The sequence below is a fragment of the Tasmannia lanceolata genome, unplaced genomic scaffold (genome assembly GCF_043159265.1).
Source record: "Tasmannia lanceolata isolate RefF3 unplaced genomic scaffold, GAP_Taslan_0.1 ptg000012l, whole genome shotgun sequence".
Lineage (NCBI taxonomy): Eukaryota > Viridiplantae > Streptophyta > Magnoliopsida > Canellales > Winteraceae > Tasmannia > Tasmannia lanceolata.
The window spans coordinates 21,659,533-21,731,621 of NW_027518689.1; the positions used below are offsets into that span (position 1 = coordinate 21,659,533).

The 72,089-nt window shown below is 39.3% G+C and overlaps 1 protein-coding gene and 1 pseudogene across 2 annotated transcripts; one reads left to right on the forward strand and one right to left on the reverse strand.

The window, feature by feature from the left end:
• Nucleotides 1-4,838: 4,838 nt before the first annotated feature.
• Nucleotides 4,839-53,479, forward strand: LOC143888626 (histone-lysine N-methyltransferase, H3 lysine-9 specific SUVH4-like; annotated as a pseudogene). Its single transcript, XR_013254606.1, has 13 exons — nucleotides 4,839-4,886; nucleotides 5,059-5,127; nucleotides 5,300-5,354; nucleotides 18,450-18,559; nucleotides 22,911-23,090; nucleotides 32,472-32,570; nucleotides 43,966-44,015; nucleotides 44,106-44,194; nucleotides 44,616-44,775; nucleotides 46,939-47,044; nucleotides 47,151-47,333; nucleotides 49,927-50,163; nucleotides 53,119-53,479. The product of XR_013254606.1 is annotated as a histone-lysine N-methyltransferase, H3 lysine-9 specific SUVH4-like (transcript).
• Nucleotides 53,480-55,551: 2,072 nt separating this feature from the next.
• LOC143888627 (uncharacterized) lies at nucleotides 55,552-58,426 on the reverse strand. Its single transcript, XM_077393065.1, has 5 exons — nucleotides 58,065-58,426; nucleotides 57,374-57,746; nucleotides 56,531-57,277; nucleotides 56,147-56,429; nucleotides 55,552-56,063 (listed from the first exon to the last, which is right to left on the reverse strand). Exons 1-5 carry the CDS (start codon nucleotides 58,424-58,426, stop codon nucleotides 55,552-55,554), a joined length of 2,277 nt encoding a protein of 758 aa, XP_077249180.1.
• Between the last annotated feature and the right edge of the window lie 13,663 nt (nucleotides 58,427-72,089).

The following is a 72,089-nucleotide window of genomic DNA, read 5'->3' on the forward strand; positions in this document are numbered from 1 at the left end:
AAATTCAGTTTAAACATTTACTTGATCATGCCTTCTTTGAAAGTGTTGTTTTGACACCTTTCTATTCATCAACCATGGTTTTTGTGATATGCATTACAAAATATATTATTGTTGTTTGTTGTTGTTATTAGTGTTATTATTCATTGGCAAGCATAACCCTTTTTTTTTGTTTTCTTACTTTCCAATACTACATTATTGTTTTGATTTCCACTCGGTAAATGACTATTTATTCGTGAATATGTGATTTGTTTTTAAGCCATTTTATTGTAGACTAACACTAATCTGATATTCATTCTATTAAAATTTGAAATAACACATGTTGCACATGCAATTGCTTACGCTCAATAGGAAAATGTATTGCTTCAAGGGAGGAGAGGGAGGGAGGGAGGGAGTTGTTGGATAAATTCGTACTTGACAAGGACTGCAAGACATTATCGAAGCTAAATGTGCTCCAACAGTCCAACTCCTTGTTGTACAATCACCTTCTCTTAAAAGAGGTGAAATATTGTTGCTCCATCTCCCGTTTAGGATATAGTGTCGTCATGGTTGCCTATCCTCTTTTCGTTTTCCTTTATCAATTTATTCATATTAAGAAATCTATCTGGAACATTGTCAATTTATTCATATCCTCTTGTCGTCATGGTTGCTTCATCAACCTGCTCAACTTTGAGGCTCCATGATAGCTAACATAAAACTTCTTTTTGATAGGGGTAAGGATTCAAGACTTGATTCGAGAGACTCGATGAGAGAGAGAGAGAGATGCTGTTGGATCAAATATCAGAGGCGGTACCGCCCTCAGGAGTGCGACATTGGCAACAATGAACCTTTGTTCGTGTTGCAAAGATAACTTACCCACCCTATCCATGGAAGCGCCTTCCAAATGAATGCTTTGGATCCCCCAAAAATGTGGGGCCACATGTGTTTTTGAGCTATAGCTTAGGAACACTTTCCTCATATATATATATATATATATATATATATATATATATATATATATATATAAGCGCGTGGATATTATATATTTTCGGGAATTAATATTTGCATCCATGAAGTTAGAAATTTTCTTTTGGGAAATTATCTTTCCACTCCCTGCTGTTGCCTACTTACCTCTCTCTGTCTAGGAATTTGTTCAGTCGGTGCTAAATTCTCTAGATGATAATCCATCCCTTTTGATTATTGCTTTTTTAGGAGCAAAGAGTAGTGCTACCATTCAAAAAAAAGAAAAAAGAGAGAAGAGTAGTACTTCCATGATTCTCTCTCTCTCACTCTCTCTCTCTCTCTCTCTCTCTCTCTCTCTCTCTCTCTGCCTTGTTGGCTCGAGGCAAGGCAAGGTTAGTCCTTTAAAGAAATTCATTGATAAAGGGTTTGTTATGATGGAGGCCAAGCTGAGACCATTGGCCATCCAATTACACCCATGTCCCGGTGATGCAGGACGGATCTGGAGCGGCCACATTGAATGCAATCCCCCATCCACATAGACATACTCATGCAATTCGACAACCACAAAATAAGTAAATCCCCATTATTTTCATAAATTTGGCCCAAATCCAAATTTGCAAAATGATAATTGTGCCCCCCCTATTGGGGCTTGACTTTTATTGTGTTCAGTGCTGGGCAGGTGGGCCACATATGGTTGCAACCTGTTTGGGAACCACTAAAGGTTTCCTTATTTGTGTGGTATGAACAGAAGTCTGTTGTTGCATACGAGTTGGCAAAAATGAAATTTATAATGTCTTGTGATGTGATTACCGTCACCTTCGAAGAACATCATCTCTTCCAATCACTTAGTTCTTGTGAGATAGCTTGTGATGGATCTAACCAGCATATTAAAAGCACAATAATCACTTTGTTGAGCATCTATCCCAATTTGCTATCTTTGTTGAAGGTTCAAAACTCTTGTTCTCCAATCTGCACAAATTAGTAGCATCATCACCAACTCTCATCGCTAAAAATGATGCACCTAGCCTCATTCCTTGCTAGCTATCAAATCAAGAAAGAAAGATGGGGTGAATCTTGCCCAAGATGTGCTAAACTGATAGAATCTTGCCCAAGATGTGCTAAATCTTGCCACTCCTCATTGGTTGCTTTCCATAATTGATTACCACTCTTGGGACACAAGGGGTGTTGTTCTAGCCTAAAAGCATCCAAATAGGCCTCTTATGTCTCTAAATCTTGACCTATTCCTACAACCATTCTCAACCTATTTCTTTGATCTCTTCCAACCCTTCCACTTGTCATTCTTCTTGCAACAATACGGTTATTATTGGTGATAAAATCACAGTCCTTTGCCAGATTTTCTTTGTGCCACTCAAGTCCCACCAAGATGGCTAACATCACCGCCTTTGAGAGTTCGTTGTTGCTTGGATGGGGAAATAGAAAATCCTAAAGAAAAGAGATTGAGGAAAGGGAGGTAGGCTAAGCTGGTGATTAGCAAAACAGTCAAAGCAAGGGGAGCTAAAAAAATTAGGGGGTTAAAATATCATTTCCTTTATGTCTCTAAAACTTGACCTATTCCTACAAACCTCTTTTACCTCTTTCAACGCTTCCTCTTATGATTCCTCTTTCAACAATACCCTTGATTGTATTGGTGATAAAATCATAGTCCTTTGCCAGCTTCTCTTTGTGCCACTCAAGCCCAACGAAGATGGCAAATATCAGCGTCTTTGCGAGTTAATTGTTGCTTGAATGGGGCAAATAGAAAATGCTAAAGAAAAGAAATGAGGAAGGGAAGCTAGGCTAGGTTAGTGATTGCCAAAAAAGACAAAGCAAGGGAAACAAAAAAAAAAAATTCGGGATTAAAGTCATTTAATATTTTACATATTTATCATGTTGACATAGGGAAATGATACCAACAATCGTTTTACGCTTATCTGGTTAAGTGCTATCAACCATAGTTTCAAAACTGCCCCGTGTCATCGTGGACTTGCTTGAGTCAACTCCCTTTTACCTTGTCCGCCTTCTTGTCGAAGTCTGCGTTTTGCCCAACAAAGTCAATCAAAACTCCTTTGACTCTTATGACCGCATCAACAGAGAACTCAGCCGCGTCAACCTAGTACTCGATCACGTCGCGTCGAGTAAATTAGGATTTGCTCTGGCTTCTTTTTAACCCGCATCCACGTTTTGAAACAATGCTATCAACAACCAATTGAATACATGTTTAATATAGGGACGAATGCCATTATCGAGATAAAAAAGTGTCGATGTCATTTCCCACACATATATTCGATAAGTCTTTGCACTTTCATTTCACAAATGAACTTACTTACGAGTACATTATTGCCAATTCCAAAAAATGTTTTTCAAACAAGTAGTAATGATCCTAGTGACAAAACATGAATTTTCTTCCATGAGTCCATACTCATTTTGTGGTATGATCCTAGCAAAGAAACACAATTTCTAACAAGGAGCAATTGAGCACTTCTAATGAGAACGCCAAGCAATGACACCAAGTTCAGCTAACAAGCCTATCTAATACTTGGCAATGCTCTCTAGTAACTAGTCGACCTTTTGACAGTTTGTTTGCCGATAGAAATTAAACTTAAAATGACTCGTAACGAGATGGAGGTCTAATCACTCGCTTCTCACACATTTTCACATGTTATTGTAGAATGATAAAAAATAACATGATACAATTAGATTTCCAGAATGCGATTCAAAAAAAAAAAAAAATTACAGAATTATGATTATTAGTGTATTGAATGTAGTACATGGTTGGAAATTTTGGGTGTGTAAAATGCATATTGCTCTTTGTTGTCGTTTACATTTATATGCATTAAGGTTTTGCTTTGATATCAGTTGTTTTGACATGGTAAGGAAGTAAAATATTGAGTCCTTAGTTGTAAATTTCGTTTCGGTTGCCATTTCGTTTTGGCGACGGAATGGAACTTTTCGATCATTTCAATAATTTCTTTTTGTGTTCGATCGAAACTTTTCCTTCCGCTACGATGAGGGATTTTTTAATACTTAAAAATATGAAAAAGTCCAAAAAAATCTGAAATTGTTAGAAAAATATATGAAGCAATTAACTGATCCAAATATGTAAAAGATCCAACATTTACTTAAAGGAAAATCACCATCAGCTGAAATGCCTTTGTTGACCTATATATTGACCAGGACACAATTTCAGAGACTAAATTATGAGATTTTCTTACCCATCTTTTGGGATTTAATAATGTTTGGGCATGTATGAATTTTTAAAATTGGAAAAATACCATATCGTTTGGAAGTTAAGATTTTGACCTTGACCCATTTTTTCAAAATTTGTACTAGAACTGGAAATTTTGGGGTGAAATCCGGAGTTTCAAATTTTCAAGGATAGTAGAAGAAAAAATGATTTAATTTCCAAATTTTGGGTGAAATCCGGAATTTCGTCCATTTCAGAAGAAATTTTGGATTTCGGAAAATTTTGTTTGAAATTTCCGTAATCCACTGAAACCTGGAACGAAACGATATTTATCAGTGTTTAAGAACTTGTTGACTCGACTCGGAACTCGCGCAAGTCGACTCCTTTTTAGCTTGGCGTGTTCCGCGTTGCACCACATCCGCATTCTGTGTTTTGCCCTACAGAGTCAATAAAAACTCCTTTGACCCTCCTGTGTTATGAGCACGTCTACTGCGTCCTTGGCCGCGTCCGTGCCGAGTCAACAAGTATTTTTTTTGTAATCTACCGAAACCCAGAACAAAACGGTATTTATCAGTGTTTAAAAACTTGTTGACTCGACTCGGAACTCGCCCGAGTCGACTCCTTTTTAGCTTGGCGGTGTTCCTCGTTGCACCACATCCGCATTCTGCGTTTTGCCCTACAGAGTCAATAAAAACTCCTTTAACCCTCCTGAGTTATGACCACGTCAACCACGTTCTCGGCCGCGTCGGTGCCGAGTCAACAAGTATTTTTCTTGGCCGCATTCTACGTCACATCCGCATTTTTAAACACTGGTATTTATACCCATTTTGTTCCAGTTTTCGGCCAGAAACGAAATGAAATTTACAATAGTGATCGAGTCTGCTTATTGGTACCACTATATGTATTTTATTTTATTAATGTTTCAAATTGTGCAGGGAGGTAACATGCATGTTGAGGATATCAAGAGGTCTTCCAAAAGGCCTGATCTTAAAGCAGTTACAAAGGCAAGTCTACAAGTTTCTATTTTTAGTTTGTAAGTTTATATATGTGTGTGTGGTTGTTTGTTTGTCTATATCTGTTTCCTAGGGTCTTATACTTTTATCAAGTTGTGTCATGTTTTTACACTAATGTTATTGTTTGGTATATTGATGCTCTTGAAAACATCATTCTTGGCAGATGATCGATGATCATGCTATTCTATATCCTGAAAAAAGAATTGGTGACATTCCAGGTTGGTGGCAATTTTGGTATCCTATGTTATGGTGACAACATATTAGTATCACTTAACCATGTTAAAGCACAATCTATTGTGTTTGGGAGAGACCAATTGTTTATTACCGATTTCCACCATTGTTCTTATTAATTTTCTATCATAAGATTCAATGCCCTGAATATATAGCCCACAAGTAATGAAATGGCTACTACTACATTCTCAAGGCTAGTATGGTTCTAAAGATTCAGATGAGCATATATGATTTCTTTTCTTCAAGATGAAAAAACATTTTCATCTTACTTTTTTGGGACATTTGTTTATTGGGGGAGTTCTTTTGCTTTGATTTGATTTTGTGGTTTGCATGGGTGAGAACTATCCATCAAGATTTGCTAGCGTTGTTTTTTAATAAAATTAGCAATTAATATTAATAATGAAAGCATTACAAAGAAAACCTCACACAAGATCTCTCCATTAACACTCAATTTAGCCAAACAGTCCACTAAATCTTTCACACTTCTATGGATACAACTAATGTGAATATGATGATTTCTACATAATTCTCTAGCTTCATCAATATGATTAGTCACCCATCACAGATGGCATTGAAGGAGTCTCCTTCGATATACAAAACTCCATGCGTTTTTCTACTGAAGATTCTAAGCACTATTATCTGAGACCGTATATCAGCTTCATTTGAATCAGTTCTTCTAATCGGGTCAAAGTAGGGCCAAACAACATTCCCATCATGGCTTCTAAAGACTCCTACTCCTGATGATCCTAAATTGCCGAGCGAACTCCTGTCAAAATTGTTTTTTAACTGCATTTATTGGGTTGCCTCTTTCCATTTGTTTTTATAGGATTCACCATCTAGGATATCATTCCATTTTGTTGTGAAGTGTTTGAAAAACATAACTGAAGAATTCTTTTCTAGCACGTGTCCAATGGATGATGTGCTCTTTAATATTTCAAATCAACTCCTTGAATGATACTTCTTTATCCTCGATAGTCCTCCCATGTCTCTCTCCCTTTCTCTATAAGCTCCATATGACTGAAAAAATTATATGCCATATCATTCTGCCTGAAGTACCCAAATAGTTGTACCTCTATCCAATGAAACATCTTCAATATAGTCTTTGTTTTGATCCATGAAAGGCCATACCATCTCATGATTCTCATCTTTGACCTTCCTTTTGGATTTGAAAACCATACTTGTTTGTCATCTTCTACATGTGGAACATAACATTTTTCAAGAAGTGAGAATAGGCAGAGCAAATCATCAAACTCAACTACCTTTAGATTATGGTTGAACTTCTATCTCCCTGCCCAAACTACCCTCCCTCCGGCCTCTTATAGCAAAAAGGCTGAAGGCACAATTTTGTTTTTGTCCCTTGCCAACCTAACCCAACCCAAACACCTACTTAAACCTCACTCTATTCCCTTTCCAAATCATAAATCTTATCCCTTGGTTGGAGGACTCTTTCCGACTACATATAGACTTCCATACTCCCTTGCTTCCCACCCACCCCATCCCTCCCTGTACAGCTATACATTCGCGAAATAAAGAGAGGCTCTCACCCACACCGATAATTGATAAGCGAAGGAGATGTGAAAGAGAGAGTGAAATCAAAGAGTGGACGCAGCCATGATACCATGTCCCCGATGAAGAGAGAAAACGTAAATGGCCATAGGAACACTAGCCAAATAGGAGATCAAAAGATTAGGGCATAAAAAAAGGACTGGATCCGAAACATCGATGAAGATTTAGACCACTAGGGAAGAGAAAATAGAAAAAAGAAGAGGAAAGTGTAGAAAAAACCCTTAGAGAAGAGTTAGGGTTGTTGCCTTTAGGTTTGAGGGTTTTGGGTTGTAAGAGTCTAGAGGAAGGGTTTTAGGGTTAGAGTTAGGGCTCGGCTAGGGTTTTGGGATAGGGTTTGGGGTGGGGCTGGAATGTGAGGAATCAGGGAGGAGTGGGCATGCGAGGTTAGAGGAGGGAGGAGTCAGGGAGGGGTGAGGCTGTGAGGTTGGAGGGGGCGAGGGTGAGGGTGAGGGTCGTGGGAGTGTAGTATAGAGGTGAGGGGTTCGAAGAGTGGCGAGAGGGGAGGGGGGTCTGCGAGGGACAGAGAGGGGGCGAGGGTGAGGGTCGTCGGGGTGGAGTATAGTGGCAAGGGGTTCGTCGAGTGGCGAGGGAGGGTGGATTGGCGAGGGATTGTGGGGACAGTGAGATGGGAATGGAAGTTATGGGTGAGGATTAGGGTTGGTGGGGGTGAGGTTCGAGGAAGAAGAAGATGAGGAACAATGTTGGTCCCTAGGGGATCAAATCCCTAGGGCTCTGGTACCATGTGAAACTTCGAGTTACTCCAAAAGCTTAAGCTGATGGAGATGGCGTTATTACATTTTTTATGCTTTAACACCGCCCCTCATGTGTAGCCCCTCTTTATAGCGTTAGACTGCACGTGGCACATGTGGCCCCTGTTTTGGGTGTTGGCCATTACTTGTGGATTTTTTGCTATCAAGGAGGTTTGAACTCGGGACCTTTGACTCTGATACCTTGTTGAGAGAAGAGAGAAGAGAAGAATGAGACTCTGATACCTTGTTGAGAGAAGAGAGGAGAGAAGAATGAGAAGAAAAGGGGAGTTAGGGATGTGTTCGGTGTTCCCCTCTTTTATGTATTTATATAAAGAGAGAAAATGCAAAGACTACATTGCCCTTAGGCATATTACATTTACACACACTTCTAACATTCTATAATGCCCACATTTCTTCTAACATATGCCCTGTTTCCACATATGATCAACCAACATATCCACAACTTCAGGCGAATTTCAGCAGAAGTAGTGGAAGACAAATGTACTTTCCTTGAAAAAGAAAGATGCATAATAACCAATTTTAGTAATTGGACAAGCTGTTTTGTAAGCTATCTTCTTGATTAGGCGGTTAATGGAGAGATTTAGAGAAAATAAAAGGGACCTTCATATGGTTTTCATTGATTTGGAGAAAGCATATGATAGGGTTCCCATGAGTGTTTTGTGGTGGGTTCTTGAAAGGAAAAAAGTGCCTACTAAATATGTTGATGTGTATAAGGATATGTACGATGGAGTAGTAACTAGTGTCAGAACCACAAATGGAATGTCTAGTGAGTTTCCAATTACAATAGGACTACACCAAGGATCAGCTCTAAGCCCTTATCTTTTTACGCTAGTTATAGATGAGCTTACGGAGGGTATCCAGGATTAGGTGCCGTGGTGTATGTTATTTGCAGATGACATAGTATTAATTGACGTAACCAAAGCAGGAGTAAATGCTAAATTAGAGTTATGGAGAACTACTTTGGAATCTAAAGATTTTAGACTGAGGATGACTAAGACAGAATATATGGAATACAACTTTAGTAATGTAAGGAGGCGGGACGAGGATGTAAATATGACTGGTCAGGAGGTACCTAAGAGGGATATCTTTAGCTATCTTGGTTCAATTCTACATAAGGAAGGAGAGATTGAAGAGGATGTTAACAATAGAATAAGAGTAGGTTGGTTGAAGTGGAAGCTTGCCTCAGGAGTTCTGTGCGACCGTAAAATCCCTACCAAGTTGAAGGGAAAGTTCTATAAGACAGCTGTGAGGCCAACAATGCTGTACGGCTCAGAATGTTGGGCCACCAAGAAGCAGCATGTGCATAAGATGAGTGTAGCGAAGATGCGATTGCTTAGATGGATGTGCGGCCACACAAGGTTAGATAGAATTAAAAATGAAGACATTTGTAAAAAGGTGGGGGTGGCTCCAATTGATGTGAAGATGAGAGAGCACCGCTTAAGATGGTTTAGGCATATCCAACGTAGGCCTTTGGATGCTCCGGTGAGAGGAGGAGACTCGTGCCAAATTGATGGAGTAAATAGAGGTAAGGGCAGACCGAAAACAACTTGGGTAGAAACAGTGAGGAAAGACTTGATAGCTAGGAACATAACATAGAACATGAGCTTGGATTGGATAGAATGGAAGAAAATGATCCACGTCGAAGAACCCAACTAGAACTAGGATTAGAACCGGGTAGATTCCTTTTACCTCTTCATGAATTTTTTTCTAAAGGATTCATTTAGCCGACCCCAACTATTTTGGGACAAAGGCTTTGTTGAGTTGAGTTGAGTTGAGTCAGGCAATGAGGTAGCTTAGGAACTGACATGTTTGGAATAGAAGATGTGGGAAGTACACTTTGTAAATTCTATGGATTTTATTGATAATGATCACCTGAGGTCTAATTAGACTTTTATTCTGTTGTTTATCTAGTATAATCCTTCCTTTAATTTTCATCACCCCGAATGACATGTTAATGTGATTATTGGGTAAGAGATTTTACTTGAGAAGAAAAGAAATGAACACCCTTATGAAATGTTATGCCCATTGAAACATTTCATTTTTCCTTCATCCGGATAGCTACACTTATAACCCATTTAGGAGTATCAATATTCTTAAAAAAACACATTTGACAGCTTCGGCCTCGAGTTTATACTTGACTTGACCAATGATATAGAGACAAAGCAGACATATCCAATCCATAGTTACTGGAAACTCTATGTTGGCCTGCTGGGGTTGGGGGGTCGAAGTGGAAACAAAACATTTGGCTAAATATGCAAATTGTTTAAAAAATGTGTGGGGAAAACCCTCAAAATTTGCAAAAAAAAAATGTTATAAATGTCTAGGGAAATGATTGGAAACACATTTAAACCATATTCGAAATGTGTGAGAAACAAGGTTGAAGGTGTTATTGAAGCAGACTGGAAACGATGTGGCTGCTAGTGTGTTTACTTGAAACTCTAAAGTCTAAAATAAAAAAGAATACTAGAGTAAGTGAAATAATCAAGAGGGGGAGTGAATTGACTTTAACTCAATATTAGGCCTTTTGAAAATTATCTATAAACCCTAATTGGAATTTTTCTTCACTTAATTAAATATTTGGTTAGTGCAAATATAATTGAAAGAACAAAGTGAAAAGCCAAACCAAAACAACAATGGAAATGCAAGAGTGAGAAATGACACACCGATATATAGTGGTTCGGCCAACGGCCTACTCCACTCTACTCAAGGTCGCACTTGAGGGATTCCACTATTGGAGACCTCCACGATGCCCGGCTCCGAGGCGGTTACAAATCCAAGGGATATTAAACAAGGATGCCCTTACACCTTTACAAAGACTCTCCTTCTCCGCCGAGTTCTAAGCGGTTGCTCTCTAGGGAATTAAAAAGGGAATGCCCTAGCCACCTATACAAGATTTGAAAGAGAATAGCTTGGCTTCTTCTTGAAAGCTTGATGCTCTTTGTAGACCCTTGATTGCTCTTCAAAGATGGTGATTTGCAAGTGAAAGCACTACTATATCCAAACTCAAAAGATTCACAAGTGAAAGGCAAGTTTGGGATGAAAAACAAAAACTCAAGCTAAAATGGATTGCAAATGTTTTTGATGCTTAAGGATGTTTTTCAAAGATCAAGAGAGAGGAAATAATCCTCTAGATATTGTATAAATAGTCTCTCATGAAAATATGACCGTTTGGGGGTGTAGATAACAAAAAACAAATTTTAATTCAAAACCCAACGGCTCTTTTTTGAGCTGTCGCAAGGTTCTCGGAGTTCCGAGAAATATTCTCGGAGTTCCGAGACAACGGCCAGAAGAAATAAAATTTCTACTGGACCATTTCTCGGAGTTCCGAGAAATTTTCTCGGAGTTCCGAGAAAATGTCCAGATGCTACTGGACCTTTTCTCGGAGTTCCGAGGGAACTCTCGGAGTTCCGAGCTCGGAGCTCCGAGAAAAATTCTCGGAGTTCCGAGAAGCCTAAAAATCCGCAGTTTTTGATTTTTATTGCAAATTTGATTTTTAGCTTTTGGAACTCAACTCCTATGGTTATTTTGGAATGTTTATGAGGGTCCCAACATGTTGGTCCACCACATAACCATTCACTAATGCATTTTAAGTTCTTAAGTGTTCTTTGAAAAACATTTTGAAAACACTTTGCCTTGACTTGGAAATCTAAAGAGAAAGGATGTACAATGATACCTATGTAGCTTTCAACTTCTCTTTAGTCTTGGTCTTCAATTGATCTTCCATCTTGTGTATGCTTGCTTGAGAGATGAGGTGAGCTTCACTTAGCTCCTTTGACTCTTGTATGGGATATCTCCAAGCATGACCATGTTGTGTGTTGGTTTCTTCAATGATCAATCCTATCTCAAACACAACACTTCAAAGCAAATTGATTAGTATTCAAAAACACAATCAATTATGTTTAGAATCATCAAAACAAGATAGGAGAGTAGACCCTTGGGCTTACAATCTCCCCCTTTTTGATGATGACAAACAAAATTGATTATGAGGTGTGTGTGGAGTGACATAGTAGGCAATTGAATACTAGAACTCCCCCTCAATATATGCACACATATAAATGATACAAGTTATAAGCATGAGGTGCATATAGTAAATTTGAATAGATAATCAATTTCAAACCTTCTCCCCCTTTTGTCATCGACAGAAAGGGTGTAAAAAAAAATTTAGGAGTGGATAACTCCCCCTAAATCAATGCTTATGGTATAAAAATATATAACCAAGTAATGTACATATACCTGTTCATGATCGAGATGTTGACATATGTCAAGATGTTAGGTATTTTAATTAAAGTGAAGATACCTCTCCAACTTAGAAAAACTAAGAAGGCTAAGAATATCAATTGAGTGATTTTTAAGATTAAAAATTTGACATCTCATTCATGCAGATACTACCAAACAAAGATTATATATATAAATACTATATAGATAAGCTGGTTAAAGACACAAAGTATTTATTTGGCAATTTCTTTGATTTGATCCGCACTCCATATGTTTAAGGCACTTCGGATATAGCAAATTCTATCATCACTAAGGGGTTTTGTAAAGATATCCGCTAATTGTTCTTCAGTGTTGATATATTTTAAGCAAATATCCCCTTTTTGTGAGTGATCTCTGATGAAGTGGTGCCTAATCTCAATGTGTTTTGTTCTTGAGTGTTGTATGGGGTTCTTTGTTAAGCTTATAGCACTAGTATTGTCACATTGGATGAGAATATTTTCCATTTTGATTGCATAGTCCATCAATGTGCTTTTCATCCATAGGACTTGAGCACAGCAAGCTCCAGCTGCCACATATTCTGCTTCTGTTGTGGACAGAGCTACTGAATTTTGCTTCTTGCTAAACCATGAAACAAGTGATTTACCCAAGAATTGGCAAGTTCCACTAGTGCTTTTCCTATCTACTCTACATCCAGCAAAGTCTGCATCTGAATATCCGATGAGAGTGAAGGAAGATGATCTTTCATACCACAGTCCTAGACTTTGGGTTCCTCTTAAGTACTTGAAGATCTTCTTAACTGCTGATAGGTGAGATTCTTTAGGATCCGATTGAAATCGAGCACAGAGACAGACAGTAAACATAATGTCTGGTCTGCTGGCTGTCAAATAGAGCAAACTACCTATCATACCCCTATACAATTTTTGATCCACAGATTTGCCAAATTCATCTTTCTCTAGCTTAGCAGTAGTACTCATGGGAATTCTTGATGTCTTACTGCTATCCATGCCATACTTCTTTAATAACTCCTTTGTATATTTTTCTTGATTTAAAAATATTCCATTTTTGTATTGTTTAATTTGGAGTCCTAAGAAGTAGGTTAACTCTCCCATCATGCTCATTTCAAATTCATTTTTCATTAAGGTTGCAAATTCATCACACAATTTTTGATTAGTTGAGCCACAGATGGTATCATCCACATAGATTTGGACAAGGAGGATATCATGATTTTCTCTTTTGATAAATAAGGTTTTATCCACCTTTCCCATCTCGAATCCCTTTTCAACTAAGAAAGTGCAAAGCCTCTCATACCAAGCTCTAGGAGCTTGCTTTAATCCATATAAAGCTTTATCAAGCCTGAAGACATGATTTGGATGTTTGAAGTCTTCAAAACCTGGAGGTTGCTCAACATACACTTCCTCTTGGATATAGCCATTTAGGAAGGCACTTTTGACATCCATTTGATATAGTTTAAATCCTTTATGAGATGCATATGCCAAAAGTATCCTAATAGCCTCCATACGGGCAACAGGAGCAAATGTCTCATCATAATCTATCCCTTCCTCCTGATTGTACCCTTGGGCTACAAGCCTAGCTTTATTCCTAGTGATAATTCCATTTTCATCCAATTTATTTCTATACACCCATCTCGTGCCAATGACTGGATGATCACTAGGTCTAGGTACTAGCCTCCACACTTTGTTCCTTTCGAATTGACTTAGCTCTTCTTGCATGGCCATCAACCAATATTCATCATTTTCAGCTTCCTTGATGGATTTTGGTTCTAATTCGGATAGGAACGCCAAATTGTTACTCACACTACGATAGTATGATCTAGTTCTTACTGGCAATGTGGCATCACCTAAAATTTGGGATTCAGGATGATCTACCAATGTTCTCCTATCCCTAGGCAATGAGTCATCATTTTCATTTTCTACTTCCTCACTAGGTAATGTATGACTTGTTGATGCATGAGGAGGAGCACTCAATTTTGGAAAAAGATGTTCAATGGGTTCATCCTCATCATGTGGCATTTCTTGTGGTGTTGGCTCTCTTTCATCAAATGTCACATGCATGGATTCTTCTACTACTAGGGTTCTCCTATTAAATACTCTATATGCCTTGCTATGAGAAGAATACCCTAAGAATATTCCATCATCCGATTTCCTATCAAATTTGTGTAGATTATCTTTGATGTTTAAAATAAAGCATTTACATCCAAACACTCTAAAGTAGCTTATATTTGGTTTCAAGTTTTTCCAAAGCTCATAAGGTGTTTTCTTAGAAATTGGCCTTAGATATACACTGTTTATGATATAGCAAGCGGTGCTAACCGCTTCCGCCCAAAAATATCTAGGGAGATCATTTTCATGCAACATAGTTCTAGCCATTTCTTGGAGAGTTCGATTCTTTCTTTCTACTACTCCATTTTGTTGAGGTGTTCTAGGTGCGGAAAAATTATGTTTTATGCCATGTTTATTACAATAAGTGTCAAAATGTACATTTTCAAATTCAGTTCCATGATCACTTCTAATGTAAGATATAGCAACACCTTTTTCATTTTGTATTTGATTGCACAATGTAAGGAAGTTTTCATAAGTTTCATCTTTGTGTGCTAGAAATATGACCCATGAGAATCGTGAGTAGTCATCCACAACTACAAACACGTACCTCTTTCCACCTAGGCTACTAGTCTTCATTGGTCCAAAAAGATCCATATGAAGTAGCTCCAAGGGGTAGGAAGTTGAAATCATATTTTTAGGTGCAAATGAGCTTTTCAATTGTTTTCCTAATTGACAAGTTCTACAAATGTGATCCTTGATGAATTTGAACTTAGGCAATCCTCTAACACTTTCTTTTGAGAAGAGGGTCGAAATGAGATCCATTCCGGCATGACCCAACCTCCTATGCCATAGCCAAGAATCCTCACTTATGGCATATAGACAAGTTACATTTTGAAGTCTAAGATCATCTAATCCGATTGTGTAAATGTTATTGTCTCTTAAACCTATGAATTTGACTTCTCCATTTATCTTATTTTTAACAATGCATTTATCGGGATTGAAGACAACTTCAAAACCATTATCACATAATTGACTAATGCTAATAAGATTATGGGACAAGCCATCAACAAAGAGTACATCATGTATGGGAGAGGTAGAGTTACCTATGGTGCCTTCACCTTTGACTTTTCCTTTCTTATCATCTCCAAAGGTAACTTCTCCACCATCCTTGAGTGATAGGGATGCGAATTGAGTGAGATCTCCGGTCATGTGTCTAGAGCATCCACTATCAAGGTACCATGTGTTCCTCTTGTTGTGGCTTTTAAGGCATACCTCATTGTTGTCGTTTGTTGAGGCCATGAAGCACACATTTCTTGCTAATAGGCAATCTTCCCCATCATTTTGTTCGCCTTCGCTTTCAATCTCCTCATCCCATGTGGCGGACATTCCTTTCTTGCCTTCTCTTCTCTTGAAGCGGTTGTTTGAAGTAGGTTCATTGTTGAGTGGACAATCCGGGCGAATGTGTCCAAGCTTCTTGCAACCGTAACATCGGGGTTGAGAAGATCCATCACCAACTTCTTCTTTCTTCTTGAATGGAGGATTGGTCCTTCTATTTCTCATGCCTCCCATGTTTCTTTGCAAGAATTTGATCCTTCTTGTTAGGAGAGCTACTTCATCCTCGATGTCTTCCTTTGCATCTTCACTTTCACCTACATTACAAGCAAAAGCAATTCCTTTTCCTTTTTCGATTTTAGTTTCGATTTCGGGTGCTTTTGTTTTGAAAATCATTTCATGTGTGATCAAGGACCCTATAAGTTCATCTAGGTTCAAAGTGTTCATGTCCTTGGCTTCGGTGATTGCGGAGGTTTTGGATTCCCAAGACAAAGGTAGGGACCTAAGAATTTTAGTTACTAAATCTCTATTGGAAAATTGTTTTCCAAGTCCCCTTAATCCATTTACAAGATTGGTGAATCTAGTGTACATGTCGGCAATTGTTTCATCGGGTGTCATTTGAAAAAGTTCGTATTGCCGAAAAAGATGGTTCATTTTAGATTCTTTAACTTGATTGGTTCCTTCATGGGTGACTTCTAGAGTGTCCCAAATTTCCTTAGCCGAATTCAAATTTGATACTCTATTGAATTCTCCGGGAGATAGAGCACAAATGAGAGAATTCATGGCTTTGGCATTATAATTCGAAGCTTGTTATTCGGCTTCGGTCCAATCATTTAAATTTCTTGTGGGTAGGATATATTCATTATTAATTGCTCTCCACATTTGATAGTCTTGAGTTAAAAAGATTTTCATTTTAGTTTTCCAAAAACCATAATTTGTACCATCAAAATAGGGTGGCCTAGTGTTTGAATAACCTTCATGATGTTGAGGGTAGTTTGCCATTTTTGAATCTTTACTCTAAACCGGTTAGGGTTTTCAAAAAAAATAGAGACGAGGCTCTGATACCAATTGAAATAATCAAGAGGGGGGGTGAATTGAATTTAACTCAATATTAGGCCTTTTGAAAATTATCTATAAACCCTAATTGGAATTTTTCTTCACTTAATTAAATATTTGGTTAGTGCAAATATAATTGAAAGAACAAAGTGAAAAGCCAAACCAAAACAACAATGGAAATGCAAGAGTGAGAAATGACACACCGATATATAGTGGTTCGGCCAACGGCCTACTCCACTCTACTCAAGGTCGCACTTGAGGGATTCCACTATTGGAGACCTCCACGATGCCCGGCTCCGAGGCGGTTACAAATCCAAGGGATATTAAACAAGGATGCCCTTACACCTTTACAAAGACTCTCCTTCTCCGCCGAGTTCTAAGCGGTTGCTCTCTAGGGAATTAAAAAGGGAATGCCCTAGCCACCTATACAAGATTTGAAAGAGAATAGCTTGGCTTCTTCTTGAAAGCTTGATGCTCTTTGTAGACCCTTGATTGCTCTTCAAAGATGGTGATTTGCAAGTGAAAGCACTACTATATCCAAACTCAAAAGATTCACAAGTGAAAGGCAAGTTTGGGATGAAAAACAAAAACTCAAGCTAAAATGGATTGCAAATGTTTTTGATGCTTAAGGATGTTTTTCAAAGATCAAGAGAGAGGAAATAATCCTCTAGATATTGTATAAATAGTCTCTCATGAAAATATGACCGTTTGGGGGTGTAGATAACAAAAAACAAATTTTAATTCAAAACCCAACGGCTCTTTTTTGAGCTGTCGCAAGGTTCTCGGAGTTCCGAGAACCATTCTCGGAGTTCCGAGAATTCTCGGAGTTCCGAGAAATATTCTCGGAGTTCCGAGACAACGGCCAGAAGAAATAAAATTTCTACTGGACCATTTCTCGGAGTTCCGAGAAATTTTCTCAGAGTTCCGAGAAAATGTCCAGATGCTACTGGACCTTTTCTCGGAGTTCCGAGGGAACTCTCGGAGTTCCGAGCTCGGAGCTCCGAGAAAAATTCTCGGAGTTCCGAGAAGCCTAAAAATCCGCAGTTTTTGATTTTTATTGCAAATTTGATTTTTAGCTTTTGGAACTCAACTCCTATGGTTATTTTGGAATGTTTATGAGGGTCCCAACATGTTGGTCCACCACATAACCATTCACTAATGCATTTTAAGTTCTTAAGTGTTCTTTGAAAAACATTTTGAAAACACTTTGCCTTGACTTGGAAATCTAAAGAGAAAGGATGTACAATGATACCTATGTAGCTTTCAACTTCTCTTTAGTCTTGGTCTTCAATTGATCTTCCATCTTGTGTATGCTTGCTTGAGAGATGAGGTGAGCTTCACTTAGCTCCTTTGACTCTTGTATGGGATATCTCCAAGCATGACCATGTTGTGTGTTGGTTTCTTCAATGATCAATCCTATCTCAAACACAACACTTCAAAGCAAATTGATTAGTATTCAAAAACACAATCAATTATGTTTAGAATCATCAAAACAAGATAGGAGAGTAGACCCTTGGGCTTACAGTAAGTTTGTCGGATAAGAAAAGTAGGCAACATGGATGTGGAAATGGTCGGAAACAACCCCAACCTCTGAAACTTACATACTTTTCATGGTTGGAACTTGGACATGCTGAAGTTGAGTTGACAAGGTTGAGTTCCTAGCCGTGTTAACGAATTTTTAGACATTAACTAGTAAAAACTAGTGTCTTAATTTTTTGGAGTGCAATTAAAATCCCCTTGATTTTGAAATAATCCATAACAACTTCTCACTAATAATGAAATGATTATACCATCTCTCTGCATTTTTTAAATGCTAATGAAAGCCAGCCTTTTATATTTGGGTGAAAAATATCCAGTTATTGACTGTCCTTTGTGTTTTCATGAATGAGGGAATGCTTATCTTATGGCTAATTTAATTCATATATAAGATGGGTGTGAATCAAATAATGTACACTATCTACTAATGTCCATGGTAAGCTTTGATTTGTTTCAAGGTTTAAAGTATATTGATAAATGATTGCATATGTATTGTAATTTGAATTTGAATGTAGTTATTGTTGACATTTGCTTGTCATGATTACAGGCATTGATGTTGGGCATCAATTCTTTTCACGGGCTGAAATGTGTGTTATAGGTTTTCATGGCCATTGGTTAAATGGAATTGATTATATGGGACAAGCCTATAGCAAATTGGTAATATATCTTTATTTTTTGTCCAATTATTGGTGATTGGGTTCTATTGAAGGATGAATGCTAAAGGGTTTAGAACTTGCATTTGCCATTTTAGATGTTCCATTATTGGTCTTTTATGTACATTCTCCCTCTGTCTTTTTTATTGGATTGAAGGTTCTTCTTCGTCTGGGGCTTTTTCAAAGAATGTTTGCTGAATTTGGTGTTTCTTACCGCTGGCAGCAAGTCCACTTGACATATTCTCGATACTCTTACGTAAAGCTACCAATTTTTTAGTGATAGTTTCTCTCAGTGTTCTACGCTCTAAGATGTATCGGTGACATTGTTAGGGACCTTGTAGGGGTAGTTGGGTTGGTTTTTTTGGGTTCTCCAACCATTCACGACCCAAAATGAGGTTGAGGCTCGTGCCGTATGGTGCCTCGATCCCACCCCTCCCCTCGTATTGGTTGAATTATTATTAATATAAAGGCAGAAAAGTCTGTTTGTGGTGCAAACCTAGAAGTTCGCAGATAACTATCGAGACTTTAGGAGCTCAATGGGCAAAAGACATTGCAGTTAAAGTAATCAAACCATATCCCAAACAGATAAACAAATCAGATTTGATAAATAGCAGGGGAGAAAACTTATTTGGTTGGCTTTGGGATAAAGAAAAACCATAAATAGAATGATTCTACATTGAACAGTCAGTTCATATAACAGCTCCCAGTAAGGAAAAGATAATAAATCAACGATGACAAATAAAAGTCTGCTTACAATCTGTCCGCACAAAAAGATAATGCATGTAGGGTCCAAAATCTACTCTAACGTGGGGTAAAGGATAAAAAACATGTAGGGTAATGAAAGTGATCAATCCTAAGGGAAAAAGTGTGGCTAAAACATTAAAATGGGAGCTGATGTGATAGGGAAGCTCTCATCGGGAATCATAGCAGTCCTTATGTCTCGATTCCTCATGAAAGAGGGCCCAAGAGCATATGGGAGAAGCCCATCGACATGATCTGCACAAGGGGCAGCAGTTACTTCCCCAAACAGTGAATATAGGGGAAATATTAGAAGGAGAAAAGTGTTCGAAGTGGGAAATGGGAGGGTAGAATAAGAAGGGAAGACGAAGAGAGAAGTGCTGAAAATGAAATCAAAGAGGTGAGAAAGTGGGATATTAAGTGAGAAAAAATAATCGGAAAATAGAGAGGGGAAGCGAGAAATAGGGCAAAAATAGGAAGAAGATAGAGGGAGAAATACAAGAGAGAGATAGAGGGGTAATAGAGAGAGATGTGAGAGGGGACAGTGAGAGATGAGGGAGAGTAGAGGGGAAGATGAAGGAGAACATAAAGAGAGGGAAATGAGAGGGCGAGAGAGAGGAGTGCGGGAGAGTAAAGAGAGAGAAAGTAGGGAGAAAGATGGAGAAGAAGAAAAGGAACGAAGAAAAGAATAAATGAGAATGAAAAGAAGAAAGAGAAGAAGAAAGAAAAGGGTGAAAGAGAAGAGAAGCAAAGGGAAGAAAGGAAGGAGAGAAGAATGAGGGGAAGAAAGAGACTTACGGTTGTGAGAGAAGAGAGGAGGAGAAAAACCCCATGGGCGTTTTTGGGTGATGGATGGCTACTGTCGTTGAGTTGCACAATTTTTGGTTCTTCTAAAAATTATGTAATCTTCCCTATAACTCTCTTTTGTATGTAGACTTGAAGTGCTCTTGTGGTGGGCCCTCTCTGCAAACCAACAAGATTCTTTCACTTAAGTGACTTAGTGGGTTTGAAAGGACTACAATGCCCTTAGCAGCAATAAACAACAAATAACAATGAAGGGTGAAATATGAAAACAAAAGGGACAAAGAAATATCGGTAATATGGGATGGGTTTAATGACCCAAATTCTCATCGGGTCGCTACGGGAAAAGAACAACTAAAATCACAAGGAATATTTTTTTTAAACACGAGAGAGAACCAACTCATTAAAAATCAAACTAAAACAATTCTTATTCCATTATTCAAATGTCTATTACATCATTTATTAAAACTACTACTATCATAGCTGAATTATGAACTAAAATAAACCATAACTAAAAACCCAATGCCTGACAATAAAATAAAAGCAATTACTGGATATGACGACTTAGTTATTCCAAAACTCTACGAAAACTTTCCTCCAATCCCATGTGCTTGTCTACGTTTGTTCATTTGCATAGGCTTCGTCCTCTTCACCTACATAACCTGTAGGGAGAAAACTAAGTTAAAAGCAAGATCCTCTAGTGGCTCACACAATAAGAGTAAACAAAGATGAGATGGCATTATAATGATATTTCTTATGAATAATAAACTGGCATAGGCAAAGCCGTTAATAAATATGGAGAAGAAATAGGGTAATAATACGAATGCAAATAAAAGAAATATCACCGGTTCATGGTATATATAAATATACCGCAATCCAAGTTATGTTATAGATATAGACCGCAGTCCAATTTCCTCTTATATATAACTGTACTGCAATCTAAGTCATTGTATTTATAAATATACGGTAAGCAATGTCCTGATATATAGAAATATACCGCATATCCAGTTGTCAAATTTTTTTATTTTATTTCCGACAGTTATTTAACAGTTCTAAAATATAGGCAAGGGGAGGCAAGAACATCATCATATGAAACAAGATTGTAAAACCAAATAATTCTTGAAACCATTATTAATAAAAATATCATCGCCCAAATTTTAACCTAAAAAACTGAATTTTTTTAATAATCATCTCCCACATAAATTCCAATGACTCCATTGCTTTATTTGATTTAGGGAAACTTATATGCTTCTTTCATCAGAATCACAAATGCCTGAAGGGGTTTGGCTCTCATGGACTTGTAATCTTCTCCTTTTAGCACGGATATATGCTTCTTTCATCGAAAACCACACGTCTCAGCCTTACCTTTTGGTGGCATTCGAAGACGACAAGGATAGAGGGGTGACGACGGACGGAGGCGTCAAGGATAGGGAGTATTTTAGTCGGAGAGAGAGAGAGAGAGAGAGAGAGAGAGGTGGTGCGATTTTGATCAGTATATGTTGGACGATTATGCAAGGGTATTCCAAGAGAGGAAAAGATGAAAATGGGTTTGGCAGTATATGTTGGGTATTTAAAGAGAAGGTGACCCTAAACTTCCAGTCTTCAGGCTTTTAGAGTAGTAAGGATTAGTTGAAAATTTCAGCCGAAATTACTGAAATTTTGTCTGAAATTTGGTAATAAATAATTTAATATTTTTTAATGGTGTGCCAGATTTCGGCCGAAATTTCGAATATTTCAAAATTTCTAATGAAATTTTGGTTTCAGTGAGGGCCGAAACGCATATCGAAACTGAAATTTAAAAACATGATACTAACATTATCGCAAGGTCTATTGAGAATAGGCAATGGAGAGTTTAAACCTGTGTTTTGGGCCAAACACAATACACAAGTTTATACTCAAATCCATCTAGCTTATGACTGTAAATTTCAAATTGAGCAGTGCTTTGTAAAGAAGATAACCATTCCCTCTTCAATCTCTTGTTTCTCTTTCACATACATTATGCATTTCTTAGCATTAGAATTATTTATTTTATTTCCAAAGCATTGATAAACTAACCAAAGGACGTTGGATGACAGCCCCTTCTTTGATATAAGATCTCTTTACCTTTTGCTTCCAACTTATTGCATCTCAGCATAGGAGATCTTCATACTTTGTCCAGAGTAACTTTTTCCTTTTTCTCCTCCCCGCGGAACATAGTTTGAAAACTCCTATGCATCATCGTGAACTCCCCCGAGTTGACTCCCTTTTACTCCGGACGCGTTTTAGGCCTAGTCCGCATTTGCTCGACAAAGTCAATCAAAACTCCTTTCACTCTCGAGATGTAACGGCATCAACTAAGTACTCAACCACGTCGTGCCAAGTCGACTAGGTTTTGCTTTGGCTTCTTTTTGACCCATATCAACATTTCAAAACATTGTTGCAGAAGCTCGTTCTTCTTCCACCTTGCCAAATTGCTCAATTTTTGTTAGGGCTTCTTCTTTCTTAACATTAATCTTGCCAAATGAATATTCTCACCAAGATTGCGACATAAGGTCTAGAATTTCAAATTTTTGCCATAATTGGTATCCTTTCTAACCGTCCATAGAGGACATCAGGCACGTTATTTAACCTTTGGTTTAAATATGGGATATTTCAAATACGTGTCTATTGGTTTAATTGTTTTGCAATTGGCATGGCTTGAAGTTGCATTGGATTATTGCCCATCAATAGATTTTTTGGCTCCTGATTTGTGCCATGTTGCTGATGTTTTTTCTCAATTATAATTATTTAGTGGATATTTGTTAGTCTTTAACCTTTCTTGTTTTTAAATGTTGCAGAAGCAGTACAAGTGTTATACTCTCTCACTTGCAGTATCCATTGTGATGTCAGGACAATATGAAGATGATTTGGATAATTCTGAAGATGTTGTGTATACTGGTCAAGGTGGTAATGATTTACTTGGCAGAAAGCACCAAGTTAAGGATCAACTGATGAGTCGTGGTAACTTGGCATTGAAGGTATGTATGTGAAACCTCCATCCATTTCTCTTTTTGGACCTCCCCCCCCAAAACACACCCACCTTCCAGTTGTTCTCATGTTATCAGGAGATCTTTGACATGCCCTGTTGATTGCCAATATCTCTAACAATACCTTTTGTTTTTATTGTTTGAACTTATGAAGTCATTATTAATTCAAATTATCATGTGAACAATACTTGGAGCTATCCTAGTTATGGTGTTTAATATTATTATATTCTTTAGGGACTTGCTAGCGTCCATCGCAAAAGGCATTTCACAAATGGTCTGTTGCATGTCAGAGCAGCCAACTCATGAATGAAGACAAAATCTGCTAAAAGGTCAGCCTTGGTGGCTGCCAGACATTCCCCGAAACAGCAAATCTCCTAGACTACGGTTAACGATCTAGGCTATTTTGAGGAATACATAGCCTTGATCCTCAAAATAGATAACTGTCTCGAATAAAGAAATCGATGTGATCTCAACGATTACCATCATGCACATTTTGAAATATGATGCCTAAATCGGGACATGTGGTAAACTTGTCCTTCAACCTGTCAAATCCTATGACCATTGTTTTCAACTCGTGACTCGATTTCTTAATTTTATGACTCGTAAGAGTTTTCGACAAGAACAAAAATTTAGATGAAAAAATACAATTATATATCAAAAGAAGAAGCATTTGAAAAATATAACCCAATAGCTCATAGATAAAGCACTAATCTAAAAATACAAATGCTTGTAACTTGCATGCACAAAATTAATTAAGTTTTGGTTGGAACTTCTTCCTGGGTGAAAACCCTTGCTTTAGATTTGTATCTGCCCATGATTTATAATATGGTTGGAAGGAGATTTGTGGTGGTTCAGGCCAAGAACCCTAGATTGTCCAAGACCGGGAGCCTCCCGCACATGGTTTTTTGAAGCAAAACTTTGACGGGTCTAGCATTGGGAACCCTGGTCCTGCCGTCGTTGGGGAGTATTGAGGAATGAATTTGGAGCTATGAAATGGGCTTATACGGATCCCACTGGAGTCGTAGATGCTAACGAAGCTGAAGTGCGTGCTATCTACGAAGGAATATGTTATCTTGAGAATGAAGATTTGAATAAGGTAGTGTAGAAGAGACTCACTCAATGTGATAAGGTGGCGTAGTGGCTGCCATTCCTTCCCTTGGAGATTTGCCTCTTTCTTTGATGAGATCCAAGACAGGGTGCAGGATGCATCGATTTCTTTCCATCATGTGGTGAACCCTTCCAGTGGGGTTTGTTCTTATCTTTCTTTTTCTTTCTTTCTCTTTATTTGTATAAGCCCCCCCCCCCCCCCCAAATGTTTTTTTCACATTTAATGCAATTGCCTAGCATTAAAAAATATTAATAATTAAGTTCTAAGTTCCAACTTCCAAGTTTTCAGCAATCAAAACAAGAAAGCCCAGGCCCAATGACTCGACTTTACTCGTAAGAGTCTTATTTTTTTGACTCGACTAGCAGCGACTAGTAAGAGTCTACAACAGAGGTGAGTCACCCATGAGACTCGGCTCGACTCGAAAGCCCAACGACTCGACTCGACTCGAAAGCCCAACGACTCGACTCGACTCGAGAGTTGCCTCGTATGACTCGTAAGAGTTTGACAACTATGCCTCTGACCTTAACACTCATAGACTGTAAGACCATAACCGCACGGCTTAGGGACTTAATGGCCTTATTCTCTACTTCCGCATGATGATTGAGGACGAATGTGTTTTCTTTGAGGAATTTTATTCACTTAGTGTGCCTTTGACTTGATTTCTTTTGTGAATGAAGGCATTTCGACGCTTAGTGGTCTGAACATAATACAAACTCTTGCAGTAACAAATAATACCTCCAATGAAATAGTATCTGTATAACAACGTATAACTCTTTATCGAAAGTGGAATACCGATGTTTAGTCTAGTGAAATAGTATATGTATAACAACGCATAACTCTTTATCAGAAGTAGAATATCGATGTTTATCCTCATTAAGTCTCTAGCTAAAATATGCTACAGGGTGGCCTTCTTGACTCAATACACCTCCTATTCCTACTCGTGATGCGTCACATGAACCCTCGAAAACTTTAGCAACGTCTAGATTAGCTAGGACATGAGCCACGCTTATCTTTTGTTTGATATTCTGGAAATCTCTGGTGGCAACAGACGTCCAACGGAACTCTCCTTTTTTCATATATTCCGTGATAGGAGACATAAGGGTACAGTCGTACAGAAACCCTTTACAAACCTTTGATAGAAGATGCTCAATCCATGGAAACTTCAAACTTGTGTAAGTATCTTAGGGATCGACCACTTATTAACCACCCTTGCCTTTTTAGTGTTTGCAGAGACACCCTGTTCCGAGACAAGGAAAGCGTGGAATATCCCCTGGGTTTACCTAAATGAGCTTTTCTTGATATTCGCATAAAGTTTTGCTGCTCGAAGAATCTCAAGAACTCGCATAAGGTGTTACAAATGTCCTCATTTCGATCTACTGCAAGATATCTTCATGAATTTAGTCGGGGTTTCGATAACTAGAAGGGCATGGCTAACCACCTATGCAATCCGCCGAAGGTTTTAAAGGCGGTTTTTCGTTCGTCGCTGAGACGAATTAAAATCTGGTGGTACCTACTTCGTGAATCGATCTTACTGTACCAACGAGACCTTGCTAATAAATCTATCATATCGTCAAGACAGTGTATCGGAAACTTGTACTTGTCTGTAATCTTATTTATGGTGCGATTGTCAATGCACTTATGCACATTCTGCATGACCCATCTTTCTTGTGTGTTAGCGGCACAGGTACAACACAAAGGTTAAGGTTATCTCGGATCACACATTGCTCTAATAATTAATTGACCTATCGGCGTAACTTTGTTCACTTAAGAGGATTCGTACGATAGTATGCGAGATTAGGTAGTTGAGATCCCAGGATCGAGTTTATTGTATGTTGAATGTCTCGGAAGGGTGGTAATTATGCAGGGTGCTCATCATGAATTACATCATGAAATTCCTGTAATAACTGAGTGATCTCAGGTAGGAGGTCAATTGTCTGCTCTGATGAGAGCCGAAGAGCTTGATCTACGAATGCCAACCTGTAACATGTATCCTTAACTGTTTCTTCAAACTCATTACGGTATTGGATATGAAGACTTTTTTGTTTGGTTCGCTTTGAAGATGAACTCGGCTTGGAACCCCAATCTTTACTCGTAGATCATGCCGGTTCAACCTAATTGCTTTACCACTATGGTTAAAGACACATGTATTTTCTTGCCCACGAGCTGCATCCATATCATAAATCCATGCCAGCCAATTAAGACATGGGCAACATCCATGAGTAGGATATCACACCCTATCCTATCTAAGTAATCGCCAATTTGGATGGGGACATGATACCTCTATGAGACTAATGCGGGTGCTTAAGAGGGAAGAAGAAGAAATCTAGAATTCATGAACACAACAATAGAAGAAGAACCAAAATGGGAGCAATGCTTCCACTTTTCAAGATTCTACCATCTAGATGTCCAAAAAGCAGGTTCCATAACGAGCCACATCATTATGGCAGGAATGCACCTTGGAACTCCACCCAAGCCAGCTAGGCATGACATGGCTGCCATGTTGTCTGCATCAGAGACAACTAGGGATGTCTTAGCGACCCAGTCGACCTTATACAGTTGCAGGTGCTGTCTGGGTTTGAGTTTTATTCTACCAACACCCGCTTAGGATAGAACATTCATTGAACTCCCGATCTAGCACACTTTATCCCCAGATTTAAGATGCATGTGGAAAATGTTATTGCGCTGCCAATCCACCTTTCTGCAGGCGTGGACAAAATGCGTCGCACTCCGTTAACGTGCAGGTCATCAGTTTTACATCGAAGTCATCTGCCCCTACCGAATCTACGGGATCAAAGGGCTTAATGCCTACCTTTAAAAAAAAAGGCTTGATGCCTTGCTCATCATCTTGATACTCAAACTGATCAGCTTGTTCCTCATCGAAGGTCAATGTGTGATGTAGGCCACTCGACACTATGTGACCCTTACCATGGCAGTTGAAGCACTCTGGACCCGACTGGGATTGATGTGAATTAGTAGGCGCGAGTACCCTATACTTTTTAGTGCTAACAACCCGACCAGGGTTGTCACTTCTAAAGGCAATTGGACCTGGCCGATTAACTCCACTATTCCTTTCAGACGAATTGAATTGAGAGGACTGGGCCTCTCTAACTTGAGAAGTCCCTCCCTCCTCTTGGGTTGGGTAATCTAAAATATATTTCGATTCCAAGTGCCTTATGGAAGACCTCTTCAACAGTTTTAGGGAAGCGGGGCTTAACTTCTTTCTGTATCTCGTATCCCAACCCATTTATGAACCTCACGACTGTGACTTAAGGCTCTATGGGGATATCACATTTTATAGAAATCTCCTAAAATCAAGGTTGGTAGTCACTAACCGTAGATGTCGCCCGTCTCAAGTTAAGCTACTTGTCCATGAACTGCTTCCTATAGTTGGGGGAGATTATTTCCTATTTAACTTAATCTTCATCGCATTCCACGAGTCAATCGGTGGTTCTCCTAAACGTTCTAGATTTCTCTGGACACTACTAATACCGCTTAGCAGACCACTAACTTCATCTTAGTGAACTGCACACGATGGTGGTCAGGCATGTCCAACCACTCAAAGTTATCTTCCAAGTCCGATAAGCAATCTAGGAAGACATTGGGAGCAAGTCTACCATCAAAACTAGGGGCGCCGACCTTGACTTTACTTGTAATATATGAATCAGCATGGTATCGATCTGGAGCATGTCTCTGAGGTCAATGTGGGAGACGCCTATTTGGATCCCTAGCCTGAGGAGGCGGCGGTATATAACCCTCTGAGTCGTATTCTTGGAATTGTTCTTCCTCATCGAAATCCTTTTAATGGGGTTGGCCAACATGCTAATGTCTCCTATCATTACCCCGCTTCTAACTTTCCCTAGCAGGAGCTTCTCTAGCAATGGGACGAGGCCTCTAGGGGGTGGGTAGAATCCCGATCGGACCAGCTTGAGGTCCTAAAGCAATACAGGGTTGGCCCTCTTGGAGCCCAGACCCATCGTGGTGAGGAGTAGACCTGTCATCCACCTGACTCTTTATATGGCGGATTATTGGTAAAATAGGTTTTGATGGTAGGATGGGTTCAAGGAGGCTCGTTTGCAAATTTAAGAATATGTCTACCAATATAAATAATAAATCATGAAGTTGTCAACGGACCAGCGGAGCTTCTTAGGCAGAGTGCCGCCTCACCTAATAATTTCAAATAATTCCAAAAATATCCGTAACAATTTCAAAAATATCCATGAGCAATAAAAATATCCCTACGGGCCCCCTGAGAGCCACCCCACTTAGCATAAACAACGGACGTCTATGATCCCTATCATGTATGTTTCATACATGCTTCTATTAGTATATGTTGAACATTTGACGATGTTTCTAAACCATCTACCTGGTTTGTGATGTAGAGCGGGTACCCAGCCAAAGAATGTGGGTTGCACTAGTTATAGGCTAACTAGTCATTTTTACTGTCTTTAGAAATAGGGCATGCATATGTACTTGTAATGGCACATGTAAGGGGGCATATGTGTTGTAATTGTGCATGTGTAGAGAAAGAAGAAAAGGGCTGAGGTAGGGAGGCAAGTGGCAGCCACATAAGCCAACTAACTTGCCACCAAAGTAAGCAAGTGGGCTGCCAACTCATCTAGGACAACTAGCAATAGTTTACCCACTCTAGAACCTTCTCCCATGCCTATAAGTTGAAGGTAGGAGTGCTGGGATTTTCAGTTCTTGGAGTTTAAGTTTGTAAGAGAGTTCTCTAGAGAGAGTGGGATTTTCCCCTTGTTTTAGTGCTTTGGGCTGAAGGAATAGAAAGGATTTATTCCTCTTTCTGTGAAGAAGTTCAGGAAAAGCTTGAAGTCAGTTTTTTCTAATCCTTCATACAATTTTCTTTTGGATGCATATGGGAGGTTAACCTTTTTAAGTTTGGATCAAGTACTTGGATTCTGTTCTTGACTGTTCTACTTCTATCTCAGAGGTTCTTGCTTTGTTCTTTCTTTTTGAGTCAAATCTTGATATCTTTTGTGCGTAAAATTCATCTTAGTGCCTCCAAGAATATTATTCCAGATCGGATCTGAGAATTTAACTCAGGTCATGTCCTCTCTTATAACTTGCAAGAATCCCAAGGCACATCGATGAACAAGCAGTCTATTTCACTTGATGACTGATCTGCCATATATCAAAGTTCTTTGTTTTTCTTTCTTTTTGTGAATGAGTCTCCTTGTACAATTCGTCACAAAACCTCTAGATTTGAACCTTCTTTAAAGATTTCGGTGTGGGGGGGGGAGGGGGTCTAAACCAAAACTGTGACCAAATTTTAAGATCAAGAACCTAGATCTACATGGACTACATTTTCTACAAATCTGGATAGTGCTCGTGCTTTGAGAAGGATCTCTCATTTTACTTGAAATTTTCATGTGAGTTCACGTCCAATTTTTCACTTATATCATCTACATCAAGATCGTAAAGGAGATCCGGTCTCTTTTGCTTTAGGACAGGGCAGATCTGGACGAATTTGACCTTGAACTTTTTGTTAAAGTGCAAAAATTTTCCATAGAAGTTAGCACATGGTTCTTAGTTTGAAGCCTAGATATGAACTTTCCTCAACTTTTTTTGCAAGAGATCTTCACAAGATCTCCTTGTGCGTCGAATTGGAAATGCTGAAACTAGTCACCACCAGGTTTTAAATTTCGGTGAATCCCAAAGATCTCCTTGTGCGTGGGATTGGAAAGGTTTCGGCTATAATTTTGGGATTCGGTTCGGTAATTTCGGCTGAAATTCCGTAAAGGAATAAAATAATATTATTATTTTGAAATTTCCCAAATTTTGACCGAAATTTCTGAAATTTGGACCGAAATTTGGTAGGTTTCGGAAATTTCAGTTTCGAAACGTTTCGGTTTCGGTGTTGACCGAAATCTGAAATTTCAGTCCAAAATTTTGGATTTCGGTCGAAATTAAAACCTTGGTCACCACTCACCACTTTTAGGCGTGTTCACCATTCATGACTGTGCACGATTGATGTTCACAGTTGGATCCAAATTCCAAGATCTTAATATAATTTCATTGGATCCACCTTATTTTCAGAACTATTTTACATTCCTAGATCTATTGATCATATTATCTTTAAAGATAAATCAAAAGATCACTGAGAGTTGATGCAAACCAAGACATAAAAGTGCAAGGGATTTGCTAGTGTCTATCGCAAAAGGCATTTCGCAGCTTGTCTGTCGCATGTCAGACCAGCCACCTCGTGAATGAAGACAACAACTTTTGTCTCCATTCACGAGGTGGTTGGTCTGACATACGACATACCAGCCGTGAAATGCCTTTTGCGTTGGACGGTAGCAATTCTGAAGGTGCAATAGGCCCAACATGGTGTGAACATAGGCTGGCCATGATTGCGAAAGCCTAGTTCTTTCAATAGAGATCGGATCTCGTCTTATTTATGCTTAAGCTCTGCATCCGCCCCCAATATTACTGTGGTTGCCATCCCGCCTTCCGATCTGCGTTCTGGGGTCGCACTATCCCAAATGTGGTTCATTTCTGACCCCGATCTCCAAAAATGGCTACCCGCGAGAGAGAACGAGACAGATGTGAGAGAGAGAAGGGAAGAAGGCGGGAAGGGACCAGAATTAGGGTCGCACTATCCCAAATGTGGTTCATTTCTGACCCCGATCTCCAAAAATGGCTACCCGCGAGAGAGAACGAGACAGATGTGAGAGAGAGAAGGGAAGAAGGCGGGAAGGGACCAGAATTAACACCCTTTTTACTTTCCTTTAGGATTTAGAATGCAATATATGTTTGTGGGTTCATGTAGTGATATTTGGATATCTTAAAATTTTATTTATTTTGTGTTGGGTTAGAACTAGAACTTTTGGTTTTTGTGTGTGTGTGTGTGTGTGTGTGTGTGTGTGTGTGTGTCTACACACACACACACACACAGAGCAACCCGAATTACCACTCCCAAGTCCATACCAACCCGTGACTCCAAATAGCGAATCAATTTGGCCTACCCTCATCGTACCGGGCTACCATCGTATCCCGTACGCCATGTACCGAAACGAATCGCGTTCCCGTTAACGCGATTCCTATTAACATTGATCCTTCTTATGTCAGTTGTGACTCCTGCTTTGATAGAAGGCATTTCTATTTGAGACAACATGAATAGAAAAGGAAAAAAAAGAAAGAAAAAACAAAAATCACTACAAATAGATTACCCAGTTTGGAATCATACTTCAGCCCTACACATTTCCATCTAAAATAACAATGCATGAGAAAGGAAACCATAATGTAATAACCAGAAAATTTAAATAGGAATATGTAGTGATAGAGATGGTCTTAAGCCACACGTCTTGAATCATACTTTGTTCCTATGGATGAGGAACCATCAAGATTATCGAAAAATGATGAATCAATGCTCTCAAGGAATTGAGTTTTTGGGATTTCAATTTGTTTTATTTGTTTTGAAGGAAAAAAACAACAACTTTTTGAGGGTTTAGCAGGGCTTGATAAAACCAGCCCATCTCGTTATCTTATCATATAAAAGGAGAGTCATTTTTTTATTCTCATATTGGAATTCATTTCCATCTTGAGTTGTTGGCGGTCACCAAAGTGTATAGTAGGTTATGTTTTTTAACCTCATGGATCTAGGTTTAGGTAACATGTCCATTAGATTCTTAGTCCAATCCAAGGAAGCAGGATTCTTCTTTGGGAGCCTTCGATTCCCGCTTCGATTCCCATTTCGATTCCTGCTTTCGATTCCCGCTCTGGCAACCTTGAGTAAGATTCTTCCCTGGGAGCCTTCGATTCCCGTTTCGATTCCCGCTTCGATTCCCGCTTCGATTCCCGCTTTCGATTCCTGCTCTGGCAACCTTGGTCCAATCTTTTATGGGAATCCTGCCGATGTCCACCACGACCTTTTCTCTTTTGGATCTATTTATAGATATTATTCTAATGTTGAATTATCTTCTTAATATTTGCCACATGTTTATGTTGCTGCTCTTTGGAAATTTATGTGTATGTGGGAACTCTTTAATTCACAGATACATGCATACATACATACATAGATACATAGATACATACATATATCAAGTCCATTGTTTTTTCTCCCAAGCCATTCATTTCCTGGGTGCATTTCTGTCTTATTTTGCTTGTGAGTAATGAGATCAATAGATACCTCACTGTTATTAGATTTCTTCCATAATTTGTATGATGCTTGATTGAATTTGGTATACAATATATATTCATTCTTTAATGGGTGCTCATACTTTTGGATCTGACCCTTCTTCTTGCAGAATAATATGGAACACGAGGTGCCTGTTAGAGTAACTCGTGGACATGTCTCCGTTATTAGCTACTGCGGCAAGGTTTATACATATGATGGCTTATACAAGGTGGGCAACTGAAACATATTTTGATAATCTAGGGATCACTTTGATTGTTGCTAACATGAAAAATAACTTGTATATTTCATAGAACAATGTGGTTGAAATGCCTTAGTTGTGCTTTGTTACTTGGAACATACATTTAACTTCATTTTGGAGAATGAATTGGTACTATTTAAGCTGGGATTGTGGTTTGGAAGTTTTCGAGGTATGCATGGTGGTCATGTCGGTAGTTGATCCCAGTGTTTAAAAACGCAGATATGGTGTGGAAAGCAGCTGAAGAAAATCCTAGTAGACTCAGTATGATGCGGTCGAGTACTCAGTTGATGGCTTGATGCGTCTGAGTACTTGATTGACACTGTCATAATTCGTGAGAGTTAAAGGAATTTTTATTGAATCTGTAGGGCAAAACGCAGAATGCGGATGTGGCTCAATGCGGAATGCGTTCAAGCTAAATGGAAGTCGACTCGGTGGAGTTGACTCGGATGTGGGGGAGTTTTAAAACTATGGTTGATCCTTATTGGCCGGAGAGGACAAAAGTATTTTTAGCCAATTTTGCCTCCAGTTTGTTTATTTCTTCTATGTTTCAAGAGTATCTAGTGTTGACATTTTTCATTTCTTCTGTGGTGGGGTTAATTAGGTCGACATGGCACATGGTCGCATGATCTTTGAAATACCCCAAAACGTTGGACGTTTTTGGAGGGGGTATTTTCGTCTCAAAAATAATTTTATTTATTTAATTAAAATAAACTAGAAACAAGCTAGTTTCCCAATTTGAATGAGTTAGGGTTTCCAGAAGCCTGTTAAATTATGACTCTTGAAAGCAAGAGTATAAATAAACTCTTAAGGCTACAGGTTTTCGGAAATCGGAACTGTGCAAAAACCTGTAGCCTAAAGAGAATTTGTGTGGAACTTTGGGAGAGGAGAACGAAGAAAAAGCTTGGAAATCCATCTCCTAAAGAGGTATGTAAATATAATTATTATTTATTTTACCATCTTCAGAGATTTAGATCTCTTGAAAATAAAAGTTAAAGAGTATCTATATTGATTAAATCAAGCCTTGTGTTCTTCGATCGAAGAACCATTGATTTGGGTTGAGGAAAATTGGTTTTTGCCAGAGATCTTCACACTCTTTCGCGTTAGATACCCTAATCAATTGAGGAGATTGATAAATAACTTATTAAGATGTTTAATATGTTTAAAGGAAGAAGAAAGATGGATTTTCGGATAGAGAAATTTAAGAAAAACTTGTGTTCTCACGAGTTTTAAGAAAAACCCAAATCGCGAGGTTCGGAGTCGAGATGGCACATGGTCGCATGATCTTTGAAATAACCCAAAACGTTGGACGTTTTGGGAGGGGGTATTTTCGTCTCAAAAATAATTTTATGTATTTAATTAAAATAAACTAGAAACAAGCTAGTTTTCCAGTTTGAATGAGTTAGGGTTTCCAAAAGCCTCTTAAATTAGGACTCTTGAAAGCAAGAGTCTATAAATAAACTCTTAAGGCTACAATTTTTTGGAACCTTAAACCCTAAAGAGAATTGGTGTGGAACTTTGGGAGAGGAGAATGAAGAAAAAGCTTAGAAATCCATCTCCTAAAGAGGTATGTAAATATAATTATTATTTATTCTACTATCTTCGGAGATTTAGATATCTTGAAAATAGAAGTTAAAGCGTATCAATATTGATTAAATCAAGCCTTGTGTTCTTCGATCGAAGAACCATTGATTTGGGTTGAGGAAAATTGGTTTTTCCCGAAGATCTTCGCACTCTTTCGCGTTAGATACCCTAATCAATTGAGGAGATTGATAAATAACTTATTAAGACGTTTAATATGTTTAAAGGAAGAAGAAAGATGGTTTTTCGGATAGAAAAATTTAAGAAAAACGTGTGTTCTCGCAAGTTTTAAGAAAAACCCAAATCGCGAGGTTCGACGCCCGAAGGTTTTTCGGATGCTCGAAGGGCAAGGATCGGGTGCCCGAATACGAATACCCGGGAGGTATCCGAGAGGAAAAAAATCTCAGAGGTGCCTGAGGGGGTGGCTCGGACGCTCGGTTCAGACGCCCGAACACACCAGGAAGGGTTGATTTTTGTAGGTTTTTTCAATAAGTTTTGAGGGCGCTGATCTGCCCCGGAGAGCATAAATATTGATCCAAGGTATAAATTAAGGGTTAATATGAACTGTAGGTGATACTAAACAGTGATTTGAAGATCTTGTTCGTGGGAGACAAATCAAATAAGTACCACAGGTGAGTAGACTTGTTCTACCACAGTTATTATAATATTGAATATGATTTCTTATGCAAGTGTGCATGTTATTGATTGATACTGACTGTGTTGGTGTACACGAGGGTCAATATTCATAGTATGGTATTGACTCCTAGTTCGGATCAACCATATGCGCGTATGTGCTAGTTGGACTTTATAGTCATAGTTTTGCATCAGGACATGGTGTTGTCCAAGTGATGATGCAACAGTTAATGTCCTTTGAGACGAAGTGTTTTGCATGATTACTAGTGTATGAGACTTTTTCTATGCTGTCGAAGGAAAGTCACGAATCAAGCCGCAATACCACCCTACGTAGTATTTCGGGGGTGTAATCCCGTATGAGATCGTTGGGATTCGGCTTCCTACGAGTAGTAGGCAGGTTCCGGTGGCTACGTAGTCTAGCAGTATTAGTCTCACTACACTAGGCATCAGGCACAGTTACAGTTACAGATAAGTTATGCATGTTTATGCCAGTTATACAGTTTTGCTAGCTAGATTGCTATGCGAATTACAGATTTTACAAATATTGCTAATTACTTTGTTTTTATTAATTGGTATTATGTTATTAGTGTAGACATGTTTATTTCACTGGGCATTAGCTCATTCCACGCATTCTATGTTACAGTAGGAGAACGGTAGATGCTTGATTTCGCGGGCTTAGAAGTGAGCAAGGGCGACCGTTTAGGACTTATTATTTTCAGTTATTCAGACAGTAGTTAGTTGGAATGAACATCTAGTTATTTAATTTGGTTTAAATTGATGTAGTCCGTTGGACTAGAGATTTTACTTTCCGCAATGATTACTCTGACATTTAATGATAGTTAATTAATTAGTTATTTGTTTTAGTGGCTCTGTTTATTTGCATGGTTCCAGTGTGAATGCCTTACATATTCGTGGTTGAGGAATATGTGGCGCTGTGATGTGCTTAGACCGGAACTCGGTTTGGGGCGTGACAATCTTGACCATAAGGAAGACGCTGCATCTCATTGATGGTTCCTAGTCCATAGATCATACAAATCAAGTGATCCCAACCATTCAATGGTCAGTTGAAGAGAGAGTTGACAAATGGTCAGCATTCAATGGATATGTCTTTTAATACGTTAGGATAAGTTGTACAATTGTTGTCGTTTTGGGGCTATGCTTCATCCATGGTTGTTTTAAAAGAACAAGTGTTCGGTACACTTGCCATCTCAGTGCAAATCTAGCAAATCACGCTACGAATATTGTATATCGCTATTTTTTTGCATCTTCTTTCCTGTCATTGTACATTTGCTAGCACAATCCACAAGCCATCCATCCCCATCAAATGCTACTACGACTGGCTTATGTAACTATGTTTTTTTTTTCTTTTTATTTTTTCGATCACAAAGGTCATCTTCCAAAGTCATTGATTTAGAAGCCTCTAACCATAGAATTAGTGAATCATCTTTATTTTCCTCGTTTAACAAGTCCATCCTTCGCTCATATGTTGCATTAGAAGATGGTTCTTTATTCAGTTTGTTTGGTGGAGGTACTAATTGTTCGACCTCTTCCTTTTAGCTATCTTAAATCCTTCACATTCCTTCTTTTTGACTTCTTGGTCTTCTTTATCCACTGTGTTTGGTATTGGTACTATTTGTCTGATCTATTCCCTTATGGTGTCTTCAGTTCTTCATTTCTTATTTCCTTTTGATGCCAATCTTTTAGGAATGTAACCAAAGAGGATAATTGTAGCAGCCATAACTCCTGCAACGTCTATTATGTGGGTTGCTGACTTGGTAAAAATCCGGATAGAAAATATTTTGAGTGGAGAATTCTCAATTTTTCTCGTAGAAAAAATATCGATATTGATACCGGACTTGATGAATCGTGAAATAAAAAAGATCTTTCTTATCAATTATCTCATAATCATTAATTCCATTCTTAGTATTTTTATTAATATTGGTCCCAGTATCCATATCGGTCCAGGAGCGTCTCTCTACACCCGCCTTCCTCCCAACATCTCTGGATATATCTTGTTCACTCTCCTTTGAGTAGTTTGAAGTTTGTGCTTTACATTTCATGTCAAATTTAGAGTGTTGAAGCTTGTGCGTTCTCCAATGATCACATTGTCCCATTTTTTTCTTGAAATGATGAAAGCGAGGCAATTTTTTTCTATAATTCCTTTTGAAGTTAGGGGTGTTGCTAGAATAGATTGCTTGTCTAGCCATAGAGACTTCGTGATATTTGTTGTTATTTTTAAAAGAATATCATGGTCATATGTGATCAAAGATATGTAATCTTTTCCATATTTAATTTGTTTAATAAAGAAATTCGAACCAATTTCGTAGAAACATTTCTGTGCTATGTTCTGATAATGGTAAGGAATACTTACCCCAAGAGTTCCGAAATTATCTCGGAAGACAAATGTCCTCATTCCATTCTCTTACATGATAGTGTCTCATTTTCTATTATTCATAATGTGGTTGGTTGCGTCTGTTTTCTTTGCTCTTTGGGTGCAATTGTTAATAAGCTGGACCCATAATATTACATGTGTTTTTTGGGGGATACTCTCGAACTCAGATTGGGATTCATTGTTATCATGTAGTCTTTAGAGGATGTTTGTGTGTATTGATGATGTTACTCTCCTTTAGAATGTTCCATTTTTTGTGGTAGCATCTAAACTTAGAACTGATTTTCCTTGTGATTCTTACGTAGTAACTTGTCTATTTTCTTCTTGTTACTTTATGGTAGCTACTTCTTGTCCTCTTCTTCGTTACCTTGCGGATTTATTTCCCATGAGCAACCCCAAAGATTCCATTTGGATGCAAAGTTTTAAATTTCGGCTACAGTTTCGATTAGTAATTTCGATGGAAATCTTGTAAAATCTTGGAAACGTGTGCAAATGATAGAATCTTAAGACGAAACTTCAGGAATTGTTAGACTAATGATAACTACACACTAGAAACAAATCATAGGCAAGATAAGCATCCATAACGGTTTATAACATCAAAGACCTAGTGACATGCGCTCTCTGATAATTCAATACATGCCAAATTTCCCATGTAATTTTTAATTCATTTAAATATTAATACTTAGATGTAGTAAATATGACTGGACAGGATGTACCTAAGAGGGATATCTTTCGCTATCTTGGTTCAATTCTACATAAGGAAGGAGAGATTGAAGAGGATGTTAACCATCGGATAAGAGCAAGTTGGTTGAAGTGGAAGCTTGCCTCAGGAGTTTTGTGCGACCGTAAAATCCCTACCAAGTTGAGACAACTGTGAGGTCAGCCTTGATGTACGGCTCAGAATGTTGGGCCACCAAGAAGCAACATGTGCATAAGATGAGTGTAGCGGAGATGCGAATGCTTAGATGGATGTGCGGCCACACAAGGTTAGATAGAATTAAAAATGAAGACGTTCGTAAAAAGGTGGGGATGGCATCAATTGAGGAGAAGATGAGAGAGCACCACTTAAGATGGTTTGGACATATCCAACGTAGGCCTTTGGATACTCCAGTGAGAAGAGGCGACTTGTGCCAAATTGATGGAGTAAAAAGATGTAGGGGCAAACCGAAAACAACTTGGGTAGAAACAGTGAGGAAAGACTTGATAGCTAGAAACATAACAGAGAACATGACCTTGGATAGGATAGAATGGAAGAAAATGATCCACGTAGAAGAACACAGCTAGAGCCATGATCAGAGCCGGGTAGATTCCTTTCATCTTCTTCATGAAATTTTTCTAAAGGATTCATTTAGCCGACCCTAACTAGTTTGGGACAAAGGCTTTGTTGAGTTGAGACAAATATTTATACGTAGACATACACCACTTTTCTCATATAAGTCATTATAAAATAATTATGCAACACGTACTAATATAGTATACTACTAGTGCACTTACGATTTGGGTTATGGTATCGTTTTATTATTGTATCATTTTGGTGAAGATGAAACATCATTTTGGTGAAGATGAAATATAAACATTTCGGTTGATTCATGTCGATTTTGGTGGAAATTTGGAACAATGTTTGGATGCAGGGTAACGGGTCCATTCCATGGGGAAATGACATCATTTTCTTACCATACCTTTTTGACCGAGTGTTTGGTTGGAAAATGACAGGTTCTTTCGAAAAAACCCAAATTCCCTTGTCGGTTGAGGGGGATTTCATGTCGGTTAAGGGGACGGTGAACCCTCCCGCTCGTATTTTCTGCCAAAATTGGGGAAATGTGATTCTAGCTAGAATGTAACACCCCTCTCTCTCTCTCTCTCTCTCTCTCTCTCTCTCTCTCTCTCTCTCTCTCTCTCTCTCTCTCTCTCTCTCTCGTCCTTCCCTCCATTATGCAAGAATTAGCGTCGGTGGTGCCCTCTTTCCACCACACTACACTAAACCCTTTCTCTCCCTCTCCCTCTCCCACCTCCGCCTATCATCCTCCAATGTTCTCTCACCACTCTCCTCTGAATCATGTAGCAAGAATCTCGAGAGTAGGAAAAATGGGATTCCGCATTCTGATTATGATCTCTAGTTGGTTTTTTCAAAGGGAAACACGCTTGTGTGCCGTATCTGATTGCTTAATATGCTTTCTTTGATAGTAAGTCTCCTTCTTAGGATCATTTTCCATTGTCTCTTTCTTCCATATATTTGCCCAAGTTGCCTTAGGAATCCCTTTCTCATGATAGATGGAAAAACACTTTGATGAGGAGATGATTGGTTTCATACGAAACAATGCATTGGAACTTATTGATTTACCAATTGGAAAATGTGGTGTCGTTTGTAGAAAGGTCTATACAATCAACTATCTCCCATATGGTGAGTTTGTGATTCTAAAAGCTAGGGTATTTGCTAAAAGATATAGGCTATTTGTAGATAGGTCTATACATGGCATTGGACTTTCGTTCTTATTGCTAAACTTAGTTTGTGTGGTCATATCTATTTCTGGTAATATGGATATGCCATTGTGGCAAATTTATGTTAATCTTTCCTAAATGGCGACATAGAAGAGGAAGTGGCTACAGAACAGCCAGGTTTGTTTTCTGAGGGGTGTGGTTATATCTATTATTACTGAGATGGATTGACCTTTTTTGGCAACTTCATATTAATCTTTCCTAAATGATGACCTACATGAGGAAGTGTATATGGTCAATCGCCTGGGTTTGATTCTCATGGGGAGTCGGATAGGGTCTGTAGGTCGGAGAAATCAATTTACGGTTTAAAGCAGTATCCTCATGCATGGTCTGGGTAGTTCAACGTTGTTTACCATCTTTGTCATGATATTAATTTTGCAATTAGTAAGTTAATTCATGCACTCAGACAAAGTTCCCCATTTGTCTAGCAATTAGGCGCATCTTTAAGTATCTAGAAAGTGCCCCAAGCTATGATTTAGCCGACCTTTTGAATTTGGTGCTGGCACACGTGTCGTGTCCGACACGACACCCATGACCACATGTGTCGTCATTCCTTTAGACACTTTTAAATTTCCTGCCTGAAGTGTCAGTAACTTCATATGTATGTATCTGTATGAATGTGACACTATTTCTAGATTTCCTGGGGTTGCCATTTAAGAAACGCCGCATTTGTGTCAAAACTCGGCACACGAATCCGTGTCTACAAATCATGATTATATGTACTTTCTATTGTAGCTGTGTCACTGTTTCTGAATTTTGGGAGTTTGCCGTGTCCGTGTCTATGCGCGACACTTGTGTCCACATCCACATATTATAGGCTCGAAGTAAAAGGATTATTTTTAAGCTCAAAAGTCACTTTTGTGTTTTGAGTTAATTTTGATGTTGATGGGGTAATGTCTCCTTTTGATAGGTCTGCTAGATGTTGCACCTTCATTGGAGGAAACTTAGTAACATGAGAAAATAAGTGTCATTGCCAGATCTAATGTAGAGGGCAAGTACATGGTGATGACTAACACTACTAGTGAGTTAATGTGGCTGAAACTCTTTAATTTGAGATGGGTTGTAAAGTTGGGGAATTGATGGTGTATTGTGATTACCGACAACTCATACCATGAGAAATTCAATATTTCACGAGACGAGTGAACATATTGAAGTCATTTTCACTTTATTTGAGAAAAAAATCTCGACTAAGAAGATTTCCACTCTATATGTGTAATAAGTCATTTAGTACATATCACCCATCTTTGCCAAAGTAGTTGGCCATGATAAGTTTCAGCTTTGATGTTCTAAGGTAGGCATGGTTGAATTGTCCATGTGTATTCATGGGCTTGTCTATGCTTTCCATCTTTTGACTTGACCTATTATTATTATGCTCAACATTGTAGCTTTTTTAAAAGTATTTCTTGTTGTGTAACTTGGATAAGCGTATTGCGTACTTGAGATTTGGTTGGGACCATTGCAGAAGGCATTTCGTGGGCCGGCTGTTGCATGAGAGTGCAACAAAATCAGCTGAGAAGTGAGCCTATGTGGCTGCTCTCTCATGCAACAGCCCCTGTGAAATGCCTTCCACGATGGTCCCTGGCAAATCCCTACGTACTTATATTGTTCGCTTCTTTTGTTTTTTTGAATTTTTGAGTTTTAGTTCAAGGATTACAGTAGTAGATAGCAGAGTAGATAGATGTGCAGATAGAACTAGCCTTGTTAGACTTGCCAACGCCTTAGAAACATTTCAAGTTGTACTTAAATTATCAAACCATTGATATTTGTTAAAACAATATGCCAAAAATAATTACAATAGAATAATAGATAAATTTGGCGTGGAAATGACGTGTTTCTGTTTGCTCTTGGGATTATTGTTTTGAAAATCTTATGATATATGATTCAAATCAAATCTTATGGATTTCGTTTGAATCCCATGATTGAATTTTAATTTATATGGATCTTGTGATTTCCTTTTGAATCTTATGATTCGATTGTAAATTGTGCTTGTCATACAATTTATGCAATTTATCCCATGATGTTTTATAAAATAGAAAATAGAACTTTCTAACAAAAAACCTCCTTTCCTTTCTTCACTATAAGAAGTGTTAGAAACTCCTCCGGTGAGGAATCTGAACAAGTGAAACCAATTTGAACTGGTCAAGCACAATGCATGTATCTGTGGGCATTACTTACATCGAGGAGGGAGACTACTATTATGAGGATAACATCACTGGCCTACTAGTTTTGTATATTTGTCATTTGATGTTTGAAACTTTCAGGATTGATATCATCTGTGTGGTATTATTTTTAAGATTATTATCCAATATACGTGGGTTTGAATGAGAAATAAATGATTAGTGTAGGACAAATTTGTTACCAAATAATTTGTATTATGATATTGAATTCCTAATCATGATAGTTTCTATTTAAATTAATGGATTTGAATGAAAAATAAATAATTAGCTATTTTATTATATATGAATATGACGATTTGCGATACGATTCAACCTCTATTACGATTTGCAATTCAATTGCTTGGGATCATTTGAGCGAAAAATGTTCTAAGGTATCTGCCAATGCACAGTTTATATATATATATATATATATATAAAGAGAGAGAGAGAAAGAGAGAGGAAAGTGTTGGTGAGCTTAAGTGCCCAATCACATTGGGGCCTACTTTGTTAGGATGATCCAAAGCATTCATTTGAAAGACCCTTACATAGATGGGGTGTGTACCAAAAATCAGCTCCATAGGATCATCCTAACCCATCCATTTGTGGAGGTCAAAATGGATAGACATTATTTGTCCATCATTCTCCCCATTTTTGTCCTCCACAAATGGAGGGGTTAGGATGATCCTATGGAGCTGATTTTTGGTACACACCCTATCTATGATAAGGCCTTGCAAATGAATGGTTTGGATCACCACAGAAAATGTGGGACCCATGTGATTGGGGCGCTTAAGCTCACCAACACTTTCCTCATATATATATATATATATATATATATATATATATATATATATATATATATATTGAAAAGTGTTGCTACTTGGTCTTGTAGCTAAGCTTATCTACACGGTCGGGTTAAATACAGTGGGGCCCCACATTTTTTGGGTGATCCAAACCATTCATTTGAAAGCCCCTTACCTAGATAGGGTGTCCACAAAAAATCAGACCCATAGGATCATCCTAACCCATCCAACAGTGGAGGGAAAAATGGACAGACACAGTTTGTCCACAAATCTGCCTATCTAGGTAATGGACTTTCCAATGAATGGTTTGGATCACCCAAACAATGTGGGACCCCACTGTATTTAACCTGACCGAGTAGCAACACTTTTCCCATATATATATATATATATATATATATATATATATATATATATATATATATATATATATATATATATATATATATAGAAAAGTGTTTAGCGCACCAAAAAAATGGTGCGCTCAAGTCGTTAAAACACCTCCTATTGGTCTAAATGTTTGGGTCCCACATACAAGAACCAATGGGAGGCGTTATAACGACTTGAGTGCACCATTTTTTTGGTGCGCTCAACACTTTTCTCATATATATGTATATATGCACTCACACACATGCACACACAGAGAGAGAGAGAGAGAGAGAGAGAGAGAGAGAGCTGTAGCTACACGTACGAGTAGCTAACTTAGCTACTCAGACGGCTTAAAATACGGTGGGCCCACATTGTTTGGGTGATCCAAACCATTCATTTGATGGGCCCTCACATAGATAGGGTGTGCCCAAAAAATCAGCTCCATTGGATGATTCCAACCCTTCAAACTGTGGAGGCAAAAATGGACAGATTTGTGAAGATTTTTACACGTCCATTTTTGCCTCCACAAATCGTAGGGTTGGAATGATCCTATGGAGCTGATTTTTTGGGCACACCCTATCTATGTGAGGGCCCATCAAATGAATGGTTTGCATCACCGAAACAATGTGGGGCCCACTGTATTTTAAGACGACGGAGTAGCTAAGTTAGCTACCCGTACGTGTAGCTACACTTTTCTCATATATATATATATATATATATATATATATATATATATATAGATTGATATGCCAACAATTATTTAGAGCCTTGTTTTCGCCTAGAAAATGAGAGTCAACCCTTTCCTTTGTTTGCATATATATATATATATATATATATATATATAGATTGATATGCCAACAATTATTTAGAGCCTTGTTTTCGCCTAGAAAATGAGAGTCAACCCTTTCCTTTGTTTGCACTCCTCTGATGCATCCTTCTACTGACAGGTTCACTTTACTCGAGCACAAGCACCTAAGTCTTCTTCCGAGTTGCGTGGGTATGAGGATACTGCCATAATAACGCCGTTCTTCCATTTCTCATTTGTCACAGGAAACTAAGTGCTAATTTAATTGTTTTATTGACCAAGGTTGGTGTGTGACGATATTAGTGGAGGCCAAGAAAATATGTGTATTCCAGCTACCAATTTGGTTGATGATCCGCCTGTTCCTCCCATAGGCAAGTTGACTATGCAAATGAGTACTTTATTTCCAGTAATTTGTTCCTCTAGGTTTGATGTCATGACTCATGCCTTTATGAGAATGCCGATTAGTTGCCTTGTACTCATTACTGTATCTTATTTTGCTTGTAGGCTAGTTCCATTTTCCCTATCCTTATTTTTACATTTATGTTTATTCTTGGGAGCTAAATTGGCTCTTAGTCTTGTTCCTGGATATATATATATATATCTTAAAGCAAGGCACTAGTGAGACAAGGCAACTCAGGAGGGATGCATATAATACATCTTTAGTATCATTCAAATAATAATAATAATAATAATAATAATACATCTTCGGTAGCAGTCCATTTTTGCTCTATATATAGTAGGCAGCTGTCATTTGCTATGCATCTGATGTCAGTGGTTGAAATTCAAATATAGGTTATGTGTACCGCAAATCAAATGTAGTTTCAGAAAGTGTTAAGCTACCGATGGCTGCTACCGGATGCAATTGCAAAGGAAGTTGTGTCGATCCCAAGAGATGTGCATGTGCAAGGCTAAATGGCTCAGACTTCCCGTATGTGCGCAAAGATGGTGGCCGGTAAGGATATTTGTCATTGTAATATTTATCTTACATCCACAAATTTCTTATAGGCATATCTTGTTGGAAATATTTGTGTAAATACAACAAATTGGCTATATCGTTGTTCCTATTTAAATTTTTTTTTTCAAAGTTGACATATTTCATTAATTCTCAACAAGCATTTGGGACCAGAGGTCCCGCCTGCATTACAAGAGAATACCATGAATATTGGCACAGGTATACCCGTAACCAATGAAGTATACACAGAACAAAAAGTCAAAATTATCCCTTTCCTCCCACCTCTATCCTTGCTTTCTGAAATTATCCATTACATATTTTAAAATGTTCATCCCACAACCTTTTTCCGAACCTCATTTCCTTGATTGAACAATGATGAAGATTCCCAGACCAAAGTGCCTCCATTTAGCGAAAGACCATGATCTCTCAAGCTAACGTGAAACTACAACTTTCTTTTAGCGCAACTAGGATCTTGAATTACCTTCGAAGAGAATGACCCCTTCAAGTATTCTTTCTAACAATTGTCCTACCTTCAACCTATGGGACTGAAACCATCGTCACAATTTCCACAATCTTAGTACCGACTTCCGAGTTTCCTACAATCATTCTCTTCCAAACCTGTCTCTGTACAATTAAATAACTCCGAAACATCATATCTAAATAGACTGAAATCAAAAGTCCTATGTACTACTCCACCACTTGCAATTACTCCTTAACTGAAATCTTTGCGAGACAACACGTACTCCCTAAAACATACATCTCTTCACCTCTCAAAGTGGGTCCTTTAATCCTGTAATCCAACTTTTGGTTCAGCCTCTTTAAGTCTTTCTATTGTATCATCTGCAGCTCTTGTTTGCATTGCCCGGAAAATTTCTTTTGTTTTTCCTAGATTCTCCTGGTAGGAGATCCCAAATACATCGCCCATTGCTAGAAAATCATTAAAACCTTCCAATTCAGGGTGCTCAGGTTCTTCCACAGCAGTCGATACCAAGACTCCCTTACCTTTGTCTCGTCTACTTGATTCACTAGGCTGCCCTACTTGACCCTCTTCCACCTCAAGGCTACCTGGCCCCAATCCCTGCACATCTTCATCCAGGGTTGCACGCTTAGATTCCAATTTTGTATTCGCCAGATGTTTCTCCTCTTCCCATAAACGCCTTCGCGTTCGCCTTTCCTTTTCTAGGATCTTGTTAAAAATGGGCGAGTTATGAAGGGGCGGATGAAGCTCCTCCTCGCTATTCAGGGTGACCTGGGAAGGGGACATACCCACGCTTTGACGAACTGTTGCCCATTCTTTCAGCAATTGCTTCTTACGAGGAGAAATTAACACCTCACTAGGGGTAGGAGATTCCTTCCTCGTCAATTTTTCGTTATATTTGAGAGTTTTTAGCAAATCCAAGTCCCCATCCACCATGGAAGTTTCTCCCTTCATTACGCTTCTTGTATCATCAAAACATGTTGTTCCAGTCATACTTGTACCAGGCGCGGTTTGCAAGATTCTCAATTCATGGAGACTTTCTGAATGAGGCTTTTTCTTCCTAACCTTCTTTTTAAGATGCTCAGAGCTGATAGCCCACCACGGGTAGCCAAGAGGAGAGCGTTCGGTCCAACGCCTCTTCTGAGATTGCATTTATGCGCACGAGTACTCTTTACATCTGAGCTCGAATCCGCTCTAAAAAACCTATTTTTTAATTTTAGAGCCTTCCGCTCCTCAGCCGTTTTTAAGCTGAAAAAGTCCACAATATCCTTTCTACCCGCTTTTCCTTTTGTGCCACGCAGCACAGCCCTAACTGACTTTGGAGCATTTGGCAGAGTCACGGGTCCCCTCAACTTAGCCTCCCTACTACCTGACGAGACAGTGACAAGCTCAGGGCGACCAGGAGGGTTGGTGGATAATTCGAAATTTGAAAGGGGGACCACCGGTAATTCGAAATTCGAAATTTGAAAGGGTAATTCGAAATCCTATTAAAAAATTTTCATCCATTGAAAATATGTCCATGTTCCAAAAGCTGGAAAGAGGCTACCTGAATTGTGATGCCTGTTGTGTGGTGCCCAACTATTAGTATAATTCAGACTTCAGACTCTTCTTTATTTTTTTTATGTTGTTGACGTGAAGCTATGTGTAATTTTTCATGAAAGTAAATGTCCTTGTGTTCCTTGCAGATTGGTTCAGGCCAAAGCCATTGTATTTGAGTGTGGGCCTAACTGCGGTTGTGGACCAAGTTGTGTTAATAGAACTTCTCAGAAAGGATTGAGGTACCGACTTGAGGTAATGATTCCATTGTTGTCTGTTCATATTTCACCTTCTCTGATAATATTTCTTTCTTATCTGGCATTCATTTTCTGTTTTAATGCATCGTGTTATCTCTTACTAGGTCTTTCGTACACCAAAGAAAGGATGGGCTGTTAGGTCTTGGGATTCAATTCCTTCAGGGGCACCAATATGTGAATACACTGGGGTACTTATGAGGACTGATGAATTAGAGGATAATTCTGAGAATAATTTCATTTTTGAGATTGATTGCCTACAGACGATGAAAGGGCTTGACGGACGAGAGGTGCTATTCTGGTGGTTGAAGACGTTACTTTACATACCAACATATGTTTCCTGCCTCTTATATGGCTGGGTAACTGTAGTGTTTTTTAACTGTGGTTTCTTTAAACTTCTTTTATGATGGGCATGATCGTTATATGCTCTTCACTACATGTGTTAGTCTCGCTTTTAAAAGCTATGATTTGTGGACACGAACACGAGTGTCGTGCCTTGACACGCACATGGAGTGTCAGAATGGCGAACCCCCAAATTTAGAAACGGGGACATGGCTAAATTACAAAGTATATATAATCATGATTTGTAGATACGGATTTGTACGTTGAGTTTTGACACGGATATGAGTTGTCTGACATGGCAGCATTTAAAAATCTAGAAATGGTGGCACGTACATGCAAATAAAATTGATGACTACTATCATAATTTGTAACAACATAAATATGATATTCATTTAACAAGCTAATAAATCGTTGAATTAATTAACTATAATTTAAAACAAATATGAGATTATCAAATAATAACGCATTCATCAAATTAATCTAGTTCTCTTCCGTTCCCAATATACAACGAGAAAGGGAGACCAATATGATGCAATAAATATAGTATTTGCACCAAACCACGTGATTGTTCTATAATTTCAATTCCTCCCCAACCCCAAAGATCTTATATGTTCCAACGCCTTCTTGTTCATCACCTTTTAAATATGTAAAATGGAGCTTGGTGCCAGAAGTCGGAAGCGCCCTGCTCAACAAAATCAAACCCCAAGCCAGCTAGAAAGGGATGATGAGGGACGCCAGCTTAAGTTCTATCTCTTACTACCGTTCTTCCTACGGGGTTTCTCCTTTTTTGCCTTATCTGTAGCTTTTCACTCTTATTTCTTTCTATTCCAACTTCTCGTGGATACTAGCAAAGAAGAATTGCTTAGCTGTAACTTATCTTCTAATGGATTTGTAGAGCATTAGGCAGCAGACAAGTATGACTGTTACCCACCCTAGAGAGAGAAATGGGTCTGTCTTCCTTTGGGGTGAGTTTGTTTGGGGCTTTAGGTTTATGGGAGGGGATATAGCAGCAAATATCAGTTAAAGAGGTGCTAAGAGAAGAGTTTATAATAGAAGAAGTCTTAATAATAAAAGAGGTAAACATAATATTCAATAATAAAACCAAATGTCGCACTTGACACGGTACAAAAACATGTCCACATGCCTACATTAAGCTTTACACTTCTAGCAATACCTTTAAAAGTGTCCAAAGGCGACACGTGTGGGCACGTGTGTCATGTCGGACACGATAGGACGTGTGTGTCGGCAATAATTTCAAAGTGTCGGCCAAACCATAGGTTAAAAGAGTCCAATATTGGAGCCTTGTCCTTTGATGGCTGGAACCTACCATTTGTGAATCATGCTATTATTATTATCTTTTCTTTTTTATGTTTAACCAAGAAATATTATGAAATGAAAAAATTCCAATTTGACCGAGTTGTCATAAGCACCAATATAATGAAAATGCACCCTTTATTATGACTGCATTACTAAAACTGGACACCTACCATGAAAGAAATAATTCTCCAACTACCGGAGCCTTATCCTCCACCTCCTTTTAGGCTATGGAATCAGCAACCTCTCTAACCTTTCTTAACATGTTTTGGTAACGAAAAAAATGTGGATCCCTTCAGAACTCTGAAATTAATCATGCTTGGGCATGACTCGAACTAGGATGGGTGATCTTCTAGAAATTCCTCTTTTTCACCCCTTCTTTCTCATTAAAAAAAGTGCTGGAAAAAACATGAAGAGATTAGCAAATATCCAGAATCTTCTAATTTACTTGTCTTGCGAGATATGTGTGCATGTGTAATCTTGTTGCAGTCTTATTTATCAGATTTTTGTTTGCTGTGTTAAACTAAAGTAAAATGACTCTTTTAGTTTATGATCTGTTTGTGTTTGTTGTGCTTTATTTTGTATGCACATTACTGCCATGCCATGTGCTGTAGCAACAATTTAGTTATTTTGGAACTGGGATTAGATTCCGACTTCGAAGTGACTCAGATCAGTGTGCTACATCCTAAGGGAGACTGTTAATCAGTATAACATAAGAAATTTGTGAAATTTTGGCTAAACATATGAAAACAGTGGTTTCCGACTGGCTATAACTTTTATTATTTTGAAGAAGAATGCTAGATTCACAGGCGCCCTTGCAAGAAAGGGAGCAAAGGGTGCCCCTATTGGTCAAATTCCACTAGGGACATTTATGATCTTAACTTTGATTGCCGTATTAAATGGGATTTGACCAATGCAGGCGCCCTTTGCCCCCTTTTTTTTTGCAAGGGCGCCTGTGATTCTAGACTCCCTCTATTTTGAAACATTACCTGCCTATTCTTTTATGGTGGGTAAAATTGCATTTCTTGTTACAAAGTGTTTTGCGTTGCTTAATCTTATCTTCTCTTTAACTTATCAATAATCATTTAAAGATGTGACCGTAAGCATTTCTTGTTACAAAGTGCTTTGTATAGCTTCGTTCTTGTAGTCTCTTAAACATTTTCAGTAATCATTTGAGGATGTAACCCTAACCATTTCAATATGTTCTGGTTTTGTTTTGTTTGATAGAGACGATTAGGAGATGTATCTAAACATGCAAATGCTCATCTTGAGGGAACTGTCGACAAGAAAACTGAAAGTGCTCCTGAGTTCTGCATAGATGCGGGCTCTGTCGGTAATATTGCCAGATTCATTAATCATAGTTGCTAACCAAATCTCTTTGTTCAGTGTGTTTTGAGCTCTCACCATGATATCAAACTTGCTCGAGTAATGTTGTTTGCGGCAGACAACATACCTCCTTTGCAGGTGATACATTTATGTGTTTTCTTTTCAATTATTTTTCAACCTGAGTTTTTCCTCCAACTTGTTTATTTGTTTTTGTTGTTGCATATATTTGCTGACAGAAAAGTGTTTCTGGTCAATCGACCAGATAACTTATTTGGTCTGTCGACCAGAAATACATGGAGGCCTACATTGTTTGGGTGATGCAAACCATTCATTTGATGGGCCCTGACATGGATAGGGTCTGTGCAAAAAATCGTGTTCATAGGATCATCCTAAACCTTGATTTTTGGAGTTGCAAAATGGAAATCTGTCCAGTTTGCACCTCCACAAATTGAGGGGTTAGGAAGATCCTCTGAGATGATTTTTTGCACACACCCTATCTACGTCAGGGCCCATCAAACGAATGGTTTGGATCACCCACACAATGTGGGCCCCAACTGTATTTCTCGTCGACGGACCAGATAAGTTATCCGGTCGATCAACCAGATAAATATAGCCCATTTGCTGATATATGATTACAGAAATTAATGTCTGATAGAATTATAATGCTAATTTCATGCAAGTCCTGCCCTTGACATTTACTTTAGTAGATAAAAGTAGGCCTAATTCTGGTCGGATCAGCCCATGTCTGGGTCATTATCCAGTCTATTCCTTGGAGCCTACGTTTGCTGTCTAGCTCACGATCCGTTTGAGTAGGACCATCACTCGGTCCATCCTAGATTAAACCATATAATGTACATGTGGTCTGCTAATCGAATGCCCCCATTTGGGGGAAATATGAACATCTTAGCCATTCAAATTCAACACTGAAGTAGTGAACAGAACTAGAAAGTGAGTGGTGTGTTGTTTAAGTTTATTCATGACGGTTACAGTGCTAGCAAGCAAGGAAAGATCACCAAGCAGGTAGAGGCGGAGGCAAAGAAACGATTGGAGGCTCCTACACAAAGGGATGAAGAAAGCAGGAAGGGCCAAAGGAGAGCAAATGCTAGGGGAGGGGAGATCAATCAATAGTTTTTTGCTCTTGTAATTTTATACTGAAAAGACTGAAAATAACCTTCATATTTAGCTTAAACATATTAAGCATGGTGGGTTTTTTCATCCCTTTCTCTATTTCTATTTCTACTTCCAGTTCTGTTTCTACCTTTATTTTAATGAATAGTTGTTTTACTTATCCTGACCCTTTAATCATAAGAAATGATTTTATAATGCAAATCCCATTTAGTGGCTCTTATTATGCGAGCCACTAGGGGATCTTGTTCAGCTTGTTGCTGACTCCGTTACCACCCACAAGTCATCTAGGTGATGAGGATGGAGCTTCTGTCGCGCAGAAATACACATAATAAATGTCACGGGATTGGGGAAGTTAGTCTAGAGGGTCGAGCTATTATTAGTCCGAGCATTTTAGTTTGAGTTGCAGTTAAAGCTTTATTTTAATTCGTGGGCATTTTTAGTAGTTGATTCTTAATCATGTAGTAGACCATCAATTTCATAATGGAACAAGAATTGCTCATTTTATTTTACTTTATTTTGTGGATTTTGATTTTCCCTCATGGGATAAAATTGGTTAGATACGGGATAAAATTGGTGATTCGGACTTCGCGATTTTAGATACGGAAAAAAGAAATTTATGTCTAAAAAAATTTGCCCCAAAACATTTCGTTTGCTGTTCCTTACTCTAGTAGTCTGGAATTTTGTATAGATTAATTTTGGAGCATCACTCAAAATTCTCAAGGCTGTGACATCTGGTTTTATCTTGTTGCTGAAACTTTAGTAATCTGATTTATATTATCTGTTGCTTGTTCATAATATTGAACTTTTTGGCCTAATAAACTCAATTAGCCATTTAATTCCTGTCTATCTCCATGTAAGGTGACTAATTTTCACAACTCCTTGCAGTATACAAGTAACGTAAACTAGTATCGAAGAATAAAAAAATACAGCAAACAATGGGTCAAAGATGAATATCATGTTGAAGAAAAGTAATATGGTACACCTTAATATTCTGAATAGAAAACAAAGCAGTAGCCAAGAAACTTCTTTTTTCTGTTTCTTTCTCTTTTATGTGAAATAAATAAAATAAATTTATAGTGCACCAAATCTACTTCCCTTTGCACTCACTAACAAAACAATCCTCTTCTAGCCACGAAACCATAGCAGACACTACCCACTTATCACCAAATTTGAACTTGCAGTTGGTCTCATTATGGATAGGCCGTGGCACAAAAATCAATGGATGGATCCTAATTGTTTGAAATATAGAAATTAGGATTATTCGAAATTGATGGAATGTACGATAAGAATAAGTATGAGACACGGGTTGGATATGTCTGATACATATCCTCATTTTCATCTTTTGCTTTTTTTTGTGCAATTGTTTCGGTACTGCTGTTTCATGTGTAGGCGAAGAGAGCTGGCCTTTTGAGCATAAATACTCTTTATCCTTTTTATATTTCTCATCATAAAAGAGATGAAAATCCTAAGCTGTGCTCTTTTTTTCTTCATATTCTGCATCATAAAATAATGAGATTCCTAAGCTAGAGAATGAGGTCTCATGGAAAAAGGGGTGCTGACCTGTTGCATGCTAGAGATGTGTTTGCTTTTCAAAATTCTAACGACATTCAGTTTAAATTATTTTGACATTTTCTCAGAGGATTCTTACCCATAAACCACATATCAGATCTTTACCGTATCTGTAAGCTAAGATTTTGGAACTTTTAGGATTCTTGTTCCATATCCTTGCAATATCCGATACCCGTTCCCATATTCAGGAATATCTAACTGAAAATGGAGGGTTAGAAACATAACCTATTTGTCCATATTCAGTGAGTAAAGCTCCTTTGATCAGATTGTTAGGTTGCTGGATCAATGTGACTTTGTATTGTGGATCGTTTATCACTTTGTATTGCTACATCAATGTGACTTTGAACTCTGTTGGAGAATTTCAGATCAATAAGTTGTTGTTTGTATAATATGCAGGAGCTTGCATATGACTATGGCTATGCACTTGATAGTGTCATGGGCCGGATGGAAATGTCAAGAAGATGGTGTGCTATTGTGGGGCAGTGGACTGTAGGAAACGTTTATACTAGGTGGTAAATATCTGCTCTTTTGCTTCATCTTCCTTTTTGGTTCTTCAGGCGAAATACTTCATCTTTATAAAATGTTGCCCTTTTTTTCTGTTAAGTGGTGCAAAAGTATACAAGAAAAAAAATGCAAAGAACTGAGAGGTCAATCACACGTGTTCGTATTTTGTAGGCTGATGTTCTATTGTTTAAGATGAACCAGTGTGTTGTACTCTTTCATTTTTTGAAGAATGTCAAAATTAATTGCCATTTTTGGTTTAATAGCTGAATAGTTAGTACGTATTACTGAGATACATTTGTTGACAGACAATGTGGTTACCATTTTATTAGAACATGCATACAGGTAATCTTTATTCAGCTTCATGTTGTTTTGGTCTTTGTTTTCTAATGCGGGTGCTTAAGAGGGAAGAAGAAGATAAATTAGAAATCAAGAACACAACTTAGAGAAGAAGAAGAAAATGGGAGCAAAGCTCAACCCAATTGATATTCCATCAATTACATAAGTTAATCAACATCCAAAATCCCCTCTCAAGATAGTGTCTAACTCTTTAAATAAAAGAAAACCAAAGCCAATTCGTTCAAGCTCCTCCACTAGCTAGCTTAGGGACTAACATAACATTAATTGCATAGGAACTCACAAACTTTGACTGTTTTGGGAACCCACAGACACAGCCCACAAAAACTGCCATAACTTTCTATCCTCTTGTCCAATTTTCAAGCACAAATACTTGTTGGAAAGATCTCAAAGAGACCTACAACTTTGTAGTCTACCACTTTCCATAATTCTAGCATTTAGAGGTCGAAAAAAGATATTCAAAAACGGGCCAGCAACATTACTGCAGGATTGCACCTTGGAACTCCACCAAAAAACACCTAGGCTTGACATGGGCTGCCATGTTGGCACTACATCATCATCTCCGGGTGAGAAAGAACTCGCTCACGAGTTCTCATCAAGCTCTCCATGATAAGTTGTCAAGTCTTTGACATTGAAAGTTGGATGAGTATTGATATTTGGAGGGAGCTCAATCTTATATGCGTTGTCGTTGATTTTCTTGAGAATTTGACATGGACCAATCTTCTTCTCCTTGAGCTTCTTATAGGATCCGGCTGGAAATCGTTCATTCTTCAAATAAACACACACAAGATCACTTTCATTGAAGATTTTGATTCGGCGATGAGTATTGGCCGCTTGCTTGTACCTCTCGGTATTTTCTTCAAGATTCTTCTTCACTTCATGAATCTTTGTCATGGTAGTAGCAAAATCTTCCGCCTTCTTGTTGGACAATGATAGATCGGGAATGGGTGCAACCGTGCAAGATCAAGATAGTGTTTTGGAGTTTTTTCATAAATCACTTCAAATGGGCTCTTACCGGTAGAACGATTCACAACATAATTATAAGAAAACTCCGCTTGAGAGAGCACCATATCCCATTGCTTGGGCCTCTTTGCCGCCAAACTCCTAAGCAAGTTTCCCAAAGTTCGATTCACCACCTCGGTTTGTCCATCGGTTTGAGGGTGATAGGCGCTACTATAGAGCAAAAGAGTACCAATTCTTTTCCATAAGCATCTCCAAAAATGATTAAGGAATTTAGTATCCCTATAACTAAGGAATTTAGTATCCCTATCCGAAACAATGGACTTCGGAACACCATGATGCTTAACTACCTCATTGAAATAAAGATTAGCAACATAAGAAGCATCCATAGTCTTCTTGTAAGGAATGAAATGGACCATTTTAGAGAAGCGATAAACAACTACGAAGATGGAATCATTACCTCTTTGAGTTCTCGGCAAGCCAACCACAAAATCCATACTAACATCTTCCCATGGAGCATTAGGAAGTGGAAGTGGAGTGTAGGTACCGGTGTTTTGAGTTTGTCCCTTGCATGTTTGGCATATTCGGCATCTCTTCACATAACGCATCGCATCTCGGTAAATGGTCGGCCAAAAATACTTTTCTTTCACCAGCAAAATAGTTTTGTCTCTTCCAAAATGTCCTCCCAAACCTCCCGAATGTAGTTCTTTTATAACATACTCTCTAAGGGAGCATTTTGGAATGCATAAGCGACTCCCCTTAAAGAGAAAATCATCTTGAAGAAGATAATCTGCATGCTTCCCTTCTTTGCAAAGCTTCCAAATTTCACCAAAGTCTTCATCATTTGCATACATGTCTCTAATGGTATCAAACCCTTCAAGTTGCACACTCAACGGAATTAATAAGAGCCACTCTTCTACTAAGAGCATCCGCAGCTTGATTGCACTTTCCGCTCTTATGCTTTAACACAAAAGTATATTCTTGTAAGAAAGAAATCCACTTTGCATGTCTTCAATTTAGGCTTCCTTGATTGTTGATGTGCTTGAGAGCTCCATGATCAGAATTCAAAACAAACTCCCTTTGAACAAGATACGATCGCCAATGCCGAAGTGCTTGAACAATGGCATAAAATTCCACATCATAGGTAGAGTACTTTTTCTTTGCTTCATTGAGTTTTTCACTAAAGAAGGCAATGGGATGAGCTTCTTGGCTAAGTACTCCGCCAATGCCCACATGAGAGGCATCACAATCAACCTCGAACATCTTCTCAAAGTCCGGCAAAGCAAGCACAGGAGCACTAGACAACTTGCCCTTTATAAGTTGAAAACTCTTTTCGGCCTCCATAGTCCACCTGAACCCATCTTTCTTCATGCAATCCGTCAAGGGGGCTGATATAGTACTGAAATTTCTTATGAATCGGCGATAAAATGAGGCCAATCCATGGAAACTCCTCACTTCTTGCAAGCCCTTTGGAGTAGACCATTCTTGAACAACTTTGATCTTCTCATCATCCACTCTAATCCCTGTTGAAGTTAAAACAAAGCCAGAAAAGCTAGGCTAGTTGTCATGAAAGAACACTTTTTGAGGTTTACATAGAGTTTTTCACCTCTCAAAGTGGTTAGAATAACCGTCAAATGTTCTACATGCTCACTTTTATCATGACTATAAATAAGAATGTCATCAAAATAAACAACAACAAATTTTCCAATGAAAGGGCTAAGGACTTGATTCATTACCCGCATGAAGGTACTTGGAGCATTGGAGAGACCAAATGGCATAACAAGCCACTCATACAAGCCTTCATATGTCTTGAAAGCAGTCTTCCATTCATCACCCGGCTTGATTCGAATTTGATGGTAGCCGCTTCTAAGATCAATCTTGGAAAATATCTTTGCACCGGCAAGCATGTCAAACATATCATCAATTCTTGGAATGGGAAACCGGTATTTGATAGTGATCCGGTTTATGGCACGACTATCCACACACATACGCCATATTCCATCTTTCTTGGAGTAAGTAATGCCGGCACCGCACAAGGACTCATGCTTTCTTTGATGTAACATTTCTTCAACAACTCCATGACTTGCTTATTCAACTCTTCATGCTCTTTAGGACTCATACGGTAGTGAGCCTTGTTGGGAAGATTAGAATTGGGAATCAAATCAATTTGATGTTGAATGTCTCTTAAAGGAGGGAGTCCATTGGGCAACTCATCGGGTGTGACATCCTTAAATTCCTCCAAGAGAGGTTCTAACTCACTAGGCACATTAAAGGACATTCCCAAATCTTTCGCCACTAGCATGTAAATGACACCACTACTCTCACTTTCTCTTACAAACATTGATGAAGTGAGAAAATTACTACCCTCCTCTTGTAAAGATTTGGGTGTCTTTTCCTCCTTACTAGGCAAAAGAACAATCTCCACTTTTTCCATTCGAAAGGTATATGTATTTTTACGACCATCATGGGTAACATTTCTATCATATTGCCATGGCCTTCCAAAGAGTATGTGACACACATCCATAGGGACAACATCACACCAAACTTGATCATGGTAATTCTTACCCATAGAAAATGAAACTAAACATCGTTTAGTAACTTTTACCTCATTACCCTTCTTAAACCATGCAATCCGATAGGGCTTTGGATGTGGCTCAGTTTTGAGCTTGAGCTTGTTCACCATGTCATGAGATACGATGTTCTCACAACTCCCACCATCGATCACAATGGTGCAAACCTTGTCATGAGATTTGCATTGGGTCTTGAAAATATTGGAACGGAGCCAATCATCATCGGATTCAACCTTTGGTGTAGCAAGTGCTCTTTGGATCACCAAGCTTTCTCCTTCTTCGGATTCAATTTCTTCATGATGTATGTCATTTTCCTTATCATATATGGGCTTATTTGAATCATCAACAAAATTATTATCATTTTCTTCATCACCGAAGGCCACTACTTGCCTCTTTGGACAATCTTTGAAACGATGGCCAACTTGACCACACTTGAAACAAGCATTTGAATTGTTTGGGCGATTGGGTTGATTTCCAACTTGATGTGTAGGGGCTGATTTTGAAGAATTTTTGTTCAAATAGTCGGACCTTGACTTTATACCTCCACCATGTGAAGATTCACCTTTAGAAGAAGGATAGAGACTACGAACATCCACATACTTTTTTAGCACCACGACGAGAAAGCTTAGCCTCCACCTTCAAGGCTAGTTGATAAGCATCATTGACGCTCAATGATCGGTGCATTTCCACCTCATCACGAATGAAAAACTTCAAACCATCAACATACCTTGCCACAAGTTGATCTTCACCCTCTTGAATATCATTACGAGCCATGAGTTTGTAGAATTCTTCGGTGTAGTCCAACACACTCTTGGATTCTTGGCGTAGGTTGTTGAATTGAGAAAAGATAATTTGGGAAAAATTCAACGGAAGAAATTTCTCCTTAAGCCTTGACTTCATTTTCTCCCAAGAAGAGATCTTACGCTTTCCTTTGCGGATTCTCATCTCTTGAACCTTATCCCACCATGTTGAAGCGTAGCCACAAGCTTCACATGTTGGCTTTCAGGTGTCTCCTTGTAATCAAAGAACTTCTCAATAGCACTAAGCCATTCAAGAAACTCTTCGGGTTGTAGACGACCATGGAACTCCGGCAAGTCAATCTTGACGGTGTCGAAATCACGATAGAACCTTCTCAACCTAGCCTCTTCACGAGTATTGGCGAAGGGATTCACATCGGATTCATCACTAGAACCTCCACGGCTTGATCTACCACGCTCACTATGAGCTTCTTGGCGTTCAAGTCGCATGGTAAGTTGCTCAACTTGTCTTCGAAGTGCTTGAAGTTCGTCATCCCTTTCATCTCTCAAATCTTCCATCATTTGGTTACCACGCCTTCCTCTACCTCTTCGTGCCGCCATGAAAATCAAATCGAAGCTAGCCCAAGAGAGTAACGTTGGCTCCGATACCAGATAATGCGGGTGCTTAAGAGGGAAGAAGAAGATAAATTAGAAATCAAGAACACAACTTAGAGAAGAAGAAGAAAATGGGAGCAAAGCTCAACCCAATTGATATTCCATCAATTACTTGAGTTAATCAACATCCAAAATCCCCTCTCAAGATAGTTTCTAACTCTTTAAATAAAAGAAAATCAAAGAAAATTGGTTCAAGCTCCTCCACTAGCTAGCTTAGGGACTAACATAACATTAATTGCATAGGAACTCACTAACTTTGACTGTTTTGGGAACCCACAGACACAGACCACAAAAACTGCCATAACTTTCTACCCTCTTGTCCAATTTTCAAGCACAAATACTTGTTAGAAAGATCTCAAAGAGACCTACAACTTTGTACTCTACCACTTTCCATAATTCTAGCATTTAGAGGTTCAAAAAAGAGATTAAAAAACGGGCCAGCAACATTACTGCAGGATTGCACCTTGGAACTCCACCAAAAAACACCTAGGCTTGACATGGCTGCCATGTTGGCACTACATCATTTTCACGGCCTCTCCCTATTCGTATTGCATGGATGATGAATGATGGACTCATATGGTCTTTGTTAGTGTAGATAAGCGCACTACTTCACTGTGTATCTTATCACAACATGGGTTCCTATTCAAAATAGAATAACATGTTTCCTTTGCTTTTGAGGATATGTTGAGATGAAACCCATAGCCCTACTACTACAAAAGTTGTTTTATCCTTCTACAATAGACATTTTAGGCCCTGGCTTCCCTTCCCATTCAACTTCAAATGGTCAATATTCAAAAGAATCTCATTGGTTCGAGGAGAAACGGAGGAAAGGAAAAGAGCCGTTGATTGATAGTAGGGCCTCCCTCTAAAAAGGATGTAATCCATGCCGTTCATTCAAATGAAAAAAACTGGCAGGACACGATTGTGGTGCAGAAAAAATTTAAAAATCTGATTGGTGAAGGCTCTGTGGTACAAAACGTGGCAGATTTTCCGGGTTTTTGTGTAGATAAGGGCAACACGTCTTATACATTTAAGGCAAAAGCGTGCGTGGGTAATCTCAACACTACCGTGGTTCAACCACGATCCCCAAAGGAGAACAGATGTCAATTGATGGGCAAGATCGATGACACCGCAGGCCTTTTGCATGCTAAAAAAAGTGACGTGTCTCTAAAATTAAGTAACTTGTCACCCATTGATGGGCGGGAGTATGTGGCGGAAAAACTAGAGGACACGTTAAATAAACCTGGTAGAAAACATGACAGATGGCCAAAAACAAAAGCAGATAAACATATCAAGAAATGAATACCTCATGTCTTCTTCACTTGGTCAATGCGTTCTCGGCGAAGATTTCGTGCCTCCGGCGGTAGAACGTCAGACCGGGGGCCTCCGTATAGCCAAAGGAACGAAAGACTGGAAAGACTAATTCAGGAGGTTGTGAATAAAAGCCTTGGAACGACAAATCTCCTCAACCACTATCCGGCATGGCGAAGCTCATTCGTCTGACGATAATGATGAGATCATTCTAGCTTACTTGGATCATAAATGGAGGAAATGGAACTTGAAGAAAGAAAAGGATTGTGGGAGAACAAATTCAATCCTCGGCGAAGAAGGAAGCCAACCACTGATGATGGTGACTCCCCCTCGAAGCTGTATCCCTCCTGAAACAAAAGAAGCTGCTCATCAGATCCTTAAGGTTGAGCAGTGTGTGGATAGTGCCCAGCCCAATTTTGATGAGCCTTCGACTGAACATCACACCGACACTAAATGTGAAGAGAGTCTTCCGTGGGAGGAAACACTTGAAGGTGATCTTCATAAAAACATCACCTCTTGCCTCAACAGAGGTGATGGCAGGGAAAGCACTGACGAAAACCATATATCGACGGAATTTATGGCCATGACGAATATGGGTGATGAGTTGGGAATCCAATTTCAGGAAGATGTTTCAACCGCAAGAGTCATGTTTAAGGAGATCATTGAAAGGGATCAGCCATCTCCATCTGTATCCAAAGGAAAAGGCAGGCGGATCAGGGAGTTGAAACGGTTGCGATGACGACAAATCATCGCGGGATTCACTAAAATGTTATAAATGAAGTTCATATTCTGGAACAGTCGAGAGTTGGGGACCGATAGGAAGAAGATGGCTGTAAAGGATCTTTGTTGGATGAGACATCCTGATATCCTTGCTGTAATCGAATCAAAGCTGATGGGTGTCACAGATCCACTAATAAACGACATTTGGGGAAGACAGAATCGGCATTGGGTGGCAAAAGACGCTAGGGGAACTGAGGGGGTATTATTGTAATATGGAAGGAGACTACTTTCACAATGATTGAATAGTCGGGTGGGGAACATACAATCTCCATTCCCTTAGTGCACCGAGCATCCAACTTGACGTGGTTGCTGACCGTAGTATATGGGCTGGTTCGTGCTAGGGAAAGGAACCTCCTGTGCTCGGAACTGAACAACATTCTGGAAAGTTGGTCGGGTCCCTGGGTGGTCGGAGTCGACTTTAACACCATTCGCTTTCCTGGGGAGAAAGAACCGATGGGTCGAATCACCACGAGCATGCGGAATTTATCCAATTTCATCATGGATGGTGAGCTGATTGACCTACCCTTGGAAGGAGCCCGCTTCACATGGACAAACAATCAAGAAAGGCTAGTATTGTGCAGACTGGATTGTGTTCTGATCAGTTGCAAGTGGAATGACAACTATACAATAACTTGCCAACGAGTACTACTGCGGCCGATCTCCAATCATAATCCAATGGACCACGTCCCTTTAAGTTCGACATGGCTATGTGCGAATCTCAGGAGTTCTGTGCTCTGATAAAGCGGTGGTGGGATGAAATACAAATCGAAGGGTGGAAGGAGTATGTGTTCTGTCGTAAGTTGATGGGCATCAAAGCCAAAATAGTAGAGTGGGCAAAGCAGGAAAGGGGTAGAAGAACAAACCGAAAGGAGGAAATACTATCCACTCTTAGCGAGATTGACTCCAAGGAAGGAGGCAACCTCAGGCTTGATGACATTCAAAAAGATTGGAACTGAAGACAGAATATGAAGATGTTATTCATCGTGAGGAAATCAGCTGGAGGCTGAAATCCCGAGCAATATGGCATAAAGAGGGGGATAATAACACCTAGTTTTTTCACAAAATGGCTAGCGCGAGAAGACAGATAAATCATATTGGCAGTCTGATGGTTAATAGGGAACTGGTGGAAGATAAGGACCGAATTTGAACCTCCATTGTTGATTTCTACAAGCGGATGTACTCTAGGGAGCACTATTGGCATCCTTTTGATGGGCTAGAATTTAATTTAATCTCCCCTGATAGTCGCATATGGCTCGAACAATCAATAACGGTAGAAGAAGTAGAAGAGGCATTGCGGTCCATGCCGAAAGACAAGGCTCTCGGCCCATACGGATTCCCTATGGCCTTTTATCATCGTTTCTGGGACGTCATTAATGGCGATCTAATGGAGTTTTTAACAGAAGTTAACCGAAGGGGAATCATCAACAAGCAAGCAAATTCAACTATCATCACTTTAATTCCAAAGATCAATGATGCGGTGGAACATAAGGACTTCCGCCCAATCAGCCTTGTCCACATTTTGTATAAACTTCTGCCCAAGATCCCAGTGCGTCAAATATCGGTTGTTATGGGGATATTATCTCAAAATATCAGGGAGCATTCATCCATCAACGCCAAATACTGGATGGCATCTTAATAGCCAACGAAATCCTCGACACTACAAAGCGCTTCGTTAAAAGTGGGATAACTGTCCGTGTTGATCTGGAGAACGCATATGACCACATTGACTGGAAGGTCCTTGATTACCTTCTACGGCGGATGGGATTTGGGGCTAAATGGAGGCGTTGAATAAGCACATGTGTGTCTACTGCTCACTTCTCCATCCTGGTAAATGGCTCTCCGGCGGGATATTTCGCCGGTGGGTTATATAAAGGGCCTTCAACCTAGTCGATGATCCTCCTTCTCTCACCTTCAATTCATCGACGACACCTTACTCTTGCTTGAGGAGGGCATTGATCATATGCGTAGCACCAGATGCTTATTCAGATGGTTCGAGATAATCTCTAGATTGCAGATCAATTTCTACAAGAGTGTTGTGGCCGGAATTAATCTTGAAGGCGATGTTATAAGAGATCATGCATATTCGCTGGTATGTGCAAAAGTCAATATGCCAATTCGCTACCTTGGGCTCCCCTTGGGATACAGCATTCCAAAATAATCACTATGGGATCCAGTCGTTGTAAGAATTGAGCGTAAATTGGCATCGTGGAAAAAGCAATACTTATCCTTCGGAGGTAGAGTCGCTCTCATCAAGGCGTCCTTGTTAAATATGCCTGTCTATTTCATGTCTTTATATAAAATCCCGGCCACGGTTGCTTCCCGAATTTAGTGGGATTTCCTTTGGGAGGGTAAAGAAATTGGCAAAAGAACCAAACATCTCCTGAGGTGGAAGAAAGTCTGCCACTCAAAAAAAAAGGGGAGGTCTTGGTATCGGGATGGTGAGAAGGAGAAACATAGCTCTGTTGGGCAAATGGTTGTGACGCTTCGGGTTTGAAAAAGAAGCACTCTGGCATCATCTATTTAAGTAAAAATACGGCCGCGGATGGGGCGAATGGGAATGTCATGCTCCAGCGTCAAGTTCGGGTTCTGGTGTTTGGAAATCAATATACGATACAAGTCCGGGTTTTGCGCCACACCTCAGATTCAAGGTGGGGAAGGGGAACATGGTTCGTTTTGGGAATGATTTGTGGATTGGTGATCACCATTAAAGGCCGCCTACCCAGACTTGTATCGCATTGCAATTAACCCGGAATCCAAAATCTCCGGCTAGTAAAGGAGGGGAATAGGTTTTGGTAATCAATTCTGGGACATAAAGGTGCGTCGCGATCTCAAGGGCTCGGAGATTAGTCACCTCGAGGAGCTTTTGAGTACTCTTAACGCACATTATTTATCTCTAAACTCTCATGACGAATGGGTGTGGGCTCCAGATTCAGAGGGGGTCTTCTCGGTGCATTCTTTCTTTAATAAACTTAGCAAAGGACATGGTATTCGATCTCGGAGAGCTAAATATGGCGCCGTATTGCTCCTCCACGCATCACGGCTTTCGTGTGGATGGTAGCCCATCGAAGTATATAGTCTTGTGACCGGTTAAAGAGGGGTGGATTCAATATGGTGAGCTGGTGTATCTTATGCAAAAATGCCAAAGAATCGTTGGATCTTATTCTCCACTGTACTTACGCCTACTGTGTGTGGACTGCTATTCTGAAATTTTTTGGAGTATCGTGGGTTTTCCACAATCGTGTATCCTCATTGATTATCCACTTGCGTGGGGTATAATATGTGGATGGCCATACCGTATGCCGCCATTTGGAACATCTGGTAGGAAAGGATTGTTCTTTTGGATTTCTATGTTTCTGTACCGTGATGGGCAATGTTTACACGCCGACTTCTCAAGTTGGCTAGGTAATATTGGAGGAGATTGGGTGCAAAACCTGTAGTGATGGAAAGAATGTAATCTAAATTGGATTGCAACACTGGTTGTTCTTGCATCTTTGGGGGATTGAAGGAAATTGGGAGGTTGGTGTATTAATTTTTTTGGCGAATATAATCGGACTGTATTACTTCTTGGGGGACGTCATGTATTACGCTAGGTTACTTTTTTTCAAAGGTGCCATGAGCTTTATTAAATATGGCATCAACTAAAATACATCATTGGGGACTAGGCATTCCACAGATACTACAACAGTTACACCCTTATAATAAAATAGAAAACAACATGCATCCCCCCATAGCCCCACTCCCGATGGTAGGATTCGTAAGCATTGAAAATAGCCCGTGAAGATACAATACTCCCTATGAAGTATAGGGCTGAATCCCTTTCCCCCTAATGAATGACAGCCTGCCTCCAATATCTTGACCACATTAGCATTTCTGCTGCTGTCATTAGAATATGTTAGGAACCGATTACCCTAACCTGTATTCCATGTTTTGCCAATGTGCCTGCTGATTCATTTTTTGCTGTTCTCCGCATGTGTTTGAATTTGAGGATCAACAATACGAATGAGGTCCATAATTTCTGCATTGATAGGGGCCAACTTCTGATTCATTTGCTGATCTCCTCATGTATTGAATTTGAGGATTAACAATAGGAATGAGGTCCCTAATTTCAGCACTGATAGGGGCCAGCTATTTCCCGATCTTCTCGTGTGTTGAAATCGAATATCTACAATACGATTGAGGTCCCTAATTTCAGCAATGATAGGGCCAGCTTCTGATTCACTTGCCGGTCTCCTCATGTGTTGAATTTGAGGATCAATAATCTCGGCAATGATAGCCAGCTTCTAATTCATTTGCCGATCTCATGTGTTGAATGTGAGGATCAATAATTTCAGCAACAATAGCCAGCTTCTAATTCATTTGCCAATCTCCTCATGTGTTGAATTTGAGGATCAACAATACAAATGAGGTCCCTAATTTTAGCAATGATAGGGGCTAGCTTCTGATTCATTTGCTGGTCTCATGTGTTGAATTTGAGGATCAATAATTTCAGCAACGATAGCTAGCTTCTAATTCATTTGCCGATCTCCTTCGGCAACAATAGCCAGCTTCTAATTCATTTGCCAATATCCTCATGTGTTGCATTTGAGGATCAACAATACAAATGAGGTCCCTAATTTCAGCAATGATAGGGGCCAACTTCCGATTCATTTGCTGGTTTCATGTGTTGAATTTGAGGATCAATAATTTCAGCAATGATAGCCAGCTTCTAATTCATTTTCCGATCTCCACATGTGTTGAATTTGGGGATCAACAATACAAATGAAGTCCCTAATTTCAGCAATGATAGGGGCCAGCTTTCATGGACCTCGTCTGTTTAGATGCCTATGCTATTACATTGGTCGACTCTTCTTCAATCATTAGAGGGCTAAAAGAGACAGGTGCAACACAACAATTATGCATCTTTTTTTTAATAAAAAAAATATATAGTTGGAATAATGTAAAGACTAATATATCTTTTTGCATATATTATGATCCTAATCATATCATGAATAGGATAGAGGAAATGTTGGCAGCAATCTCCTTGTATTGGCGCTCACACTCTTAATTGGTTTCCTTTTCGTTTTTTTTTTGAAAAATGACTATCATTAATTAAAAAAGTGATTACAATTGAGAAGGACAAGATGTCCCCAAACAAGCCCAAAAGAAGGAATGGTGATCGAAATGGAATCCAATAGAGCGCCATCCATGGCCAAATGGTCTGCCACTTCGTTTACCAATTTTTTACGGGTTCAATTTTTGGCCGGATTTTGCGCACTAAATTTCTAACTTCCGAGATATAAGAATGAAGCCTCCATGGTCCTTTAGAATTGTCAGTGGCCCAAGCAATAACATTTGAGGAGTCACCCTCAATTATAGGAGGACCATTAAAGTTTTGAGAATTCCATTTAAACCCAAAGAGGAGTGCTTGTAACTCGGCTTCATTGGCGTCGCAAATTCCAGCTGGTCCATAATAGCGCATCAGCACTTTACCCTGATTATCTCGGATGACGCTGCCATTGCCCGTCTTTCCGTGGTTTCCAATGGAGCTACCATCGAAATTTAATTTGACCCACCCCGGAGAAGGGGATATCCGCTTTGGGGATTTCTTGACCGCGAATTTTTTCTCCCAGATCACGGCATTCCAATTCTGAAGGATTTCCTCAGTGCCATATGCAATTTCCCGCCTTTCCTTGACCCAAGTTATCAGTTCAATCTTTATTTCCAGAGCCACCCGCTCTGATCTCTTACCCTTTTTCACAAAGATCCGACTATTTCTTTCCTTCCAAATATTCCTTATAATGACAAACGGGATCAGTTTCCACATAGCTTTGACCAGTTTCACTGAAAATACTACCATACTATGATAGTAGAATCTTACTGATGTTTTTTGGAAGAACCCAAGACACTTAACATTTTCAAAACAGACATCCATTAGTAAGAAAAAGGGTATTGGATAAATAGTGGTTAAGAGTCTCCTCTGCACCTCGACGACATAATAGACACCAAGTTACCATTTGTATCTTCCTCCTCTTTAGCCTATCACACGTACTGATGCCTTTGTGTACCACCGAACATAAAAAAGCCACTCTTAATTGCCTTTCTGATTACCTATTGGTAGCTCTTGTGGAATTTTTGGAGGAATGCCATTGTTGAATCAACGGGAGTGCTGATATCATTTTTCATAAGTTAAAGACTTGTATTTAAAACTAGTGATAAAAGTGAGGGCGCACCTCTCGTCGAGTTTTGGAACTTTCGGTTGAGCTTTTACCATTAAAATCAGGTCATGTTCAGGTTGATTCCAATTCATTTTTTTTGTTTGTTTGGCAAAAGCTGAACCCAATCCGACTCGAATTGCACTCCTAGATAGAAGGGGTCAAATTAAGCATGGCTGAACTAGTATTTGCATTGCATTTGTTAAAATAATTAATGATATATCAAATAATAACATTGCTTCATTGATGCAGTTTTTCATATTCGTATGGAGAGTTGTATTGAGGCTGTTCTTCAATACTAGAGCTTCAATTAGAGATTCCAATTTGCAAAGCTTCTCATGGTATCTTAAATGTGGATCATCTGTATTTGATTACCTCATTGATGCCTCTCTTTAATTTGCTTTCTTGTCATAATACTGCAATTTTCTATTGAGGATTTTCATTGCAAGTTCAAAACCAGAGCAGGAAAAAGACTCGCTGAGCTGCATCCATGAGTGAAGGAGCAATTTTATATGGCTACACAGTTGAAACGCTGAAGAATTTTTCTTCTTAACTCCCCAACTGACGAACTTTGTCTTTCTCAATGGAGCTGAACTGAGTAAAAAAAGACCTCCAGGCAATGCACAGTTCAGCTTACAAATTGAATTCCTGATGGGCAATATGGCTTGAGAAATTACTTAGTGCTTTATGCCAGCTAGAAGGCTAAGAGTAAGGAAGGGAGTTTTCAAGAAGTTTGGAGGGATTAGAGGCAGGCATTGTTAGGCCGAAAATCGGTAACAGGTACGGCAGTGACGTAGGAGCTGAGCTGGATGACCAGAGGAACCGAAGTGAAGGAGTCGAGTCCAGCGAGATTGGGATGAAGGAACTGTGTTCTGCACAGAAGCAAACGAGGTCAGAAGACCAACCCGGGCGTTACTCCGGACAGGCCCTTCGACACTCAAGTCAGTATATGAGCAGGACTGCAAAGCTATTTTGAGAGTTTTTGGAGGGGAGGAAGTTTTTCATTACCCTTGGTTTGAGCTTTGAACCCCCTTTTAAAGAGGGAGAGTTGGTGACGTGGGGTTACCCACCCCAGGACAGGTGGTGGCCTGCTATAGGCTGGAGTTCACCTACTCCAGGACAGGTGGTGGCCTGCTACAGGCTGGAGTTCACCTACTCCAGGACAGGTGGTGACCTGCTACAGGCTGGAGTTCACCTATTCCAGGACAGGTGGTGGCCTGCTACAGGCTGGAGTTCACCTACTCCAGGACAAGTGGTGGCCTGCTACAGGCTGGAGTTCACCTACTCCAAGACAGGTGGTGGCCTGCTACAGGCTGGAGGCCTGCTACAGGCTGGAGTTCACCTACTCCAGGACAGGTGGAGGCCTGCTATAGGCTGGTATTTTGATACCCCATCAGTTGCCCCACAGTTCTCCAAGTCATTGTAGTGATTTGGGGAAGTGTGGTGAGTTACATTCCTGAACAGGCGAAGTTAGTCCGGAAATTTGTCAGTCCGGCCTGGAATCAGTCCGGAAAATTAGTCCGGAAATTTGTCAGTCCGGCCTGGAATCGGTCCGGAAAATCAGTCCGGAAGTTTGTCAGTCCGGCCTGGAATCAATCCGGAAAATTAGTCCGGAAATTTGTCAGTCCGGCCTGGAATCAGTCCGGAAATTGATCAGTCCGGCCTGGAATCAGTCCGGAAATTTGTCAGTCTGGCCTGGAATCAGTCCGGAAGTTTGTCAGTCCGGCCCGGGACGGACTGGCGTAACGAAAGCGTCTTTGTCGTTTAGTGAAAGTGTCATATCCAGTCCAGCTAATTTTTGTCGTTTAGCGAAAGCGTCATATCCAGTCCGGCTTGGGCCGGACTAAGTTTTGTCGTTTAGCGAAAGCGTCATATCCAGTCAGGCTTGGGCCGGACTGATTTTTGTCGTTTAGCGAAAGCGTCATATCCAGTCCGGCTTGGGCAAACTGATTTTTGTCGTTTAGCGAAAGCGTCATATCCAGTCCGGCTTGGGCCGGACTGATTTTTGTCGTTTAGCGAAAGCGTCATATCCAGTCCGGCTTGGGCCAGACTGATTTTTGTCGTTTAGCGAAAGCGTCATATCCAGTCCGGCTTGGGCCGGACTCAGGTTCGAGCACTTCACGGAGGCTCTTAGCTTCTTGGAGATACGCGCGTATTCAGTCACGCCTTCGCCTCGAAGTGTGTGTTCATCATTAAATAAAAGACACGTGGCACCATTCAAGCGCCCTCGAAGTGTGTGCCCTTCATTAAATGCACACCGTCTTAGGCAAAGCTTATAAAAGGAGGTTTTTGCCTTTCATTTTTCACTTTTTACTTCTCCTTATCCTCTTCTCCTCTCTGCTCTGCCAGTTCGGCTTGCGTAGTGCGTGGTTGGAATCGTGCGCGGATTAGGAGCTTTCTACTCTGCCCGGTATTCTTCTCAGCCTTTCTTTTTTCTGCTTCATGTCCCATAGTAGTTCTAGTTCTGAGTCCGGTTCGGAGTCCTCTTCCAGTAGCTCAGAGTTTAGTCCGGTTCGGAGTCCAGTAATGGCATGTCCCGACGTTAGAGTAGAGACTGTAGATAATGACGATGAGGTGAATCAGGATGAGGTGATATTGGATCTGAACGCCACTCCACTCCCCACGGATAGTTATCTCCGAGCAGGAGGGAGTGTTGGTAGTAACGCCGCTGAGGCGTCCACAACTTTTCTTCCTGGCCAGGCCGTTGAGGTTGTAACTAGGGCCCGGATGGAAGCCAATCCTAAATACAACATGCGGGCTCTTGTCGAGGATAACTACCTTGATGAGTCCATGATGAGAGACATTAGGGACAGATACTGTGTGCCCCCGAGGTTTGGGCTGAGGGAGGCGATAGAGGGAGATAGGGCCTGCAACGAGAGCTCCGACGTCTGTATATACGATGAGTCATTAAGGGCCAGACTCAGGTTCCCTTTGCACCCATTCTTCACCGAGGTCCTTCGATATTATGGACTGGCTCCGGCTCAGGTGGTGAAAATCCAAGGGTGGTTCCGAAATGGCAACAAATGAGGAGACAAAAATTTAGGTTCCTAATAAGTTTTAATCTTTTGAAAACCTCTAACCTAATTTTGTAGATCAAGGGATCAAGGAATGAATATTAAGCACACAAGTTAAATCCTAATTGCAATGCAAATGTAGAGCAAAAGATAAGAGAGAGTGCACCCGAGATTTAAAGTGGTTCGGTCCTCAAAACGCGAGGCCTACTCCACTCCACCAACCAAACCCGTTGATGGCTTCACTAAGGATTCCTTTAATGGAGAGGAATCAACCCAATTACAATTTGGTTCGGCTCCGCCTCGCAAGACTTGCCACGAACCGAAGAAAGCTTCGTGTCTCCTCGCACTCTCTCTTGGGATGGCTCCGCGTCCCCTTCGCACTAGCCCTCTAGGGATGGCTCCGCGTCCCTTCACACTCGCCCAAATACAATCTTAGAATAAGAAAGAAAGAACTAAAAAAATCCCTCACAAGGGTTTACAACTTTGAATAAGATGTACAAATTGAGCCTATGATCCAAATCCTAATCTTAGAGAATGAGAGGCATAAATAAGCTTTGATTCACTCTTGGGATATTGAAATAGAGTTTAAGAGTGTTAGGATTCATTATCTTGAAGTTTAGAATGCCCATATATATAGGAAAACCAAAATATGACCGTTCAAGGGCATAGTGGTAATTCCTGCGAAAATTTCCAACGGCTATAAATCAAACCGTTATAGTGTTCTCAGAGTTCCGAGAATATTTCTCGGAGTTCCGAGAAAAAATCTCGGAGTTCCGGGAATACAAACAGAAGTTAGAAAATTTCTACTGGACCAGTTCTCGGAGCTCCAAGGAATCTCTCGGAGCTCCAAGAAGCTATTAGCTGCAGATTTTCAACTCTTGTTTCTGGGCTTCCAATATTTCACCAACTTGGGATTGTTATGAGGGTTCCAAAGTGTTGGAACACCACAAGGACAATCACTTATACATTTTAAGGGTGTGTGAGATTACTTAATTTATGCCTCTTAAAATCTAAAACTAAGATTGGATCTAATACATTCTAATATGACTTTGATCTTCAATGGATTCTTCAAGTCTTCATTTGTCTTGGATCTCCGACGTCTTTGGCCTTCATAAGCGGTGCAATGCGAGCTTCTTTGGCCTCAATCCAAGCAATCTTGTCTTTAAGTAATTATGATCTACAACTTAGACAGTCAAACACATTAGTGATCTTAAATCACTTGTGTATTGGAATCATCAAAATAAGATGGGAATGCCAAGGTGGAAACCATTGGGCTTACAATCTCCCCCTTTTTTATGATGACAAGCACAAGAGATTTTCAATAAAAGCATGCATATATTTCCTTACATTAGATTTCTCTCCCCCTTTGGCATCTATAAAAAAGATGGGGTAAAAGAAAAATTAAAGGGATAAAATTTACAATTTTAAGCTCCCCCATTTTCAAGGAAAAAGACAAACATAAAACTATCCCTATTGGAAAAACAAATTCAATACAAGAGGGGATATTTAAATAACTATAAAAAGATATTCAATTTTAAGCAAAAGCCCCTAATCTAAGAACATATGAAGAGAATCATATGGGGGCTTTGGGAACCCAAGATTTCTTGGTTCCACCATAATCCCTAATCTTAGATGCACATTGGAATTGGTAATGACCATTAATTCCACAATAATGGCATCTAACATGAGGGTTAGATAAACTAGTCCTATCATAATGTGCATGATTAGGTCTTTGACTAGTCTTCTTCAAGATTATGTCTATAATCTTATCACCATTTAAAAAACCATGGAGACATAATCTTAATCTTTCATTTTCATTATGAAGATGGGTTATTTGATTTAGAAAATCATTATTGGCATTTTCATAAGTTTTGGAAGAGGTTGCCATATCTTGAAGTTTGACAATTTGGCAAGTTTTTTTATCCAAACAACCCTTAAGGGTTTTAATCTCAAGTTTAACATTTTCAAGTTGTGCTTGAGATTTGGATATGGAAGAGGATGACTCATTTTACAAAAAATCAAGTTCATTTTCTAATTTTGAAATAGATTTTTTAAGAACCTTATTTTTAGAAATTTGAGAATGCAAGGTTGAGCATAATTCATCATAAGATATGTTTTCACTATCACTACTTGATGAATGGCAAGAGGGGTTAGAATTTACCTCAACATCATGGGAGAGTGCCATGAGGCAAAGATCCTCTTTTTTATCTTCCCCTTCGCTTGAACTCTTGCCCGACGTGCTTTCCCCATCCCAACCGGCTGCAAGAGCCT

What these genes read in the sequence shown, in the direction of transcription:
- LOC143888627 (XM_077393065.1), bottom strand. Translation starts at nt 58,426, where the DNA reads ATGGAAGATTTGAGAGATGAAAGGGATGACGAACTTCAAGCACTTCGA. An exon ending in CCGAAGAAGGAGAAAGCTTG is followed by an intron (nt 57,278 to 57,373) that starts GTGATCCAAAGA and finishes TCTCATGACAAG; the next exon opens with GTTTGCACCATTGTGATCGA. An exon ending in TATTCTAACCACTTTGAGAG is followed by an intron (nt 56,064 to 56,146) that starts GTGAAAAACTCT and finishes TAACTTCAACAG; the next exon opens with GGATTAGAGTGGATGATGAG.